The 71,822-nt window shown below is 49.2% G+C and overlaps 1 protein-coding gene across 2 annotated transcripts; it reads left to right on the top strand.

Annotated features, from left to right (window-relative positions):
* Window positions 1–42,322: 42,322 nt before the first annotated feature.
* On the top strand, window positions 42,323–71,091 carry MXRA5 (matrix remodeling associated 5). 2 transcript variants are annotated; one of them, XM_086386168.1, is made up of 7 exons: window positions 42,323–42,505; window positions 45,949–46,167; window positions 49,150–49,279; window positions 50,010–50,400; window positions 51,773–56,779; window positions 61,159–62,059; window positions 67,741–71,091. In XM_086386168.1, exons 1-7 carry the CDS (start codon window positions 42,459–42,461, stop codon window positions 69,647–69,649), a joined length of 8,604 nt encoding a protein of 2,867 aa, XP_086242294.1. In that variant the 5' UTR covers window positions 42,323–42,458; the 3' UTR covers window positions 69,650–71,091. The 2 variants fall into 2 exon arrangements, with proteins under 2 accessions (XP_086242294.1, XP_086242295.1); XM_086386169.1 differs by lacking the exon at window positions 42,323–42,505 and adding an exon at window positions 43,383–43,824.
* The last annotated feature ends 731 nt before the right edge of the window (window positions 71,092–71,822 follow it).

The raw sequence follows: 71,822 nt of genomic DNA, 5'->3' as shown, positions 1-71,822 counted from the left end.
GTTCGAGGACACGTCTGGAACAAATCAGTGAACATGTACTTGTTCATTAACACCGCTACAGGCAGTAACCTAAAAGCAATTTCTGGATTTCCTGCCCCCACCAATCAATCCCTCTGTTTAGGATGGTCACAGCCGGTGCAGATTTTTCATCCAGTCGACAAGACCTTGACTTTTCTGCATTTGACACTTTTATTTGAGGTACTGTAGTCTGGCTGCTCTTGTAAAAACAATTGCCTCCTGGACACCCCCCTGCACGCTGCCCCACCGCCCTGCCAAAAAAAAAGTTACGTCAACTGTGCAGTGCACCAGTAGAACTAGAAATGTGTAAGGGATTCCACAAGCTCATTGGTTTTGACTTGTCCTTCTGGGTGTTGCTGCTAAGTTGCTCAGTCGTGTCTGACTCTTTGCGACCACATGGACTGCAGCACGCCAGGCCTCCCTGTCTATCACCAACTCCCGGAGCTTGCTCAAACTCATGATCGTTAAGTCGGTGATGCCATCCAACCTTCTCATCCTCTGTCGTCCCCTTCTCCTCCCGCCTTCAGTCTTTCCCAACATCAGAGGCTTTTCTGATGAGTTGGCTCTGCATCAGGCGGCCAAAGTACTGGGGCTTCAGCTTCAGCATCAGTCCTTCCAACGAATATTCAGGATTGATTTCCTTTAGGACTGAGTGGTTTGATCGCCTTGCAGTCCAAGGGACTCTCAAGAGTCTTCTCCAACACCACAGCTCAAAAGCATCAGTTCTTCGGCACCGAGCCTTCTGTGTGGTCCAACTGTCGCATCCCTACATGACTACTGGAAAAAAACCATAACTTTGACTAGATGGACCTTTGTCGGCAGAATGATGTCTCTGCTTTTTAATATGCTGTCGAGGTTGGTCACAGCTTTTCTTCCAAGGAGCAGGTGTCTTTTAATTTCACGGCTGCACTCACAGTCCCGTTAATTAGGGTGAACGTGGACTTCCTTGGTCGTCCAGTGGTTTGGACTCTGGGCTTCCACTGCATTGAACATGGGTTCAGTCCCTCGTCAGGGAACTAAGATCCCACATGCTATGTGTCACCGCCGAAAAGAAAGAAAGAAATGCTAATTGGAGTCGATTTTTCTTACAAGGAAATGTAAATCATTGAATTGCTTCTCTAAGAAAAGCGATATGGAAATGGAATTTTTAGAGACTAGAAAAATACACAAGGAACTTCTGACCTGTTAAATTGAGTTTGTTCAAGTATTCTGTGCTGGGAATCAAAATGGATGCGTTGCAATTTTCTGTAGACTCTCTTACAAGTTTTTAGACTTAGGATGAGGAATTTTAGAGGTCAGCAGAAATTTCGGAGAAGGGATATAAGTTTTCAGAGTTTGACTTACGGCCTCTGACTTAGACTCAACCAAAATAATACGAAACCTGGTCTTAATTTACCAGCCGATATTTTACGTAAGAGTTATTTTTTGTTTTCAGCCGAGAGAAGGAGCCTGGAGCGTTTTCATCTTCTGCTCAACTACAGTGGTTTTCTAATTGTACATTATGTGTGTAAGTTTGAGGCAGTTGAGTACAAGTGTGAAAGAAGAAAATCTTATTTTGGTACACTTGGCAGAAAATGGATGTGGTTTAATTTTATTATTATGTCTAAGCCCAATTAATGAAAGCAGGAGAAAAAAAAAAAAAGAACTTTTCCCCCAAAAAGTGGGCAAGGTTACAGAATGAGGAAAAGAAGCAGGGCAGAAAAGAAGAGCAAAATTCAGTTGATTTACAAAGTTTTTTGTTTTTTAATTTATTTTAATTGGAGGCTAATTACTTTACAATATGGTAGTGTTTTTTGCCATACACTGACATGAATCAGCCATGGGTATGTATATGTGTCACTTGATTTACAAAGTTTTAAGGCAGGAAAATGGCGGTGTTCCAAAAAAAGAAGTAGAGAGATTGGATCTTGCCAGTGGCTAGTTAGAAGTCACCTCGACACACACTGCTTGATCTTTTGCCAAAGATGACGACGAAATAGCTCGGGGAGCAAGCCGCTCTGACCGAATGTGACTAATATTCTTTTCCAGTAAGCATACTCAGCCTCCACCGGAGACCATGAGCTGGATTTCAGGGAAAAACCCAAGAATATTCCACATTTCTCCTAGGATATTCCCAGCAGAGCACATTCCCAGTTCTGGAAGCACTTAAGCATCTCTTGCTTACTTGAGAAAAGTCAGAAAGGATTATTGAAACAGATTGGAATGTCGAACCCAGCCTGTCACTGTTGCTAAGCGGTGTTTGTGAACCGAAAAAAAAGATGCTGAAACAGGAGAAACAGTGACCCTGGCAACGTAGCTGTGAATGCAGTTCACCGCTCCCACAGGGGAAAGGAGCTGTGAATATTTCAGAGAACAGAATAAGTTGGCCGCTGACGACCAAGAAAATAAGAGAGAGAAGTTGTCCAAAGAAAATACAGTTAACTTTCTCCTTGTCATGGTTCCGTTGCTGAGTCGTGTTCGACTCTTTGCGACCCCACGGACTGCAGCACACACCAGGCTTCCCTGCCCTTCACCATGTCTCGGAGTTTGCTCAAACTCTCGTGTGTTGAGTCGGTGATGCCATCCAACCATCTCATCCTCTGTCATCCCCTTCTCTTCCTACCTTCAGTTTTTCCAATGATGAGCAGCTGTTCCATTGACTTTGGAGGGCTGGGAAAAAAAAAAAAGATGGAAAAAAAAATGAAACAGAACTCTTACTGTTTACGATGTCAGCTCTGAAAGGCTGTTGTTGAATCACGCGAATACACCGGGATTCTTGGCCCCCTGAGGAGAAGAATTCAATCCGGGGCCAGAGACGAGGAGGAGAAGAATTCAATCCGGGGCCAGAGACGAGGCTTGATCGCTCAGAGCTTTTGTGTAATAAAGTTTTATTAAAGTATAAAGGAGATAGAGAAAGCTTCTGATATAGGCATCAGAAGGGGGTAGAAAGAGTACCCGCTTGCTAGTGTTAACAATGAAGTTATATAATCCAAAGAATATCTGGAGGTTGTAAAGACCTCATCAGACCTACTCCCATAGTTTACATTTTAAGATAACACTGTCCTCAGGCAGGATACATCCTTGTAAAGACCAGGTCTACTCCCATAATTAACATTTTCAGATAACAGAAGGTTGAATGCAAAGACTGTCCTTAGGCAGGATACATTATTGTTCTATAATCCTAAGGAATGTGGAGAAAGAAAAAAGTTTGTCCTTTCTTCCTCCTTGAGAATTCCAGACCCCTCTCTCCTTGGGGACCCCTAGACTCCGTATCAACCTGCCTAGGAAATGACTCTCTCAGCTCCTTGGGTGAAGGTGTAATGGATTCATTCATCAGATAAGACGGGGCTTATTCAGCACATCGACTGCACAAATACTGCCTGATCGCCTCGTGCACACAGGTCAACGTACTTTTTGTGGGCAGCAGTTGAGTCAAAATGGAAGTGGGATCTCAAGGGCTCCCAGATGGCGTTCGTGGTAACCCACCTGCCAATGCAGAGAGAGTCAAGAGACACAGCTTCTTCAATCCCTGGGTCGGGAAGACACCCTGGAGCAGGGAGTTGCAACCCACTCCAGTGTTCTTGCCTGGGAGACCCCCTGGACAGAGGAGCCTGGCGGGCCACGCAGCCTGTGGGGTTGCAGAGTCGGACAGGACTGAGCACACACAGCAGTTCTGTAGGAAACGGGAACGCTCCGTGGATGCTTGAGCCATATTGAGAGAAGGATACGTTCTGCTTCAGGAAAGGAGACAGCCCTAACGGTTCATTTCTTGCACACACAGTCCTGCAGGGAGCATGAGAAGTCAGGTGGTAGATCAGATAGCCCCTTGGTTCTGCCCATGCAGACTTTACACGGTCTGATTATTTTTAATATTTTAGTTAATTTATTTGTCTGTGCTGGGACTTCACTGCTACGTGCGGGGGGCTTTCTCTGGTTTCACTGTGCGGGCTTCTGATTGCGGTGGTCTCTCCTGCTGCGGAGCTTGGACTGTGGGTCCAGGTTTCCACTCCCAGGCCCCAGAGCAGAGGCTGAACAGTTGTGGTGCACGGACTCAGTTGCTCCGAGGCAGGTGGGATCTTCCTGGACCAGGGATCGAATCTGTATCTTGCTATCTATCTACTGAGCCACTGGGGAAGCCCACGTTATGATTTTTGAGTAAGGGTCAGTTCTCTGCGTGTTATCAAAACCATCAGGGAAAAGAAACAAACATAGGGAATCTGAGGAAGGTTAGTATTCCACCTGTAGGGAACATTCTAGAGGTGAAGTGTGCTTCCCTGGTGGCTCAGCTGGTAAAGAAGCCACCTGCAATCTGGGAGACCTGGGTTCAATCCCTGGGTAGGGAAGACCCCCTGGAGAAGGGAGCAGCTACCCACTCCAGTATCCGGGCCTGGAGGATTCCATGGACTGTATAGTCCACGGGGCCGCAAAGATTCAGACACGACTGAGCAACTTGCACTCCGCATCACGTCACTAAAGGTGGGAGATTGGAATTTCAACTGCGGCCAAGTGCATCACAACTTTCCGGATGCAATTGGTCAGGGAGAAATTACGAAATAAGACATGTGACGATCTCACATTCACAAGTTACTCAAGTTGCCCCAGATCACACCAGTTCAGTGCAGTTCAGTTCAGTCGCTCAGTCGTGTCCGACTCTGTGCGACCCCATGGACTGCAGCACGCCAGGCTTCCCTGTCCATCACCGACTCCCAGAGTTTACCCAAACTCATAGCCATTGAGTCAGTGATGCCAGAATAAGGACAAAATTGGGAGTAGACGAACAGTTAAGGTCTGGCAGGGACACTTTATTCATGAAAGCCTGGAGACCCCTCTTTATGGGAATCCAAGGGTCCCCAGACGAACCCTACCAGCTCGGTGTCAACTCAAAGATTCTAAAGTGTCCCATGAGGAACTTCCAAGAAAAGTTTCCTGTAGGGAAAGAAAATGCACATTAGAAAAGAAGGGTTTTCTTGGAAGTCTTTTCTGTTAGGAAAGCAATCAGATGCTGATTCGCAAAAGTCAAACTAGGTACTCTTTTTCTGTATCCTGAATCAAAAGTTATTTTCCTAGAGAGTAAAAAGCATGGTTCCTAACTCACTCCTCTCAGAGGACTTTAAAACAGCTTTATTCTAAAGTCACTCTCGTGCTCCCAGGGAAATTCTAAAGCTGAGTTTCCTTCCTGCGATTGTCAGAAAATTGCATTAGGTGGGTATGAACCAGAAGTCGTGACAATCAGCTATTGTTTCTCCATAACTCTTAGATGTATATTTTAGCATGTTTTTTTTTCCCCCTGCATACATTGGTTTAAATATAGTTGTTTGTTCGAAAGGTGGTGGTAGCTTGAAGATGTAAATCACAGGCTTGTCACCTCTTGCATGGGAAGCGGTCGTTTCCTGCACACGCAGGGAAGGTCATTCTTTTCCTGACCCCTTGGTCCTGAATGGTGCTCCAGGTGTGTGTCACAGACAAATGTGATACAAAAAGCAGCTGGAGATTCAGGGAGGCGTGTACGCATCATATATGTCGCTTTGTACTCAGCTTGATGCATCTGTTGTATGGTCACTAAGTCGTGTCTGATCTTTTGCGACCCCACGGGCTGTAGCCCACCAGCCTTGTCTATCCATGGGATTCTCCAGGCAAGAATACTGCAGTGGGTTGCCGTTTCCTCCTCCAGGAGACCTTTCCGACCCAGGGATCGAACCCACATCTCCCGCATCGGCACGGGATTCTTTACCACTGAGGCACCAGGGGGGTCTTCAGCTTGATGCCTGCCAATGAGCAGATGTTTCATGAGGATATTAGGTTGTTCAACGGTCACTGCAGTTTCAGAGTCGTAGGACAGATCCAGTTGGGGGCGTCACAGCCATTGGGTGTCCCTCTTCAGAAAAGCAAGGCCGTGGCTTTGTGTGTCCAGTCCCCTTCCTGTGCTGTGCTCAGTCACTCACTTGTATCTGAGTCTTTGTGACCCCGTGGACTGTAGTCCGCCAGGCTCCTCTGTCCATGGGGTTCTCCAGGCAAGAACACTGGAGTGGGTAGCCTTTCCCTTCTCTGGGGGATCTTCCCAAACCAGGGATCAAACCCAAGTCTCCTGCCTTGCAGGCGGATTCTTTACCAGCTGAGCCACCAGGGAAGCCCAAGAATACTGCAGTGGGTAGCCTATCCCTTCTCCAGCAGATCTTCCTGACCCAGGAATTAAACCAGGGTCTCCTGCATTGCAGACGAATTCTTTACCAACTGACCTAGCAGGGAAGCCCAGATATATGATAAATCCTTAATAGATGATAAATAATGAAAAGGTGGTATCTGAGACAGATGATGGACAAATAAGTATATCAGTTCAGTTCAGTCACTCAGTCGTGTCCGACTCTTTGCGACCCCATGAATTGCAGCATGCCAGGCCTCCCTGTCCATCACAAACTCCCGGAGTTCACTCAGACTCACGTCCATCGAGTCAGTGATGCCATCCAGCCAGCTCATCCTCTGTCATCCCCTTCTCCTCCTATCCCCAATCCCTCCCAGTTCAGAGTCTTTTCCAATGAGTCAACTCTTTGCATGAGGTGGCCAAAGTACTGGAGTTTCAGCTTTAGCATCATTCCCTCCAGAGAAATCCAGGGCTGATCTCCTTCAGAATGGACTGGTTGGATCTCCTTGCAGTCCAAGGGACTCTCAAGAGTCTTCTCCAACACCACAGTTCAAAAGCATCAATTCTTTGGCGCTCAGCCTTCTTCACAGTCCAACTCTCACATCCATACATGACCACAGGGAAAACCATAGCCTTGACTAGACGGACCTTTGTTGGCAAAGTAATGTCTCTGCTTTTTAATATGCTATCTAGGTTGGTCATAACTTTCCTTTCAAGGAGTAAGCGTCTTTTAATTTCATGGCTGCAGTCACCATCTGCAGTGATTTTGGAGCCCCAAAAAATAAAGTCTAACACTGTTTCCACTGTTTCCCCATCTATCTGCCATGAAGTGATGGGACCGGATGCCATGATCTTCGTTTTCTGAATGTTGAGCTTTAAGCCAACTTTTTCACTCTCCTCTTTTACTTTCATCAAGAGGCTTTTTAGTTCCTGTTCACTTTCTGCGATAAGGGTGGTGTCATCTGCATATCTGAGGTTATTGATATTTCTCCCGGCAATCTTGATTCCAGCCTGTGTTTCTTCCAGTCCAGTGTTTCTCATGATGTACTCTGTTTATAAGTTAAATAAGCAAGGTGATAATATACAGCCTTGACATACTCCTTTTCCTATTTGGAACCAGTCTGTTGTTCCATGTCCAGTTCTAACTGTTGCTTCCTGACCTGCATACAGATTTCTCGAGACGCAGGTCAGGTGGTCTGGTATTCCCATCTCTTTTAGAATTTTCCACAGTTTATTGTGATCCACACAGTCAAAGGCTTTGGCAGAGTCAATAAAGCAGAAATAGATGTTTGTCTGGAACTCTCTTGCTTTTTCCATGATCCAGTGGATGTTGGCAATTTGATCTCTGGTTCCTCTGCCTTTTCTAAAACCAGATTGAACATTAGGAAGTTCACAGTTCACGTATTGCTGAAGCCTGGCTTGGAGAATTTTGAGCATGACTTTACTAGCGTGTGAGATGAGTCCAATAGATGATAGATATAGGTTGATGATAGATAAAATACAGACATACATGTCAGAATAGCTAAATAGAGAAACAGAAAGATAATGGAGATGATAAGCAGATAGATGATATTAATAGATAGGTACTGATGGATCGATGGATGAATAGGTAGATGAATACATGGGTATATGAACGGGTGGAGAAAGAGAGGTGAAGGATGGATAGATATACAGATACGTAGATATGGATGAATGGACAGATAGACAAATGGGTGAAAAACAGATTAATGGATGGATGAATGGATAGATTATATGGAGAGAGACAGCAGATCGGTAAATAGATCGAGGTAGCTAGGTAGACACTTAGATGATAGATAGCTATACATCACTTATCTATTATCCGTCCATCATATAAGTATGTATCTACCTACCCTGATCTATTTACCTATCTTCTCTCTCTGTCCATGTAATCTATCCATCCATCCATAGATACATAGACGTGATAGGTAGGTAAGCAGATAGAAAGACAGACACATAGATAGATGTCCTGGGTAGGTAGATAGATACAGAGATGGATAGATGTCATGGGTAGGTAGGTAGATCCATAGATAGATGTGATAGGCAGGTAGGTAGATGGAAAGATAGATACAACAGGTAGGTAGGTAGATAGAACGATAGACATAGATAGATGTCATAGGTAGGTAGGTAGAAGGATGGATACATACATCACTTCAGTTCAGTTCAGTTGCTCAGTCGTGTCCAACTCTTTGTGACCCCATGGACTGCAGCACGCCAGGCCTCCCTGTCCATGACCAATTCCCAGAGCTTGCTCAAACTCATGTCCATCAAGATGGTGATGCCATCCAGCCATCTCATCCTCTGTTGTCCCCTTCTCCTCCCGCCTTCAATCTTTCCCAGCATCAGGGTCTTTTCCAATGAGTCAGCTCTTCGCATCAGGTGACCAAAGTATTGGAGTTTCAGCTTCAGCATCAGTCCTTCCAATGAATGTTCAGGACTGATCTCCTTTAGAATGGACTGGTTGGATCTCCTTGCAGTCCAAGGGACTCTCTGGAGTCTTCTCCAACACCACAGTTCAAAAGCATCAATTCTTCGGCGCTCAGCTTTCTTTATAGTTCAACTCTCACATCCATACATGACTACTGGAAAAACCATAGCTTTGACTAGATGAACCTTTGTTGTCAAAGTAATGTCTCTGCTTTTTAATATGCTGTCTAGGTTGGTCATAGCTTTCCTTCCAAAGAGTAAGCATCTTTTAATTTCATGGCTGCAGTCACCATCTGCAGTGATTTTTGAGCCCAAGAAAATGAAGTCTGTCACTGTTTCCATTGTTTCCCCATCTATTTCCCATGAAGTGATGGGACTGGATGCCATGATCTTAGTTTTCTGAATGTAGAGTTTTAAGCCAGGTTTTTCACTCTCCACTTTCACTTTCATCAAGAGGCTTTTTAGTTCCTCTTCACTTTCTGCCATAAGGGTGGTGTCATCTGCATATCTGAGGTTACTGATATTTCTCAAAGCAGTCTTGATTCCAGCTTGTGTTTCATCCAGCCTGGCATTTCTCATGATGTACTCTGCATATAAGTTAAACAAGCAGGGTGACAAGATACAGCCTTGACGTACTCCTTTCCTGATTTGGATCCAGTCTGTTGTTCCGTGTACATACATAAATAGATGTCATAGGTATGTAGGTAGAAAGATAGATACTTAGATAGGTGTGATAGGTAGGTACCTATGATAGGTAGATAGATGTCATAGGTAGGTAGGTGAATAGAAGGATAGATAGATAGATAGATATGACAGGTACGTAGGTAGATAGGTAAGTAATTAGATAAGTAAATAGATGTGATCAGTAGGTAGGTAGGTAGGTAGATATTGGTAGGTAGATAGATAAATTGATAGGCAGGTAGGTAGGTAGATAATGATAAGTAGGTACTTAGAACAATAGACATAGGTAGATAATAGGTATTTTCTAGGTCTCTCTCGTGTTGCTGTGTTAGTTCCTTTGGAGCCACGCATGCATATATACTGAAGCCATGCTCATTAAAATTTGAGATGTGAAAACACAAAGCTCATGCAAAGTGTCAGCAGGTCTGTTATACGTAGGGTTACGTTCGTCCAGACCTAAAAATCCAGCACATCATGGCAGCCGCAAAAGTTCCCCTGCGTTTCTCTCTGTGACGCCATCTCTTGCACCATTAATCTTTCAAATGTCAATTCCGGGAGCATCTTATTAGAGGGTCCCCTCCCACCGTGAACACAGCACAGCGCTCACACCCACGAGAGCAGCGGGTCAAAGCCTGACCGGGTCTAGGCAGGTGGGATTCATTACCGAACGTCACCCACCCCAGCACGCACACATTCGCTGGTCCTCTGGGCAAAAGCAAATGCTGAAGAATGAAAAAAACAGCCTACACATGTTCTTGGGAGCTTTCCCTTGCTCCTTGGGGCGGGGCAGAAACCCGCCCCAAACATGAGGGACACTCAGAGTCTCTGCAAAGCCTCCCTGCCAAGGCAGTAAAAAGGGAAGTGTTAGTCACTCGGTCGTGTCCGACTCTCTGCGACCCCGCCGTGGACTGTAGCCCACCAGACTCCTCTGTCCATGGGATTCTCCAGGCAAGAACACTGGAGTGGGTTGTCGTTCCCTCCTCCAGGGGATCTTCCCGACCCAGGGATTGAACCCAGGTCTTCTGCTTTGCAGGCTGCAGCCCACTTGTCTCCTGGTTCTTTGTCCCAGGCGGTGCCAGCCACGGGCCCCTTCTGCCACATCCGCCCTCTGGTTCTGACCTGGGTACTGCCTTTCACCTTAGTGTGTCTGGTTGCATGTGTGTGTTTCTGCATGCATTTATATGTGTGTGTGTACATGCTTTTGTGTGCACTGTAGACGTGCGTGTGTTTCTGCATGAATGCACGTCTGTGCATGTACTGCTGTGTCAGTGTAGGCATGCACGTGTCACGGCATGACTTCATCCGTGTATGTGTCCATGAACATATGTACCTTTACCTGTCTCTGTGTGTCCTCGAAAACAGTGCTGTGTCTTCTGAAGGAGAAACGTGGTGTGACATCCCTTCTACATGGAATCTAAAATGACATGATGCAAAGTAACTTACTTACGAAACAGAAATAGACTCACAGACTTAGAGAGTGAACTGGTGGTTGCTGGGGGAGGATGGGGAAGGGATACTCAGGGAGTCTGGGGTGGACATGGACACACTGCTGTATTTAACACGGAGAACCAGCAACGACCTGCTGGACAGCACAGGGAACTCTGCTCAGTGTCACGTGGCAGCCTGGGTGGAGGGGAGTTTGGGGGAGGATGGACACATGCATATGGATGACTTAGACCCCTGACTGTCCACCTGAAACCATCACAACATTGTTAATCAGCTCTACCCCAATACGAGATAAAACGTTTTCAAAAAGCAGTCTCCTTCTCACCTCCATTAATCCTGCATGCTTTTCCACTCCCCAGATGCCGCCGTTCCAGATAACAAGGCAAAGAATGAGCTCATTAAAACGTCCCTCGTTTGTGAAGCTCACAGCACATCTCACCAGCATTTGTTTTTAGACCATGAAAGGTTTATGTTAAAATAAATCCTGAGATACTCCACACCTTCAGACATATTTCCAAGACGAAAAAAAAAAAAAAGTTTACCCGTATAAATGTCTGACAGATAAATGAAAACTTACTTCAGTGCCTAGAGATCGTATCTGAAACTTCAGGCAGTACACACATCCACAGCAGTGGGTGTCACCTATAAATATTATGAGATTCATATTGCCAACAGGTTTCTCTTCAGGGCATTAAGATGACATTGGATATCTCATGTGTACGCTGGTTAATCTCGTCTAAAATGAACGCTGTCTCATAAACACACACAGACATAGAGAGTGTGGAAGCCCAAATTCATCGCTTCTATCCACCATCCTCCTGTAGCTCACAGTGACCTCTGAGAAACATAAGGAACAGATTCTATGCCCTTCCAAATGTAACATATGGTTAAACTCAGGGCCAGGAGATCCATGGTGTGAAATGGAATATTTCCTGCCGTATCACTAAAGAAAGGGTGTCACAGTCATCAGAATTGATGCTTTTGAACTGTGGTGCTGGAGAAGACTCTTGAGAATCGCTTGGACTGCAAGGAGATCCAACCAGTCCATCCTAAAGAAGATCAGTCCCGAATATTCGTTGGAAGGACTGATGCTGAGGCTGAAACTCCAGTGCTTTGGCCACCTGATGCAAAGAATGGACTCATTGAAAAAGACCCTGATGCTGGGAAAGATTGAGGGCAGGAGGAGAAGGGGATGACAGAGGATGGGATGGTTGGATGGCATCACCGACTCAATGGACATGAGTTTGGGTAGACTCCGGGAGTTGGTGATGGACAGGGAGGCCTGGCGGGCTACAGTCCATGGGGTCGCACAGAGTCAGACACGACTGAGCGACTGAATTGAACTGAGTCGTTAGCTCTTGCAACCACTATGGATGGTGAGCCAGTGAACCCTGAGGAAGCTCAGGATTCGAAGACACAGGATACAGACCCCACGCAGCTGTGTGCTCAGTCGTGTCTGACTCTTGCAACCCCATGGACTGTAGCCCTCCAGGCTCCTTTGTCCATGGGATTCTCCAGGCAAGAACACTGGAGTGGGTTGCTGTTTCTTCCTCCAGCGGATCTTCCGGACCCAGGGACCAAACCTGCGTCTCTTGTGTCTCCTGCACTGGCAGCCGGACCCTTTACCACTGAGCCACCTGGAGGCTCCTCGGCAGCTGTGGTACAGATCGAAGCAATGATTTCAGCAAGCCTAGACCCTTACATCTTCCTGTAAACAGAAAGGCACTGCAATTCCCTAACTTGAGATATCTGATCTTCCTTCAGTTAAGAACAATCGTTTGATGTTCAGACTACCTGCCCTTTCTTGCAAAACTTCTGTATCATCTGATTCCTCCCCTTGCCTCCTTGGAGTAGTGCTCTCAGGGCCGTTTGAGATGCCGCCTCCCAGGCTTAAAGTCCTGAAAATTCCGGCCAAATGAAGCATAGCTCTCAACCCTTACATTGTGAATGTTTGTTAAGTCCTCAGTGGGTAGGTCTGTCCCACTGCTAACATAGCTTTGCATCAGGGCTTCCCTGCCGTCTCAGTCGGTAAGGAATCGGCCTGCCGTGCAGGAGACCCAGGTTCAGTTCCTGCGTTGGGAGGATCCCCTGCAGAAGGAAATGGCAACCCACTCCAGTGTTCTTGCCTGGAGAACCCCATGGACAGAGGAGCCTGGTGGGTTGCAGTCCATGGGGTCGCAAGAGTCGGACACGACTAAGCAACAAAACCAGCCCCTGGCAGAGGCAGATTTGGGGGGTAATGCAATTCAGATCCACGAGGAGCAGAAGGAAAAGATACATCACGGCGACCATTATTTTGCTTGTAGGTCCAAGTCACTTACGGCTACTACGCACAGATGTGTTAGAGCTCCCCGTGTCAGCTGCAGACTGACACTTGCCATCCATCTCTACAAAGACTAAATCAAGCATTGCTGCACCTGCCAACCTTCAACATCCCCTGAAAGGAGTTGAGGGTGGAGAGCAGGAATAGGGCATGTGCTCCTGGAAAAACTGGCATGAGAGGTTTTCAGGTAGTTAGATGTTTTTCAGGAGCTAATTTCATGAGCCCAATTCTTGTATCTCATCATATCTAGAAAAAACACTAAAATCCTTCGTGGTGATGACTCGTCCTTGTGATTAGCACAAATTGCAGAAGACCCACAAAAACTTTCTACAAAAATTGTTATTGCGTGAACTCCCCTTTAGCCAAAATCATATATGTATCGACCTTCCTCCCCTGCCTGTTTGGAGCGGTCTCAGAACTATGTGAGACGCTGTCTCAGCCCTCATTTTCCCCTCACACCTGATGGCGAAGAACCAACTCATTGGAGAAGACCCTGATGCTGGGAAAGATGGAAGGCAAGAGAAGAGGGTTGGCAGAGGATGAGATGGTTGGATGACATCACGGACTCAATAGACAAGAGTTTGCGCCAACTCTGGGAGGAAGTGAAGGACAGGGAAGCCTGGTGTGGGTCCATGGGGTGGCAAAGGGTCGGACACGAGGACGCCAACAGCAAAAACTTAACTTGCAACTCTCACCTTTTTTAAGTCTCGCCTCCCCCCCACCCCCCGCCCCGTCTCCAGAGAAACACAGCCCCTGAAAGTCACGAGGCAGGAATGAGTCCTTGCCTGGGACGGATGGTGCGGGCAGACAGCTCAGGTATCAGACACAGTAAGCTTGGAGATTTATCATGTTGGAGGTTTGCACTCCGCTCTGCGCCTCTGGGCAGACAGCTGCGCCCCAGCTCTTCCAGGGGAGGTGACGTAACTGGGTCTGGAAAAGGCAGGCAGAGCGCTGCTAAGTCTAAAGCCTGTGGTGTCTGCAGAAGGTTGGGAGGAGATCTTACACCCTTTATCAGTCTTATCTACTGCCTTTGTAGCCAAAAGCCCTCCCTGGGGGTGTTCACATGTCCTTGTAAAATCTCCAAATATCACCGGCCTGGGGGCGGGGGTAGGGGCGGGGAGGGGAAACATAGCCTGTCAAAAATGTTGTTTTTGCAAAAGCATCCTCTTTTAAGATAACGTGTTGGAGCCACAAAGAGGGTCTCGCTGGCAGTCCAGACTTACTCATTTTCTCTGGAAAAAGAAAAAACTTGGAAAGATTAAAAAAAAAAAACACACTCAGACAAGTTTCCCAAACTGACACTGGGAGCATTTGTCACGCTTGGCCGATGGTAAGTGCAGTGGAAATATTGTTAGAAGGTCTCCTGTCGAGTCATTTCTCGGGGCCGGGGGCGGGCGGAATAAAGGAACGGTCTACGGTGACCGCTTGTACATCGGCCAAAATCGGCGGGTCTTGTTGCGTCCCGGGGAGCGCTGTCTTCTTGGCAATGACCTGTAGCACAGCTAAGGAAGGGGCAACTGTGCTTAGATGTCTGGGCAGTTGATCAGACCCGGGGATTCCTGGGGAGAGAGACGTCCAACCAGAGCTTACGTTTTCCACTCTGGGTGCGTGTTAAGCTCAGTTCAGTTCAGTCGCTCAGTCGAGTCTGACTCTTTGCAACCCCATGGACCTCAGCACACCAGGCCTCCCTGTCCATCACCAACTCCTGAAGCTTACTCAAACTCGTGTCCATTGAGTCAGTGATACCATCCAAGCATCTCATCCTCTGTCGCCCCCTTCTACTCCTGCCTTCAATCTTTCCCCAGCATCAGGGTCTTTTCCAGTAAGTCAGTTACTCACACATTCAGTTCAGTTCAGTTCAGTCAGCTTTCATTAAGAAAAAAGAAGAAGAAGGAGCGTTTTCAAAAACTTAATGATAATTTCCTGGCTATGACACTAATGCTAGGTATGCGTCAGTCACTCAGTCATGTCCGACTCTTTGCAACCCCCTGGACTGTATCCCGCCAGGCTCCTCTCTCCGTTGGGATTCTCCAGGCAAGAATACTGGAGTGGTAGGCATTCACTTCTCCAGGGGATCTTCCCGACCCAGGGATCAAACCGGAGTCTCCTGCATTGCAGGCAGATTCTTCACCAGCTGAGCCACAAGAGAAGCCCATACGATATATATTAAATAGTAGTAGTAATATATAAGCTATTTTGGTTCTGTGTCCGACTTATGTTTGTGCAAAGGTATATGAATGGCGATGAATCTGTGAAAGTGAAGTTGCTCAGTCGTGTCCGACTCTTTGTGACCCCCATGGACTGCAGCCTACCAGGCTCCTCCATCCATGGGATCTTCCAGGCAAGAGTACTGGAGTGGGTTGCCATTGCCTTCTCCGGTGGTCGCTAGAGCAATGCAGATAAAAAAGCACGGTGAGGTACCACTTCACACAAAACCGAACAGAAAAGAGTAGAAAATCAGAGTTGTCGATGAATACAGTACAGATGAACCTGCCTTCAAAGTAGAAATAGAGACACTCTACAGACGGAGAGAACAGACATACGGAGCCCAAGGGGGGAACGGGGTGGGTAGGGTACATTGGGGGATTGGAATGGACACATACACGCTATTGATGCTGTGGATAAATAGATGACTAATGAGAACCTACAGTCCAGCATACGGAGCTCTCCCCAATGCTGTGTGGCGACCTTGTGCTCACCTCAGTGGAAAGGAAATCCAAATGAGGCGATTTATGTATTCATGGAGGTGATTCACTTCGCTGTACGGCAGACACTAACCCAGCATGGTAAAGCAACTCTACTCCAATAAAATATATATTTTTTAAAAAACGAGGAGTGAGGGGCAAATTCAGAGACTAGCCCTGACGTATACACATGACCGTGTGTGAAATAGATGGCGAGTGGGAAGCTGCTTCCCAGCCCAGGGAGCTAGAGGGGTGGGTGCGGGGGTGGGAGGAAAGCTCAAGAGCCAGGGGATGTATGTACAGTCACAGCTGATTCGTGTTGCTGTCGAGCTGCAGATAACGCAACGTTGTAAAGCCATTATCCTCCAATTAAAAAAGAAGTATCGAATATTTATGCATCTATATGGACTCCAAGAGCCAGGTGTGGGCAGGGCTGGGCTCTCTCCTGGGCATGTAGACGGCCGTCTGCTGCCTGAGGCCTCAACGTGCTTGTTCCTACGTGTGTCTGTTTCCTCACCTCTTATAAGGACCCCAGGCCTATGGGGTCAGGACCCACCCCTGTGACCTCATTTGACCTTAATCCCCTCCCCCGCCCCCCCATTTAAAGACCCCCATCTCTAAATACAGTCACATCCTTAGGTCCCGGCGGGGGGGGGGGGGGGGGGGCGGGGGCGGGAATCAGAATTTCAACCCAGGAATTTGGCGCAAAACCTCAGTTCAACCCACCCGTCTCCGTGGGGAGTTTGGGTTTGTACAGACCCACTGAAGTCAGCACTTTTTCAGTTCTCGTCTCCCGTCAAAGAATGCAACCCTCCCCTCTGGTAATCGTTCCGGGGGCCGGAGAAGAATGTGCTTGACGCTTGCCAAAGGAAGCCGAAACCGTGCTCGTGGGTTTTTTCATCCTTTGCATGTCCCTCCCGAGAGCATGTCCTTGAGTCTCCCGGGGGTCCTGGGAAAGAGAGGGACAGAGGGGAAAGTTGGGGTCAGGGCAGGTCTCACTCGCTCGTCCTGGCTCAGGGGTGCGTCTCTTCCTGTGGTTATCGTCCTATCGAGAGACTTCACCTAGCATCTCCTGTCCTAGGCTTTGAGGGACTTGGGGACTCGTTGTCATTTCACACCAGTAGCTCATTCGTAAGACAGAACCTATTGGCAGGGAAGCCATGGAGATGCAGACATAGGGAACGGACTTGCGGACCCAGAGGGGGAAGGGGAGGGCAAGATGAATTAGACAGAGAGCCGAGTGCAAACATACATATCACGACATGTAAAACAGGTGGCCAGGGGGCATTTAGAGCTTCCCTGGTGGCTCAGACGATGAAGCATCTGCCTGCAATGCAGGAGACCCGGGTTTGATGCGCTGGTCTTTTTTTGTTGTTGTTTTTTAAGAGTTGGTTTCTTTTTATTCTGCAATAACTGTGCCAACTTTCCTTAATATGGAAGCTGACCAGTCAAGAATCTTAAGCCGACCACTTAAGAATCCAAGTGGACTGTAAAGCTGATATCCGTACTCAAACCTGTAGCTTGCTTTTACTTACAAAACTGTTAGAATTTCTTTTCCTAAAATGTTCACGGCAGAGGTACTCATTTCGCTTCTAGTTACTGCCGGGGTTCCTGGGATTTGTGTGAGGAACGGACCCAGTGGGTATCACCAACCCAACACGGAGATCTGGAATTGGGATCGAACGTGGCTTATGGCCACGCCTTGCAAAGTGCTGAAAGCTCAACCTAGAACCTTACAGAAAGCTAAAATCATGACTGCCGGAGTGGGTCACATTATAAACCACGGTTCCTACTCCCTCCTCGCCCAACACCAATTAGCCTTCTTGTGAAGACAGTGTAAGAAATGGTTTTCAACCCAAGAGACAGCAATGTAGGCGTCCTAAACAGGGAGGAAACCTCAAGGTCTGGTTTTGACGGGGTAATAGGGAACGAGTCCCAAGTTACACAAGACTCCAAAAACTCGGGAAGAAGCTGACCTGAAAGGGAAGAAGCTATGTAGCTGTTATTTTGTGGTTGTTGCTAAGTTGTATCCAACTCTTTGTGACCCCACGGACCGGAGCCCACCAGGCTCCTCCTCCATCTATGGGATTTCTCCGGGCAAGAATACTGGAGTGGGTTGCCATTTCCTTCTCCAGATACCTGGGCCTTTGACCGTCCCTTTTTCTCATGAAACACGACCCAGGTTTTACTCTGAAATAAGCCGATGTGTAAGATTTCCACTTAGCGTCATGAAGTGCATGGTTCGTTAAGTCTGTACTTGACCGTATAGGAATAGAGATTATTATACATTCTCATTCTACTTTGGGAAAAGGTACAATTGTTTTTACATGCTGTGTGCTGCGCTAAGTCGCCTCCGTCACGTCTGACTCTCTGTGACCCTGTGGACTGTAGCCCACCAGGCTCCTCTGTTTGTGGGATTCTCCAGGCAAGGATCCTGGAGTGGGTTGCCATGCCCTCCTCCTCCACAGGATCTTCCCAACCCAGGGATCAAACCCAGGTCTCATGTCTCCTGCTGCCTGCTTTGGCAGGCGGGTTCCTTAGCAGTACAAGTGAAGTTGCTCAGTCATGTCCGACTCTTTGCGACCCCATGGACTGCAGCACACCAGGCTTCCCTGTCCTTCACCCTCTCCCAGAATGTGCTCAAACACGATCTGACCAGCTCAACCTCTGTCGTCCCCTTGTCCTTCTGCCTTCGATCTTTTCCAGCATCAGGGTCTTCTCCAAGCAGTCGACTCTTTGCATCAGGTGGCCAAAGTGTTGCGGCTTCAGCTTCATCATCAGTCCTTCCAAGGAATGTTCAGGGTAGATTTCCTTTAGAATCGACTGGTTTGATTTCCTTGCAGTCCAAGGGACTCTTATGTATTTTGTACAGAATGCAATAAGTTCAGAAATACATCGCAGACACAGGCCAGAATAAGAAGCATAGAAAGTAACAGAATTTGTATATCCATCTTACCAAATTCATCTGGACATCACCTCAGAGGAAACGGTAATGAAAGATGGCACGTTTTGGGTCTTAACCTCCAGCATCAAAATCCCTCCATTTATAAAATCTATACACTGCATGCCTAGGAATGAGGTGTTTTCTCCAAGAAATGACTCTTTTTATTACCATAACCCGTATATACATTTGTCCTGATTCTTACAAATACTTTTAAATAGGAAAAACAACTTCTGTTTATACTTGAGAACATTTTTTTAAAAATAATGATTTTAGCAGATACGGATTGCCTAGAATAGCTTATTTATTTACAGTATCGGGAAAGGATTTCAATGGAAATTGCAAAATAGGATTTTGTTCTAAACACAGTATTTGGTGCTTGTGGTATGAAAGCTTCTGTCACTGAAGGTATTTTATGAAAGTTTCAGGGGTAAATTGAACAGCAATCCATTTTGCTATCCTTTTAACGTCTCTGAGAGTCCCTTGGACTGCAAGGAGATCCAACCAATCCATCCTAAAGGAGATCAGTCCTGGGTGTTCATTGGAAGGACTAATGCTGAAGCTGAGTCTCCAAGACTTTGGCCACCTGATGCAAAGAGCTGACTCATATCAAAAGACCCTGATGCTGGGAAACACTGAAGGCTGGAAGAGAAGGGGACGACAGAGGATGAGATGGTTGGATGGCATCACTGACTCAATGGACATGAGTTTGTGCAGTCTCTGGGAGCTGGGAGTTTGTGCAGTCTCTGGGAGTTGGTGATGGACAGGGAGGCCTGGCGTGCTGCAGTCCACGGGGTCGCAAAGAGTCGGACACGACTGATCGACTGAACTGAACGGAACACCTCTTCATTTTACTGTTTAATGTTTTTGCAGTCACTCTGTGAGGCAAATAAGCCCATGACAGGCATGCAAAATGTGAAACTTGCTTGAGACTAATGTAAGTCGTCTACCTACAAAGGAATTCCATTCCAAGAGCACGTTCCTAAGTCCACTTCGTAAGTGCAACAGAGTTGCCTGGGTACCCAAAGTAATAGGAGACGGAGGGCAATCTGTGACGTCACTCATTCCTGACTTTGAGGAAGTGCACCTTTGAATCTTTGAAAGTTTGCAACTTGAAAGTTCATCTGTAGGGGACTTACTGTATTTCAGACTTGAGTCTTGGGCTTGGCATTAGAACATAGCTGTCCATCTTCTTCTAGAGAAGACTCTTGAGAGTGCCTTGGACTGCAAGGAGATCCAACCTGTCCGTCCTAAACAATATCAGTCCTGAATGTTCATGGGAAGGACTGATGCTGAAGCTGAAGCTCCAATACTTTGGCCACCTGATGCAAAGAACTGACTCATTGGAAAAGACCCTGATGCTGGGAAAGATTGAGGGCAGGAGAAGAAGGGGACGACAGAGGATGAGATGATTGGATGGCATCACCGACTCAATGGACATGACTTTGAACAAACTCAGGGAGACAGTGAAGGACAGGGAAGCCTGGCGTGCTGCAGTCCACAGGGTCACAAAGATACAGTCAGATACGACTTAGCCATTGAACAACAGCAACAATACCTCCCGGATCAGAACATAAGCTCTGTGTGTATTTGAAGGTGATGTAGGAGAAATGACATCTGTGAAAGCTTTGAATTGAAGGCAGTAAACAGCAACTTATTTCCCCACAGTAATAAAAAAAAATAATAATACTTCCCAAAAGATAAAAGTTAAAAACTATATGGCAAATCTTTTTTTTTTTTTACATGACAGTGATTATCATTGTAGCTTTATCTAGATATCTTCAGTGCTCTTAAAGACATTTATTAAAACCAAAGGAAGCTCTGTTTCCATTCACATGCCCTGAAGGCCGAATTCCTACGTGTCCCTGACAAGCAGAGCTTAACACGGGATATTTCTGTAGCTTTTCCGTCATTGGCACAGAGGCCTCCTGACAGGATACCATGCAGGACTAATTGGTGCCCTATATAGCAGGGCAAAGCTCGTTTCCTATCCACACAGGACGTGTGAAAACTGGAACCTCTGAGACTCCGTGTCAGTGAGCAATTTGAGCAGAACACCCGTGGTTCCATCTTCTCACCAGCTGCAAAGCAGGCTTTAACGTTCCATGAAACACAGAATCGGGTCCTGTGCAGAGACCTGGATGGACCTAGCGTCTGTCACACAGAGTGAAGTCAGCCAGACGGAGAAAAACAAGTACCGTATATTAATGCATATATGTGCAAGCCGAAAAAAAAAACAGGTACCGATGATCTTATTTGCAAAGCAGAAATAGAGACACAGAGAAGAAAGGTATGAGGGGGTGGGATGAATTGGGAGATTGAGACGGAACATATCTACACGATTGATACTCTGTATAAAATAGAAAACTAACCAAAACCTACTGCACAGCCCAGAGAACTCTATACTCACTGCTCTGTGGTGACCTAAATGGGAAGGAAATCCAGAAAAGAGAGGATATGGACACGTAGCTGATTCGCTCTGCTGTACAGCGGAAACTGACAGAATGCCCCAAAGCAACCTTGCGTGCATGTGTGCCAAGTCGCCAAGTCAGGACCCACTCTTGGCGACCCTGTGGACTGTAGCCGGCCAGGCTCCTCTGTCCATGGGGATGCTCCAGGCAAGCATACTGGAGTGGGTTGCCATGCCCTCCTCCAGGGGATCTTCCCCCAACCCAGGGATCGAACCTGCCAGACCCATAAGACGTGTCTCTTACATCTCCTGCCTTGGCAGATGGGTTCTTTACCTGCGAAGCCCAAGGCAGTTAGTTATACTCCAGTGAAAATTTTTTTAAAAAAATTAACTTCCATGGACAAAACGGCTCCTCTTTCTAACCTGACACCACCTGGCTTCATCAGTTCCGTGTCACATCCACCCACAGAGAACACCAAAATGTAGCATTGCAGAAACCCATCTAAACTGTGTATGCAAAAAAAAAAAAAAATGTTCTCAGTTTTAAGGTAGCAGTCTGACCAGGGCTTTTTAAAGATTATGCAGCGGAAATAATATTCCTATTTTGTGAAATGCCATCAAACCATTATGAGTGTTTATTATGTGCTGAAAGCTCCGTTAAACGCTTGGCCCTGGGCTTCCCTGGTGGCTCAGTGGTAAAGAATCCACCTGCCAATGCAGGAGATGTGGGTTTGGTCCCTGGGTGAGGAAGATCCCTTGCAGGAGGCCAGGGCAACCGGCTCCGGTATTCTTGCCAGGAGAATTCCATGGACAGGGGAGCCTGGCAGGCTACAGTCCATGGGGTTGCAAAGGTTTGGTCTGAGCATGCACACACCCACACACATTTATAGCTACTCCAGGAAGAACTTTTGTTATTATCCCCATTTGAGGAAGATTTGGCCTTGTCATGGCGATTTGAGTCGACAACTACACCATCCATCGGTCCATCACTTGGGGTCCACCATGAATTCCATCTGATGGGTTTGCTTGTTTAGAACAAGAAAGAGCAAGGTCCATACTTGAATGGGGATGAGTGAACGCCCAGCTCCCGTGAGTCTCACGGGGTTCATTGTCTCAGTGCCGTGGGTGATAGCTCTCTGGACACACATTTCAGATTTGGGGAATGACCCAGGAATTGGTTTCTACCAGGCTGATTCTGGGCTTCCCTTGTGGGCTCAGCCGGTAAAGAATCCTCCTGCAATGCGGGAGACCTGGGTTGGCTCCCTGGGTTGGGAACATCCCCTGCAGGAGGGAAAGGCTACCCACTCCAGTATCCTGGCCTGGAGAATCCCGTGGACTGTACAGTCCATGGCTCATCTCTGCCAACACAAACACACTTTCTGGTCTAGCTGAGACTCAGCTACTTCATACTAGTAAGAAAAATTTAGCGAGATGAAACATTTAATAGCACTTCATTAAGATTATACCATGTGAAGCCACTTGGCTTCCGAACACTTAGCTGTTGTCATGACCTCGGGTCTATTTACTGATGAAATAGAATTAAACCAGGCTGCTTTTTTTTTTTTTTTTTCTCTCTTCCTGGATTAAAAAGACTGTAAAAGAAACTTTTTATCTAAGAGTTAGACTTGTCAAAAGGCATGTGCATTCGTTTACCGCGAACGGAATCCAAATGCTGAATTTTCATCTTCCCCATCCTATTTTTTTTTTTTTCTTTCCAGCTCTTGGCTTGGTCTCACCTGTTTTTCCTTTTGGTTCCGAAGGCATGTCCAAAAACCACTCCCAGAAAACAATTTAACGAGTTTTCTCTTCCTAAAGTATTTTCATAATCTATCATGTCAGTGTGCCTTCTTCTTAAATTTATATATTTCCACAAAGGAAAAAAAATATATATGTATATGATCTTACTGGCACACGAAGTGACACTTATAGTCATGATCGTAATAAAGTACATCTACCCCAAATGCCAGAGGAATGAAGAAAACAGATTCTTGTGTCTCCGGTAACCTTAGAAATGCGTTCAGTTATTTTTATGGCTTCTCTGGGCCAGCCGAGCACGCAAATGGTATTCAGGTTGGGTCGTTAGGATGCTAATGTTTTGTGAAGTTTGTAAAAACTCATGCCTGCTACCCCTCAGTTGTCTTGGATGTGTGTGCGTGACAAGTGGTTTCAGTCGTGTCTTAACTCTTTGCGACCCTACGGGCGGTAGCCCGCCAGGCTCTTCTGTCCATACGATTCTCCAGGCAAGAATGCCGGAGTGGGTTGTCATGCCTGCCACCCCTGTGTAGTCTTTGATTTCATGAACCCCAAATCATCTTTCCCTTGATGTCCCTCAGCTCTTCCTTTTCTGGGGTCACACCTAGGATGCTTTGGAACTGTGGTGTTGGAGAAGACTCTTGAGAGTCCCTTGGACTGCAAGGAGATCCAACCAGTCCATCCTAAAGGAAGTCAGTCCTGAGTGTTCATTGGAAGGACAGATGCTGAAGCTGAAGCTCCAATCCTTTGGCCACCTGATGCAAATAACTGACTCATTTGAAAAGACCTCAATGCTGGGAAAGATAGAAGGCAGGAGAAGAAGGGGACGACAGAGGATGAGATGGTTGGAGGGCATCACTGACTCAATGGACATGAATTTGGGCAAGCTCCAGGAGCTGGTGATGGACGAAGCCTGGCATGCTGCAGTTCTTTGGGTCGCAAGGAGTCAGATACAACGTAGCAACCGAAAAATAACAACAAATGGCAAATCAGAAGAGTCTTGGCAAAAGTGACCTAGTAGAGTCACTGATCCTAAATTATAGCCTAAACTAAATCTCAAGGGACTGTTTAAAGTTGGCAAGCCACTTAAGCACTCTGTCTTTATCATCATATTGAAAATGGAATTAGTTAGCAATGCTATGCACTCGGTGAGCTTCCCTGATAGCTCAGCTGGTAAAGAATCTGCCTGCAGTATAGGAGACCCCGGTTCGATTCCTGGGTCGGGAACATCCCCTGCAGGAGGGAAAGGCTACCCACTCCAGTATTCTAGGGCTTCCCTGGTGGCTCAGCTGGTAAAGAGTCTGCCTGCAATGTGGGAGACCTGGGTTGGCTCCCTGGGTTGGGAACATCCCCTGCAGGAGGGAAAGGCTACCCACTCCAGTATTCTGGTCTGGATAATTCCATGGACTGTATAGTCCGTGGGGTTGCAAAGAGTCGGACACAAGTGAGCGACTTCAGTTTCATGCACTCAAACCATAGTTACACTTTCTTTTAAGACTGGACTCTTGAATTAGTGGCAATATTTGGGTTAAATTAAGGTTTAAAAAATAAAAGAATTGTCTTCCGAAATGTGGATTGGGTGAGAGGCAAATACACGTATTTCTATGTATACTTCCCTCGCAATAATTTGTTCAACGGCCAGAGAATTCATTTTTTTCCAGATTTCTTAACCCTGTTAGACAGGAACTCCAAGAAACAGAGCAAGTCCATGTGCGTTTTCATTCTTAGGGGATGTTATCCTTTTGAAAACCATTACCCGAGCGTGGAGGAAGCAGAATTAATCTCTCCCGGAAAAAACAGGGGTATCTGCCATGAGGCGTTTTTCATCAGTCGCCTGTCTTTTACGGCTGTTCTTCATTTTCTTAGAATTTACTGAGCACTGAAGTGACTTTTACTTCAAGATCATAAAATACAAGACAAAATCGAGACCCCCCCGTTTTCACCAGTTTACAGGCATTTGCACATAAGCTCGTCAAGAAAGTGTCTTTTGGTGAGTGTGAAGAGTTGGACATGACTTAGCGACTGAACCACAGTGAGTTCGTTGCCCACCTCAAATCGAGATATATTCTGGAGGGCTGAATGGCCCTGAAGGCTGAATCCAGGAGTAACTCTAAAGATAAAAATAAAATTGCTAACTAGAGATGTTGTATTTATCCCAGCGGATATTTCTACCAATGTGTTTGTGTGTGTGTGTGTGTGTGTGTATCTGGTGTCTGAGTCTGGGAAATTAATGGGGCAACTTTGGGGTGGTCAAATAGTTAAGAATCCATGCTTCTAGGCAGGGGACACAGGTTTGATCCGTGGTTGGAGAACTAAAAGCCCCATGCGCGTGTGTGTGTGTGTGTGTGTGTGTGCGCGCGCGCACATGCTCAGTCATGTCTGAATATTTTGTGACCGCATGGACTATAGCCCATCAGGCGCCTCTGTCCATGGGATTCTCCAGGCACGATTAGTGAAGTGGGTTGCCATGGCCTTCTCCAGGGGATCTTCCCAACCCAGGGATCAAAACTGCATCTCCTGCATTGGCAGGCGGGTTCTTTTTTTTTTACCACTCAACCACCAGGGAAGTCAAGATTCCCTTGGTGCAGCCAAAAAAAATTTTTTTTAAATAAATGGGTCAAGGACCATAATGTTTATAGAGAAGAAGGTTTCTGTGGGCTGAATTCTGTCCCCTGCAAAATCCTTACGTTGAAGCTCTGACCCTCGGGACCTGAGAACGAAACCGTATTAAGAGATGACAGTCTTCGAAGCGGGGATGAAGGTAAAATGAGGTCACCGGGGTGGGCCCTGATCCCATAGGACTGGGGTCCTTATAAGCAGAGTACCTAGAGTCTCAGCTGCACAGCAAGAGAAACCACAGCAATGGTAAGCCTGCCCACCCCAACTAGAGCATAGCTCCTGCGCGCCGGGACTAGAGAAAAGCCCGCAGCAACGAAGACTCAACACAGGGAAAAAAAAAAAATCTTGCATGGAAAGAGACTGGAAATTATCTGTTTAAGGAACAAAAATTTCCCCAGAAAAATAATTGCAATTTGTTGCCAAGGTAAATACAGTTCTTAAAACCTGGAGACGGATAACATCGGCAGGTACTCCTTTTTGCCCTGAATGCATTCATTCATTGATTTGCATTGATTGAACTCTCATATTAATTAATGTATGGGCACCACCCGCCAAATGTGTTCTTTACTCCCAAAGAGACTGTCGAGAAAAATTCACGATCACGACAAATGGCTGGGAAGCGAACAAAGCTTGTCCCACCTTGAAAGGACGCCCTGTGTGAGCAGGTGATTGATTTTAATGGGTGGTCGTGTCAGTGAAAAAGAAAATCCCTCTGTGACAAAGATGAAACCACCGGGCTCTCTCCCATCTTGCAGAGGATTAGAATAGATATTTTGCAGGAGTAGGCTTGCAAGGTTCATGTTGCTGTTGCACCGAAAACAGAAATGAATGAACAGGTCTTTTTCTACACACCAGCCAAGCACGCCTGCAAGCGTTAAACAATTTTAGTTATTATTTATTTATTTTTTAGCTAGTCCCAGGTGTCTCAGTGGAAAGAATCCTCCTGCCAATGCAGGAGACCTAAGAGAAAAAGGTTCACTCTCTGGGTCGGGAAGATCCCCTGGAGGAGGACATGGCAACCCACTCCAGTATACGTGCCTGGAGAATTCCATGGACAGAGCAGCCTGGCGGGCTACAGTCCATGGGGTCACAACGAGTCGGACGTGACTGAGGGACTGAGCAGGCACACACACACACACACACATATGCAATATTTCATTGTGTATATGTACCACAACTTCTTTATCCATTCATCTGTTAGATCCAAACCAAACACAAAAACACACATTTAACGTTGATGGAATTCCATATGCAAATAGGCGTATACATTCCACCGCCTTTTTTCATCCGCTACGTCTTCCCAGAGTCACCAACATAGCACCATGGAAGCAGTTGAGGCAATGGAACAATACGAACCCATCATTTCAGGATGTAACCAAGAAAGCTATGGTGGATCAAAGTTGTTTTCCTTTTCAAAGAATCTGAAAAGGAATAAAGGGCCATGCAAATGAACTTATGTATGAAATAGAAACGGACGCACAGACTTGGAAAACAAGTTTCTGGTTACCAGAGGCAAAGGAAGGGGAAAAAGTCTTAGTGGCTTGGTCATCTCTGACTCTTTGCCACCCCCTGGACTGGAGCCCACCAGGCTCCTCTGTCCTTGGGATTCTCCAGGCAGGAATACCGGAGTGGGTTGCCATGCCCTCCTCCAGGGGATCTTCCCAACCCAGGGATCAAACCCAGAATTTGCATTGTGGGCAAGTTCTGTACCATCTGAGCCACCAGGGAAAACCAAAAACGAAGGGAGAGAGGGATAAATTAGAAGTTTAATTAGAAGATACACATTACTGTATATAAGATAGATAAACAACATGATCCTACTATATAGCACAGGTAACTATATTCAGTATCTTATAATAACCAGTATGAAAAACAACATGTGTTTGTGTGTGTGTGTGTTACTTGCTCAGTCATGTCCAACTCTTTGCAACTCCCGTGGACTGTAGCCCGCCAGGCTCCTCTCTCCATGAGATTCATCAGGTCTCCAGGCAAGAATACTGGAGTGGGTAACCAGTCCGTTCTCTAGAGGAGCTTCCCAGACCCAGGGATCGAACCCATGTCTCCCGCATTGCAGACAGATACATATATCCTTAACTGACTCCCTTTGCTGTACGCCGGAAACTAACGCAATACTATAAATCAACTATTCTTCAATTTAAAAATCTAAAGAAAAAATTATTCCATTCGAGCCGAGAAAGAATGTTCACCATTCATTAAGTACCTCACCCCAAGTCAGGCATCTTGAACCTGACTCCTGGCAGCTCGAGAAGACGGATCCCAACACGCTCGTCAGCCCCGAGGCATAAACAGAATCAGGCAGTTATTAGCATTCATAGCGCTTGAGACAAGCACAGCGTTGATCCTTTACGCTCCGGATGCCAGTGTTTAGATGAGAAGCAAGAAGGTATTAAAGACAGTGCGTTTCTGTGGGGGGAATAAGGAAGCCCTTCGGACGCAGTCACAAACTGTGGAGTCGGAGCTTCCCAAGTACGTTCTCTGCTCTTGAGAATCATCGCCAGGGGCCACAAGAGCAGCTCCGGAGGGACGCAGTTTCCTGTTTAACTTTCTCGTCCAAGACAGGCAGTTCCTGGTGGCGAACTCTTTCAACAGCTCCGAGGCACAGTCCTTGTATCCATGAGATTCTTGTTTTTGTCATGTGCCTGCTGGATGCCAGATCCAAAGCTACGTGGTTGGGCGGGTTACGAAGTGAGCCCGACCAGATTCATTAGAACGTCAGATGAGTCAACTGTGGTAGGTGCTGTGAGGCAAATAAACAGGTTGCTGGGGGACAGAGAGACAGTGGGTTGGTCCGGCCGGTTGGAGATGGATGTCCCACGGAAGACGCAGTACATGCAAAGATCTCCAGCAGATGGAGGTGAAAGGGGAAGGAGAGACACAGTGACTGGCATGGGAAAAGGGAAGACAGGTTAAAAAGTGAGACCGGGGATGGAGAGAAGGACCACAATTTAGGATCTTATGCATCGAGCCAGCGCCATCATCCCTTGTGAGCCAGCGCTATCATCCATAAGAGCCGTGGCAAGCTCTGAAAAATCTAGGGAGTGAGAGCTTCCTCGTGTAGAAGAGAATTTTGGCCAAGTGACTGCCTCCAAAAGTCACGTTCAAACAGTGACTGCAAGCCATGAAATTAAAAAAAAAACAAAACGCTTTCTGCTTGGAAGGAAAGCTATGACCAACCTAGACAGCATATTAAAACTCAGACACATCACTTTGTCGACAAAGGTCCGTCTAGTCAAAGCTATGGTTTCTCCAGTGGTCGTGTATGGATGTGAGAGTTGGACCATAAAGAAAGCTGAGCGCAGAAGAACAGATGCTTTCAAACTGTGGGGTTGGAGAAGACTCTTGAGAGTTGTTTGGACAGCAAGGAGATCTTCAGGGTTGATTTCCTTGAGGATGGACTGGTTTGATCTCCTTGCAGTCCAAGGGAGTCTCAAGAGTCTTTTCTCCAACGTCACGGTTTAAAAGCAGCAATTGCAATCCAACGGACTCTCAAGAGTCTTCTCTGACAGCACAGCTCAGAAGCATCAATTTGTTGCCACTTGGTCTTCTTTACGGGGAAGGTCCTTGCTGTCCCCCAGAATCTGTTCATGGGAAGCAGTTGTTACCCAGAGGAACCTGCCGGTGTCAGCAACTCTCGGCTCAGCAGCTGAGCTGCAAATGCGGTTTCCACCCCGAGCCTGCTGACCACGCTCTGGAGAACCTCTCGGCCAGATGCTTCAGGCCATCCATCTGCTCATGTGGCTGGCGTGTGGACAGCAGCCAGCCCTCCTGGGGAGGAAAAGGGGCAGACGACCTGGTCCAGAGAGGGGGGGACAAGGAGTCAGCATCCGTCCCTTCCCCCCCAACCCCCCACCACCAGGAAAATCCCAGGAAGGAGCTGAGCGAGATTCATCTTTCCTAAAAGAACTCAACAAGGATTCGAGCCGTGCATCCGTGGTCTCCTGGAGGCCACAGGAAATGTTGCGGGCGAGAATCTGGCGACTGCCAGCGGGACTGACTTTGCTGGAGCGGAAACTCGGCTCCCACGCGGTGGACAAAAGCATGCAAGGGAAGAGATCAGAAGCCCCAGGGACGGTGGGCTGAGGAAACGAGAGAAGTCCGGTAGCAGGAGCAGGAACACTGTGGTCAGTGTCTCCTGGGGTCCTCCCTGCCTTCCTGGGGCGACCGTCTCGCATCTCTTCTGCTATGTAGCATCCTCCTCGTCTGCCCGTTCACTACCTCCTGTCTCCCTCCTCAGTCTCTCTTCCCATCGTTTTTTTTTTTTTTACTCATCCTCCTCCAGTCTCCAATCTCAGAAAAGAACTCTGCATCCAGCCAACTGACAGCTTCCTGTGTTTCATCACTTTGTCTCTTTGGGGCTCATTTTCTTTAAATATAAGACTGTAAGGACTTCCCCAGTGGCTCAGCGGTAAAGAATCTTCATGCAGGAGATGTCACATCAGAGTACAAGATCAACCGAGGTCAAGCCGTGAGTGGGTTTCCATTTTTTGTCAGATATACCCCCCACCAATCGAGCGTGAAGAACATGATAGAAACAGTCCATAAAGAAGGCTGAACACCGAAGAATTGAAGTTTTAGAATTTGTGCTGCTGGAGAAGATTCTTGAGCGTCCCTTGGACTGCATGGAGATCCAGCCAGTCCAGCCTAAAGGAAATCAACCCTGAATATTCATTGGAGGGACTGATGTTGAAGCTGAAACTCCAATACTCTGGCCACCTGATGTGAAGAGCTGACTTGTTAGGACAGAATGTGATGCTGGGAAAAATTGCAGGTGGGAGGAGAAGGGGACGACAGAGGATGGGATGGTTGGATGGCATCACTGACTCGATGGGAATGAGTTTGAGCAAGCTCCGGGAAATAGTGAAAGACAGAGAAGCCTGGCGTGCTGCGTTCCACGGGGTCACAGAGAGTCAGACACGCCTGAGCGACTGAACAATGGCACAGAGAGCAGGCAGAGAGGACCAACCCCACCTGAAAGAAACTCCCTCCAAGATCAAGCAGAGAAATGAAACTCCCCTGCCAGGGGAATATGTTCCCGGCTTCCAAAGAAGCCGTCCTAAGCCGTTGCCCTGCGTCTTGCTGGAGGTGAGCTAGGGCAGGCAGCCTCTTGAGCCTGACGTTTGCAGCTGGACTCCCTACGGAGATCCCGCGCTGGGTTCTAATCAGAGCACTATCTCCACGTCTAGACTGTGTTTGGCCGCGCTCACCCGGATAGCGTGGGCTGGCCCCGTCAACCCTGGGTCTTTGACCACAAAGCCGGCGACAGACAGCTCTGTGGTACAGGAGAGATGACGTCCCTTCCATCACGTCCCCTTATTTTCTTTGTTTACATTGAAGTGTAACTGCTTTACAATGTCGTGTGGCTCTCTGCTACACAATCAAGTGGATCAGCCGCGTGTAGACATGGATCTCTTCCCTCTTTACGCCTCCCTCCCATCCAGATTCACCTCTTGCTTCCCCCCTGCCCCCAAACACACACAGTGGATACATTTCACTGAGAAACCTCCCACACACGGTTTACCTAAAGCGCCGCTTGCTTGAGGTCATTTTTGGCAAAAGCCCCGGATACTAATAAATCATTATTTTCTACTTTTCCTATTGCTGGTCCTTTTTTTTTTTTCCTGGCATGTGTTATTCTGTTAATTCTCCAGGGATGTTTCCACATCTCCGCGGCGGCCCCTCCTGTGTGTTCACACGTATCTTAAGTCATCCCAACGTCTCCTCGGTAGGCAGCATGTCTGGAATGCTAAGGGCTCGGACGATGATCCAAGTGGGACCTGAAGCCTGAACTCAGGGTTTGGCTTCCGTCTCTTGAGTGCTTAAGCCACTTGTCTACACAAAAAAGCCTTTCAGAGCTCAGCAGCATCATTATAAGTGGGCTTCTTTTTCTTCTGTTTTCACATCAGGATCTTGGAGTTCTTTCAACCCATAAATAAATGTGGATTTTTGTGTGTGTGTGTGAAACAAACTTTTTGCTAGAAATCTTTTTTTTTTTTTCTTTGCTTTTTTTTCTATTTCATCTCCTTCCAGGGAGAAGACTGTAACTCAAGGGGGGTGGGGGCCAAAATGATGATCCAAGTAAGAACAGTTTATGATGGGGCGGGGGAGATACAGACATTTATTGCATTTTTGTTCCACCATAAAGCTGGTGGCTCAGATGGTTAAGAGTCTGCCTGCAACGTGGGAGACCTGGGTTCCATCCCTGGGTGGGGAAGATCCCCTGGAGGAGGGCATGGCCACCCACTCCAGTATTCTTGCCTGGACAATCCCCATGGACAGAGGAGCCTGGCGTGCTGCAGTCCATGGGGTCAAAAAGGGTCGGACACCACCGAGCGACCAACACAGCAGGAGTGGGACCATAGCAGAAACCCATTCCTAATCACGCCCTCCAGTATGAAACTGGAAGTGTCCTTTGCTGGTGCTTTCTCCAAAGGGCCAAAGGATATTTCTCTCTTTTTAAACAGATTTGCAAAGTCCCTTTTATTTTTGTAGGAGGACATGTGGGATGTCGGTTTCCTGACCGGGGATCAAACCGGTGACCTTGCATTGGAAGTGCAAGAGTCTGAACTACCGGACCGCCAGGAAACTTAACAAAGGACGTTTCTCCATGTGTAGGGTCTCAACAAGAGAACCTGTGCAAACCTGTTTCTTAACATTCTGCTGCAGCGCTCGCGGCTGTGAAAAGGAAGTCACTTCTTTCGAGAAGGACAGAGTTTTCGGACGGCCCCTGCCTTTTTTAGCCCTGCGCCGTTTAGCTGCAGGGAGAGAAGGCGGCTTCGGTTCTGTATGGCCTGCTCTTCTGGCCTTGCTCTTCTCCAGTTGCAGTGCGTGGACTTCTCGTTGGGGTGGCATCTCTTGTTCTGGAGCCCTGTGGGCTCTTAGGGCGTGAGGGTTTTAGTAGCTGCAGCTTCCAGGCTTTGTTGCCACACGGCACAGGGGAATCTTCCAGGACCAGGGATCGAACCCATGTCTCCTGCATTGGCAGGCGGATTCTTTACTACTGAGCCACCAGGGAAGCTGCAATCTCAGTTTTACAACCCTGACTACATGGTCACGTGGCCTGCGGAGCTGAAGGACAATTCCACAGCTAGGTTCTCAATCCAGAAGACTTCGTTTCAGTGGATCTGCCGCTCAAAAACTGCGGTCCATGGATCCAGAGCATTAGTATTACCTGGGAAGCGCTGGAAATGCACAATTTGGGGCCAACTACTTCAGATATGTGAAGTAAGAATCTCTGTTGTGTCTGACTCTCTGCGACCCCATGGACTGTAGCCCGCCAGGCTCCTCTGTCCACGGTATTCTCCAGGCTAGAATACTGGAGTTTGTTGCCATTTCCTTCTCCAGGGGATCTTCCCGACCCAGGGATCGAACCTGTGTCTCCTGCATTGGTGGGCGGACTCTTGAGCACCAGAGCCATCCTTGTTCGGTCGCTAAGTCGTGTCCGACTCTTTGCGACCCCATGGACTGCAACACGCCAGGCTTCGCTGTCCATCGCCAACTCCCGGAGTTTGCTGAAACCCATGTCCATTGAGTCGGTGATGCCATCCAACCATCTCATCGTCAGTCGCCCCCTTCTCATCCTGCCTTCAATCTTTCCCAGCATCAGGGTCTTTTCCAATGAGTCTGTTCTGCGCATCAGGTGGCCAGAGTATTGGAGCTTCAGCTTCAGCATCAGTCCTTCCAATGAATATTCCCAAATAAGAATCTGTACTGTACCAAGACCTCTGGGTGACTCAAAAGAACGTTGAGACTTTAGAAACACTGACCTAGTAAGATTTCTCCGATCCATATGTTGTGGGGTCTTCTTGCAAAGCATGACACGTAATATTGTATCTCCTGGAATTAGCAAGCACTCTTTTTATTTTAAGAAGCTCCTACCAGGCGGTCCATCCATGAGAACATTCTCCCAGCCCCCAGCACCTTCTTCACTAGACTTGAGAGACACAGCATCTGCATTTTTATTTTTAGATCTCTTTAATAGACGCTTGCCCTCAACCCTTTAATTTAACACAGCAACCATGATGAGCCAGAAACGAACCTGAAACCTCTTTTCAAAGTAAACAGTGTTGAGAAAGAATCTTTTGACGCTTCATCATTTTCCCCCCCCTAAACCGAAGCTAACCACCCCCTCAAACCATCCACTCCCATTCCAGGGCACCATGGAACTCTTAAAAACAAATTATACGTAAAAAATTCGCCACCACAAATTCCCAGATGATCGGTAACGGGGCAAGTAAGCACAGCTCACAAAGAAGAAAGAAAAAAAAAGGGGGGGGGTGGAAAAAAAAAAAAGGAACCATTCTTTCCGCGATGGTTTTATTTTTTTAATTTGGAAATTGGCTTCCTTTTTGAATTCGTCTTCCAAGATGTACAGTGGCTTAAGCGGTGGCCCCTTGCCATCTGCTTTACTCAATTTAAAACTCTTCTCATCATATTATTTTTTTGATCCCCACTTTCTCTGCTCTTTTCATCTACCTGCTCTGTGACAGTGAAATTGCGCATTTGTTCTGAACAGCTGCAGTTTTCAAGGTCTTTGCCAGAATCATCAAAGCGGAGGCATTTGCTTCTCTTTATTAAGTTTAAATCTTTTTTTTTTTTTTCCTTTACACACTGACACGCTGTAGATTGTGGATGATTCCATTCATGCCTGGTACTTGTAATGAATCTTCACTGCTTTTTCAGTGAAGACGTGTTATGCTTTGCGTTGATCGCATAGTCTTATATGCTGCTGCTGCTAAGTCGCTTCAGTCGTGTCCAACTCTATGAGGGTGGCTGAAATGGTAAAGAATCCGCCTGCAATGCAGGAGACCTGGGTTCGATCCCTGGGTGGGAAAGATCCCCTGGAGGAGAGCATGGCAACCCACTCCAGTATTCTTGCCTGGAGACTCCCTTGGACAGAGGAGCCTGGCGGGCTACAGTCCATAGGGTTGCAAAAGAGAATATAAGTTAGTGCCTAACACTCACTAACACTTTTCATACAGTAAAATTATGGCAGATTTGTGTGTGTGTGTTGTGGTCCCTCTGTAAAAACAATTCAAATGAAAATGTCTCAAATTGTCCGTTTCCTCCCCCTCTTTTGCATGTAGTCGAATTAAAGATTCAAAGTATGTCTGGAGCATCAAAAGTGACCTCTGACTCCAGAGCTAAAACAAAGATGTTTCCAGCCTTCGGAAAGGATGTCGCTCCTGTTTTCCAAATGCTAGTCCTCTGATAGTTTGCAAATGCAAAAGGCATCCTTTAAAAACACCCAGAAGGCAGGGGCCTGAAAGTCATCAAAGGAGCATAGGATGCATAGGGTAGCGTCACATACAGGGCAGGAATGTTTTAAAATACTTTCAGTCCGCATTTCTGCTTTCAAAGAAGAGCCTCTGTTTCCTGTGGTTATTAATGCTTTGTCTGTTAGCCTCCTGACCGGGAGATGGGAGAAGAAAGGAGAAACAAGGGCCAGCGAGCAGGTTTCATTTGAGCGGATGACTCCTAACGCAGTGGGATTTGAGCCAGATGGAGAAAGTCTTCCACCAAAAGACAGCAATATAATAATAATAATGCTGTGTATCATTGCAATGTCTACGTAAATGATATAATATACTACTATATATTATTACCATATATAATATATAATTGTTATATAGTATTACCATATATAATATATAATAATACTATGTATCATTACCATATGTAACAATATGTAATATAATACTATTATGTATTATTGCAATGTATATATACAATATAGTAATAATACATTATAATATATATACTAATACTATATAGTATTTCAATGTATATACGATAATCTAATACTATATATTATTACAATGTATATATTATATATAACATTACAATGTATATATGATAATATATAACAATAATACTGTATATTACAATATATATATTATATAAGGTAGTACTCTTACAAGGCATATATAATAATTACAATGTATATATAGCAATATATAATACTATGTATTATTACAGTGTGTATATAACATATATATATAACAATAATATGTATATTATTACAATGTATCAGTTCAGTTCAGTCACTCAGTCGTGTCCGACTCTTTGCGACCCCATGAATCGCAGCACGCCAGGCCTCCCTGTCTGTCACCAACTCCCGGAGTTCACTCAGACTCACGTCCATCGAGTCAGTGATGCTGTATATATGATAATATATAACATAATACTATATATTATTACTATCCACATATAATAATATACTATATATTATTACAATGTGTATATTATATATAACTATATATATTATTACAATGTATATATGATAATATATAACAATAATACTATATATTACAATATAATATAATGTAATAATACTCTATTATAATGCATATATAATAATTACAATGTATATATAGCAATATATAATACTATGTATTATTACAATGTGTATATAACATATAACAATAATATGTATATTATTACAATGTATATAAGATAATATATAGCATAATACTATATGTTATTACTATCTATATATAACAATATACTAACAATATATATAATACAGTAATGATGCTATGTATCATTACAATGTGTATACAATATATAATATAATAATATATATTATTACAAGTGTATATAGTACAGTATATATATATTACAATAATACCTATTACTATATATTATTGCAACAATATAGTAACTACTCAAAATTATTATATAGAAAGTGTTATATTGATTAATTATAATATATAATGTAATATATTATCAACAATAATTTTTTTTTTACATTTTTGTCTTTCCTGGAAGAATTTCTCCGTTTGTCTCAAATAACTGTTAGTTAGTTAATTAAGTCGCTCAGTCATGTCTGACTCTTTGCAACCCTGTGGACTGTAGCCCACCAGGCTCCCCCGTCCATGGGATTCTCCAGGCAAGAACACTGGAGTGGGTTGCCATTTCCTTCTCCAGGATATTTTCCTGACCCAGGGATCGAACCCAGGTCTCCCGCATTAGAGGCAGACACTTTAACCTCTGAGCCACCAGGGAAGCCAAATAACTGTTTTAGAGTAATTATTCTACAAAGAGAATAACCACTATTACTATTCTATTGATGCAATAATTATTATTATTCTGTTGACACCAAAGAGTCTGATATTCGGTCTCCTGTCCACCCGTGCGTGCGTGCTAAGTTGCTTCAGTCCTGTCTGACTCTGTGTGACCCCGTGGACTGTAGCCCGCCAGGCTCCTCCGCCCATGGGATTCTCCAGGCAAGAATCCTGGAGTGGGTTGCCATACCCTTCTCCAGGGGATCTTCCTGACCCAGGGATGGAACCTGGGTCTCCTGCATTGCAGGTAACTGAGCTACAAGGGAAAGCCTCCTCGCTGGTTACCGTAAACTTATTTTCTATGCCCGTGAGTCTGATTCTGTTTTATGAATAAGTTTGCTTGTGGCATATTTTAGGTACCACATGTAAGTGGTATCACATGTCTGAGATCCGTTCTTTTCTGACTTCCTTCACTTACTGTGACACTCTGTAGATCCATCCATGGCATTATTTCATTCTTTTTATGACCGAGTAATATTCCAGTGTATACAGATAGCACGTCTTCTTCATCCATTCATCTGTTGATGGACATTTGCGTTGTTCCCATGTCTCGGCTGTTGTAAACAGTGCTGCTATGAGCACTGGGATGCGTGTAATTATGGTTTTCTCTGGATATATGCCCAGGAGTGAGATGGCTGTATCACATGGTATCTCCATGTTTAGCTTTTTAAGGAACACCCACACTGTTCTCCACAGTGCCTGTAGCAATATACATTCCCACTCCGTTTTTAATTATTCTTGCATTTTATCTTCAAATAGTCAGATCGTCTAAGGCTTTTTTCTTCCTACATGTGTTCTCCAGTCTTAACACTAGGAAAGGGTATTGAGGACTTTTATAGAAGTGGTTCAAAGAGGGCGCAATCAGCTCATGGACATTGTTCTGATTGATTAAGTGTTAGTCGCTCAGGCGTGTCTGACCCTCTGCAACCCTGTGGACTGTAGCCCGCCAGGCTCCTCTGTCCGTGGGATTCTCCAGGCAAGGATACTGGAGTGGGTTGCCATGCCCTCCTCCAGGGGATATTCCCCAGCCAGGGAAGAAACCTGGGTCTCTTGTGTCTCCTGCATTGGCAGGCAGACTCTTGCCCTCCTAAGCCATCAGGGAAGCCCCGTTTTGAAAGAATGTACAAAAGCAACGGCTGGTACAAGGGTTTTAACCAGGACACGCACAGACGTGTATTTATTCCTACAGTAAATAAAACATAGGCACCACAGGGATTTTTTTTTTTTAACATTTAAAAGACAGCCAGGGAGAGGAACACTCATTGAAAAAGAGTGATGCTGGGAAAGACTGAAGGCGGGAGGAGAAGGGGACTACAGAGGATGAGATGCTTGGATGGCATCACCGACTCGATGGACATGAGTTTGAGCAAGCTCCGGGAGTTGGTGATGGACAGGGAGGCCTGGCGAGCTGCAGTCCATGGGGTCGCAAAGAGTCAGACACGACTGAGCAACTGAATGCCAACAGGGAGGTGAAGTACTCCTGCACGTCTTAAATGTCCCCTGGGGGCGGGCATACCTATGACCCACGAAGGTTACAGAGACATGGATTTATAGGGCTGAATGTAATGAATTTTGGCCTACCTCGCAAAGACTCAACCTTGTATCATGGAAGGTGGGCAAGTTACGTAGTCTGGCTAGGAGCTTGGCAGGAATGGTATGGAATTAATTTAGCCCTTGCTGAGGTGACAAAATCAGATGGGAACTATATAAGCAGGTAGGAACCTGCCCACTGTTGATTTTATTTCCTTTTGAAGCACGGTTAACCTGTTCTTCCAAAGGTTCCTGCACACCAGCCGTCCTGAGTTCAGCCCGTGGGCTATCTATTCATGCTGGGAAAGATCGAAGGCAGGAGGAGAAGGGGGCAACAGAGGATGAGATGGTTGGATGGCATCACCGACTCGATGGACTTGAGCTTGAGCAAGTTCTGGGGGTTGGTGATGGACAGGCAGGCCTGGTGTGCTGCAGTCCATGGGATTGCAAAGAGTTGGATATAAGTGACCAACTGAAGAACAACCTTTTAGGTCTCCTAACCACTAAAATTACAGAAGGATCCAGGTCATCTGACTTCCTCTGAGTCTGTACCATCCCCCAACCCCATCAAGGTTGAACTTGCTATTGCAACACTGTATTATTTTTCCAATTAGCCCAGGCCACACACACACACACCTCCCCCCACAAGTATACACACAGGCTATTGTTTCTGTGGGCTTCCCAGGTGGCGAGAGTGGTAAAGAATCCGCCTGCCAATGCAAAACACTCGGGTTCAATTGCTGGCTGGGTGGGGAAGATCCTCTGGAGAAGGGAATGGCAACCCACTCCAGTAGTCTTGCCTGGAGAATCCCATGGACAGAGGAGCCTGGTGGGCTGCAGTCCATGGGGTCACAAAGAGTCGGACATCACGGAAGTGACTGAGCAGGCTCGGACTGTTTCCAGATGCAGAAAGTGTTCATTGTATCTGTATTCCTTCACAAAATACACTGTATATCGATATATATATATATAATTCTGCAGGTGTCTCATAGGTGTGTTGGCCCCAGGGTTGAAATTTACATACGATCACGTCCCTCGCTTTTTTTTTTTTTTTTTTTTAACTTCCTTCACCGTCAGGAAATGTTTAGTCTCTCGGAAAGACGGTTACATAAGATCGCAGCCTGAGGTGTGTCACTTGAGGATACAGGATGTTGAGCTGAGTAAACGGAGTCAGCTCGCCTGAGATGCTCTTGAAGGACGCGTAAGGGAGAAGGTGGGTGGTTTGTTTAGAACACGAATCTCAGGACTTTGCCTGGCGGCCCACTGTCTTCTCTGTTTTCCGAGGGACTTGAACGACTCTTTGTAAACTCATGCATAAGTGAGCCTGCTCATCCCAGTTCACCAGCTTCCCCCGGTGGCTCAACGGCTGATAAATCCGCCTGCAGTGATGGAGACAGAGGAGATGCAGCTTCAGTCTCTGGGTTGGGGGGATCCCCCGGAGGAGGGCATGGCCACCCACTCCAGTCTTCTTGCCTGAAGAATCCCCAAGGACAGAGGAGCCTGGCGGGCTACAGTCCATGGGGTGGCAAAGAGTCAGACACGGACTTAGCACTTACTTATGGCAAAATTGTTTCCATTTTGTCCAGAAATCCCATTTCGCATAACCCCCGCGATGATGGGTCACTCTTGAGTTCATGTCCTTGCGTGGCTACCCTCCGGGTTGACCAGGAATTTCTCCCGCCTGTTTGGCAGAAATAATTCAGCTGAGCTGGGGAGATCTGGGAGCCTCCCTCTGATGGGTCCTTCTTCTTTTCTATTTTGAAATACGCAGTTGAGAAAAATCTGGAAACATTTGAGTGAACGCCATGGAATGGGAGACTTCCACTGACTGTGGTATGAAGGAAGGGAGAAACACAAAAATAACCCCTCATTCTCAGAGCCAGTAGCTTGGATTCTCATTTAAGGCTTCCCCCTAGACAGACAGGGGGGCAAGTTTCACATGCAACATTCCTCAAAGTCTCTGCTCAAATAAAGATGCTGCTTCCCCATCAGATACCAGTCCACCCCTGGGATTCCCCGGCTTGGGCAAGTACACACTGCCTGTTCGGACTTCTTTTTTTCTTCACCCCCTTTTGTCTCCACTCACCCTAGAATACTGAGGGCCAGTTGTCCTTCTGTTGATGGAGGGTGAGTGGTGGTCATGGAGGCAGAATTCACTCTTACAACCCCTGTTAAGCAACGGGACTGAAAATCGCTCAGTCCTGTCTGAGTCTTTGCAACTCAATGATCTTTACCGTTGATTCCATGTCTTGTCTATTGTTAACAGGGCTGCAATGAACATTGGGGTCCATGTATCTTTTTGAATTATGTTTCTTTTTTTCCCCCCCTGGGTGGAAGCCCAGGAGTGGGATTGCTAAGTCGTATGTTCATCAACAGAGGGATGGATAAAGAGGTGGTGATGTGCACTAAGTCGCTTCAGTCCTGTCTGACTCTTAGTGACCCCCTAGACTGTAGCACACCAGGCTTCTCTGTCCATCGGGATTCTTCAGGCAAGAATACTGGAGTGGGTTACCATGCCCTTCTCTGGGGGAATCTTCCTGCTGGAGGGATTGAACCCAGGACTAAGTCTCCTTGCTGCTAAGTCACTTCAGTCGTGTCCGACTCTGTGCGACCCCATAGACATCAGCCCACCAGGCTCCCCCGTCCCTGGGATTCTCCAGGCAAGAACACTGGAGTGGGTTGCCATTTCCTTCTCCAATGCATGAAAGTGAAAAGTCAAAGTGAAGGCGCTCAGTCGTGTTCGACCCTCAGCGACCCCACGGACTGCAGCCCACCAGGCTCCTCCGTCCATGGGATTTTCCAGGCAGGAGTACTGGAGTGGGGTGCCATTGCCTTCTCCAAAGTCTCCTTAAGAATCCAAAAAGAACCTGGAGTCTTTAAAGAAGCTGATAGGCAGGTTCTTTAGGACTACTGCCACCCAGGAAGCCCAAAAGCCAGTAATGTGTGTTGTTAGTTCAGTCGTGTCCAACTCTTTGCGACTCTTTGGGACCCCGTGGACTGCAGCACGCCAGGCCTCCCTGTCCATCACCAACTCCCGGAGTTTACTCAAACTCATGTCCATTGAGCTGGTGATGCCATCCAACCATCTCATCCTCTGTCGTCCCCTTCTCCTCCTGCCTTCAATCTTTCCCAGCATCAGGGTCTTTTCTAGTACATTGGCTCTTTGCATCAGGCAGCCAAAGGATTGGAGTTTCAGCATCAGTCCTTCCGATGAATATTCAGGACTGATCTCCTTTGGGCTGGACTGGTTGGATCTCCTTGCAGTCCAGGGACTCTCGAGAGCCTTCTCCAGCACCACAGTTGGAAGGCATCAATTCTTTGGGCGCTCAGCCTGTTTTTCTCTCTTCCCAGTGACTGCCCTTAGCCTGCCTTAACTCTGCCCAGGTGGTCTCACTGCTAACAGCCCTCACCTGACCCCTTGCCCTTTTTTCCCAGTTCTCCTTCCTCCTGGAAACCAACATAGGTCCTTCTCTGCCCGCTTCCCCTTCTGCGTTACAGAGAGCAGGGTCCTCTCCAGCCTCGATTTCCCCAGCCCTCCCCTCCAGCCCTCCATCTCACTTGCCCCAGCCAGTACTTCGGGGCTCCCCAAAGCGCTCATCCGGGCCCAGCCCCTTCAGGCTCTCCAAACCGGGACAAGAAAAAAAAAGAAAGCATTCCACCTTTTTTTTTTTTGGCAGGAGGATTCAGGCTGGAGGAGGGATGGTGGCTGCCAGGAGCCACAGGAGAAGCGGGAGGGCGTGGCCGGGGGCTCTGGTTGCAGCCTCGCCTACGGCTCCTCCGGAGATGCCGGCGGGCGCCCCCGGCTGCCTGCAGCCTGCACTCGGGGTCCGGAGGCGCCGCCAGAGAAAACTCCAGCCCGCCTGGGGGAGCGCAAGCCGTATTCCTTCTCTCTCCCCCCCCGTGAAAAGAAAGACACAGTCCTCCTCCAAATCTTGCTGGGAAGGGCGCTCCGGGCGCAGACCTCGGGGCTGTGCGCTCCCGGGTATCTCTCCGTCCCTCGGGTACCCCCCGGAGTTCCTCTCGGGGGTGAGGGGGCCCGGATACTTCCCCACCGCCCGACCCCCGCACCAGCCCCTCCAGCTTCCTCCAGCCGGCCGTGTGTGCGCGGGGCCCCAGCGGTTCGCCCCACCGGCGTGGACGAGTCGTGCCCACCCGGGCCGCGGCGCCATGCGGAGCCGAGAGGAGGGCTGAGCGCGCGGCGGCGGCGCGGCCAGGGTCCCCCGCGCCCCGTCTCCCCGGGGTGGGGCAGGGTGGGGCTGGGCCGAGGCGTGCTCTCGGGGAAGGCTCTCGGCGACGGGAATAAAAGGGCGCCGCGCTGGGAAGCCGAGCCGCTCGCCTCGCCCCCCGGGCAGCAGGACATGGCCCCGGCCGACCCCCGGCGGTGACTCGCGCGCCCCGGCCCGGTGAATGCTCTGGGCGCACCGCTCCGGTGGGTCGCGGCTTCCGACGAACAGGTGAGGACTGAGGGCTGCCTGGGCGCCCCCGGCGGTTGCTGGGGAGGTGGGGGCGGGGGTGCCGGCTCTGTCTGCAAGGGGTGGAGAGAGTTGGAAAGGGGACCGGTATTGCACTGGGGGGAGCAGGGGGCGAGGGCAAAGAAGACTTCTGGAAATGTTTCCTGGCGCTCTTTTAAGGGTACAGCTACCATCCAGAAAGGGCTTTCCTGGTGGCTCAGCTGGTAAAAGAATCTGCCCGCCATGCGGGAGATCTGGGTTCGATCCCTGGGTGGGGAAGATCCTCCTGGAGAAGGAAATGGCAACCCACTCCAGTATCTGGCCTGGAGAATTCCGTGGGGTCGCCAAGAGTCGGACACGACTGAGCGACTAAGCACAGCACAGCACCATCCAGCACAGAAGCTGACGGAAATCATCCCGGAAGATGCACAGACTAGGTCTAAGGTCCCCTTTCCAAAGTGGCCTCTCTCTCCTCCATCCCTGGTTTCCTGGGGACCCCCCGACAAGACCCTCAAGTGTAACCGGCTGCGCTCCTGCGTTGGTGGCGAGGGGCAAGTCACAGTTGCGGGGCCGTCTCCCCGATTTCTCCAGATCCCTAAGACTCTCCACCGCTAACCCCCGCCCACCTCCTCCTTTTGCCCTGCAAAGTGGGGAGACGCAAAGCAACCCCCTTCCTCTGCCGGGGGACGGGGGTTTGGGTGGGTGGGTGGGTGGGGTCTCTGATCCGCGCGCAAGCTGAGGAAGTCAATCGTTTGGGGGAGAGACGCCCTTTGGTGTCCGAGTCTCCGGCGTCGGAGACCCTCGGGGTAACCCGAGCCGCGCTCCGGGAAAGCTCGTTCGTGAAGTCACGGCGCAGCCTGCCCGGGCGCGCCCGGAGCGCGCGCTGGAAGCCGGCCAGGGGCGCAAGGCCGCGCGTCCGGCCCCTCCAGACTCTACCCCGCCGGGTGGACGCCCGCCGACTGCCTCGCGCCCCGAGTCCAGCTTCCCGGGGTTCGCCGGGCGTGCCCGGAGATCGTGCAGACTCAGGGAGGCTTCCCCGCGAGGCCTCGGGATTGGGGTTCAAAGGGGGGGCGCGTCCCTGCGGTCTTCTGGCGGGGGTGGGGGTGGGGCCTGGGTAGAAAGCCGAGCGCCGGGGACGAGCTCCGCCTGCGGGGGGCATGAGCCCGTGTGGAGGGTCAAGCGCGCGGGTGAGGGGCCTGGAGAACCGAAAAACGCTCTGCAGAAGCCGGTCGGTTCCAAGGCGGAGAGGAGGCGCCTGGGCTCAGTGTTTGCAAAGCTGCTTGCACCGTCAGCTCTTTAGGAGCAGCTGAAAAACGAAACGCGTAAGGGCTTCAGAAAACGTCTGTTCCCAGGGCCCCTAAAGGGCGGGAAACGCTGTGCATGCATCTGGGGTGTCCCTACAGCGCGGGAGCAAATAGAGTGTTTATGATCAGAAGTCGGGGTTGGCAACCGTGGGGAACCGGCGCATTTCTCTATCCGTGTTTCTCCACCTTCCCTGTGTTGTTACTTACTGATCCATAAACTTCATGCAAGAGTTGCCGAAAGTGTGATTTGATGAAGGCATGACTGATGCATGAAGAAATAGTCACTGACTTTCTAAAGGAGGTAGCGGCTGATGCAAGCTAATATTTTATCTGATCTTTTCCTTCCTTTTTTCTCTTTTTTTCTCTTTCCCTATTTTCCCTTCTGATCTCCCTTCTTTCCTATCCTTTATACTTCCTCTCCCCCCCCCCTCCTTTTTTTTTTTTTTTGGTCTTACTGACGTTTTTTTGTTTGCCTCAAGATTCTTCATCAGGCTATTCCTTGCCTCTTTCTCTCATGGCACATTTTTCAGACATTTCTCCAAATTTGCTCCCTGGTAAAGAATAATGTTTTTCCCTCTCAACATTTCGGTTCTTCCAAGGGAGGAAAAAAAAATTAAGGAGAGGAGACAAACCCACATACAATGGAATACATTCTGCTTTCGTGAACATCTCTATAAGCCCTTGAAGATGGTATGAGTAAAACTTTAAGGAATGCCATTAAAAGAAGGAAATACTTCTGGTCCTAATGGATTTCCTGAGAAGCTTGTTATTCAGTTATATACAGTATGTAACGGCTTGAGATAAACATCGGAGGTGGATAGATAACAGTTACTTTTATGACTTGAAACATGTTTCAAGTAATGTGGGTGTTAGCCGCTCAGTCCTGTCTGACTCTCTGCGACACCATGGTCTATAGCCCACCAGGCTCATCTGTCCATGGAATTTCTCATCGCTATATATAAGCACAAATATATATATATATACACATTCATACAAGTATATACTTGGGGGTATATATACATTGTTGTTTAGTTGGTAAGTCATGTCCAGCTCTTTTGTGACCCCATGGACTGTAGCCCGCCAGGCTCCTCTGTCCATGGAATTCTCCAGGCAAGAATACTGGAGTGGGTTGCCATTTTCTCCTCCAGGGGATCTTCTTGATCCAGGGATTGAACCCTGTGTCTCCTGACTTTCCTTCATTGGCAGGCAGGTTCTTTACCACTGAGTCACCTGGCAAGCCCTTATAAATACATTTATACAAATACATATTTACATATATATATATTTGTATATTTGTGTATATATATACATTTTTACAAATGCATACTTATGCATATAGGACTTCCCTGGTGGCTCAAACAGTAAAGAATCTGCCTGCAGTGCAGGAGATCTGGGTTTGATCCCTGAGTCAGGAAGATTCCCTGGAGAAGGAAATGGGAACCCGTCCCAGTAGTCTTGGCTGGAGAATCCCATGGACAGAGGAGCCTGGCAGGCTACAGTCCATGGGGTTGCAAAGAATCGGACATGACTGAGTGACTAACCCTTTCCTTTCAGCTTTCATACTTTTATACAAATATATGTTTGTATATATACACCCATTTGTGTATTTGTCGGTAAGTATAGGGCTTCCCTGGTAGCTCAGCTAATAAAGAATCCGCCTGCAATGCAGGAGACCCTGGTTGGCTTCCTGGATCAGGAAAATCCCCTGGAGAAGGGATAGCCTACCCACTCCAGCCTTCTTGGGCTTCCCTGGTGACTCAGCTGGTAAAGAACCTGCCTGCAATGCGGGAGACCTGGGTTGGATCCCTGAGTTGGGACGATCCCCCTGGAGAAGGGAACAGCTACCCACTCCACTGGGCCTGTCAAATTCATATCCTCCCTTAAAACACAGCGACATTTCCAAGTTGTAATATCAATGTCAAGAGTGAAGGCTGTATTCTACAGTTGCATTAAACTGAGTGGCAAACGACAATTGATAAAAAATCTTAAAGTTTGTGTTGCTCCACGCACATGCTTTGCGTCATTCAGACGCCCCATGGTGACGCCTTGGGAAGCTTAGCGTCGTGAGGCACAGTGCAGGTAAAACCAGCTGGCAGTACGGAAGGGCTGTCTGACACCTGGCTTTGTGTGGTTCCCCGACAGGTGTGCCGGGATGGCCCATCCGGACGAGATGCCGATGACATGGGCGCGATGGCGGGCCCTCTCCATGGTGCTGATTCTGCTCTGGGGACGCCCCCACGTGGCACTGGCCTGCCCCCACCCCTGCGCCTGCTACGTCCCCAGCGAAGTCCACTGCACGTTCCGCTCCTTGGCTTCCGTGCCCGCTGGGATCTCTCCACACGTGGAAAGAATCAATCTGGGGTTTGTACCACATTCCTTCTGAGCCATCTCAGCCTCCTCGCGAGCGGGCGGGCGGGTTTCATCTTTCGTGTACGGGTGTGTGAGCACGTATGTGACGGTGAGTGTGTATTCATGTGTGCGTCACTGTGTCTTGCATGATGTGGGCCTAATCAACAGGACATTTATAACTCTACTAAATGTGGTCCTTTGGGGCTAGTATCTGACTTAATCCATCAGCACGAGTCTCTGTCACAAAGGTTGATTATGAGCCATCAGAGACAGCTTCGGCTCCTTGATACATTTCCATTGTTAACAATTCTTTAATGCACTGCAGATGCAAAATATATGATGCATGCATAAATATACTAATAGCGTTTAAATAGATTTCAGCAGTTATTACAAAACGATAAATAGAATGAGTGAGACATCTTCGACTCCGTAAATTATCAGTATGACGCAATCGTGACTTTGATGAAATAAGAGTTCTTTCAGGTTTTGCCTATTTAAAATATTGATGTCTTTTAAACAGTTTTTTTTTTTAATGTATTTATTTATGTGGCTGCATCAGGCCTCAGTTTCAACATACGGAATCTTTAGTTGTGTGACGCCAACTCTTAGTTGAGGCATATGGGATCTAGTTCCCAGACCAGGGATTGAACCTGGGCCCCCTGCATTGGGAGGAGCATGAAGTATTAACCACTGGACCATCAGAAAGTGAAAGTGTTAGTTGCTCAGTCCTGTCCGACTCTCTGCAACCCTATGGACTGTAGCCCACCAAGCTCGTCTGCCCCTGGGGATTCTCCAGGCAAGAATGCTGGAGTGGGTTGCCATGCCCTCCTCCAGAGGATCTTCCCAAGCCAGGGATCAAAGCCCCGTCTCTTACATCTCCTGCATTGGCAGGTGGGTTCTTTTCCACTGGCACCACCTGGGACCACCAGGGAAGTCCTCTAAACAGACATTTTAGTGCAGCATTTCGGGTAGAACTTTTACATTTCAATTTTCTTCTATACCCATATGTACTTTCTATACCTAAGTGTCCATTTCCGTGAATTACAGGTACTCATAAAATTTTCATACGAAACCATCATTTGCACAATTCTAATAGTAAACAATCATTTGGAGTTCTTCAGCAAAATATGCTAGCTACTTCCTACCACCTATAAAACAACAAAACTATTTAGGGTTTGATGAACAGACATATTAGTAAGACAAAGTGACCAGTAAGACAAAGTCCTCTTCGAGTACAGAGCCTCGAAAATTCTTGCCTTTACCGATTAGAAGCTCCAGTAAAAGAGTGAAGGAATGGGCAGTAAGAGAGTGAGATAAACACTTCAAAAATCTATAGCAATGGACCATGAAATAGCTCTCTCTCTCAAAAAAAAAAAAAAAAAGCTTGGCAAACTTGACTGTCTGAAAAAAAAAAAAAATCTAACCACGATGATGATCACTCCACAGGGAAAAGACGTTGGCTTTGCCAGAAGAGAGAATAGTAACCGTTTCCTTTTTATAATCTTCAAATCGTTTGACAATTTTAAAACCAGTTTCCTTTTCACAGTCTTCCGATTTATGCAGAAGAGGAACTAAAGCTGCTTTGAATCGGGTAGAACGGGCGCTCCGAGTTTGTAGAAAGGAAAACAGAGTTGATCTGCGATCACTCTTGTCTCTTGGGCTTCCCCAGTGGCTCAGCGGTAAAGAATCTGCCTGCAGTGCAGGAAACGCAGGAGACGCAGGTTCATTCCCTGGGTCGGGAAGATCCCCTGGAGGAGGGCAGGACAACCCAGTCCAGTATTCTTGCCTGAAGAGTCCCACGGGCAGAGGAGCCTGGTGGGCTATAGTCCATAGGGTTGCAAAGAGTGTGACAACGACTTAACGACCGAGCATGCAAAGACTTTGCCATTGGAAGCAAAGACAGATATCAAAATGACTCTTTTTCCTACTTCCGCCAACAGTACCTTGAGATGGTCTCATGTAATATTCAGTTCAGTCATGTCCGACTCTTTACAACCCCATGAACCGCAGCACGCCAGGCCTCCCTGTCCATCACTAACTCATGTCCATTGAGTCGGTGATGCCATCCAACCATCTCATGCTCTGTCGTCCCCTTCTCCTCCCGCCTTCAATCTTTCCTATCATCAGGGTCTTTTCCAGTGAGTCAGCTCTTCGATTCAGGTGGCCAAAGGATTGGAGTTTCAGCTTGAGCATCAGTCCTTCCAAGGAAGAGAAATAAACAAGACAAGGACTAGTTTCATGGCACCAACACATAATACTTCCATCTGGCTTAAGGTGTAACTTGATTCAGCGTACCATGTTTCTATTGTCTGATTCATGTTGATGTATGGCAGTAACCAATACAACATTGTAAAGCAATTATCCTCCAACTGAAAATTAAAAAGAAAAATTAAGTACATGTAGTAGAAGAATATCACTCATAATGTCACAGCACTGTTTCTGGATAGTGTTAGTCGCTCACTCATGTCCAACTGTTGTGACCCCGTGGACTGTAGCCCTCCAGGATCCTCTGTCCATGGGATTCTCCAGGCAGCAATACCAGACTGCGTTGTCATTCCCTTCTCTAGGGGATCTTCCCCACCTGGGGATCAAACCTGGGTCTCCTGCACTGGATGTGGCTTCTTTACCATCTGAGCCACCAGGGAAGTCCAGCCTCAAAGGAGATAACGAGGCTGGCATGGTGCGTAATTTTGTTGGGAAAAAAGCAAAAGAGAAAACAGCAGTGTCTACTGCAGATAGAACTCAGGGTCTGAGTTGCCTGTCAGCAGTTCTGCAAAGGGTTGAAAACCCTCGGGGAATGACCGATTATTGGCAGAGCGCTCCTGATTTTCATTCCCACACAGATGTTTTTTTAGGGTTCTCATTCAGCATTGAAAGAAAAAGAGTGGCTCTTTCCTGTTTTGAAAGAAAGAGTTGTTCTTTCCTGTTGGGACAGCCCCAAAGATTTTTTTTTTTTTTTTTCCAGAAATGACTTTCCATTTTTTTCTGTTCTAGGTTTAATAGCATACAGGCTTTGTCGGAAACGTCGTTCGCTGGACTGACGAAGCTGGAGCTCCTCATGATCCATGGAAATGACATCCCCAGCATCCCCGACGGGGCTCTGAGAGACCTCATTTCGCTCCAGGTAAACCAGGCGTGGCGGTTTCCCAGGTGGTTCAGTGGTAAAGAATCTGCCTGCCAATGCATGAGACACTGTTTCGATCCCTGGGTCGGGAAGATCCCCTGGGGGAAGAAATGGCAACCCACTCCAGTGTTCTTGCCTGGAGAATCCCATGGACAGGGGAACCTGGTGGGCTGCAGTCCATGGGGTCATAGAGTCGGTCACAACTTAGCTACTAAAACCAACCAAACTGGGCATATATGACCAGCACTAATTGCAACCTCTACCACCAGCCGTGGAGAGGGAAAACTTTAAAATCCTCCTTCACAATGAATGAAAAGGCCACTTTTTCTAAACATGAAAAATGAGCTTCATGTCTTTCCTTCCCAGACCTTTGTTCTGCTTTCTGTTCCTGTCTGTGGTGTTTTCTTTTATTTAAATTATAAACAGGGCTTCCCTTGTGGCTCAGCTGGTAAAGAATCCACCTGCAATGCAGAAGACCCCGGTTCAATCCCTGGGTTGGGAATGTTCCCTGGAGAAGGGATAGGCTACCCCATTCCAGTGTTCTTGGGCTTCCCTCGTGGCTCAGCTGGTAAAGAATCTGCCTGCAATGTGGGAGACCTGGGTTCGATCCCTGGGTTGGGAATGTTCCCTGGAGAAGGAAAAGGCTATCCCACGACTGAGCAACATTTTCCACTTCCGGTGCAACATTTTCCACTTCTGGTGCAACATTTTCCACTTCCGGTCTTTGTAGGTTTTCAAGTTCAGCTACAATAAGCTTCGCGTCATCACGGGCGAGACCCTGCAGGGGCTGTGGAACCTGGTGAGGCTGCACATGGACCACAACCAGATCGAGTTCATCCACCCGGAAGCGTTCAGGGGCTTAACCTCCCTGAGGCTCCTCCACTTAGAGGGGAACCTGCTTCGCCAGCTGCACCCCGCCACCTTCTCCACCTTCGCCTTCCTGGACTACTTCAGGCTCTCCACCGTGAGACACCTCTACCTGGCCGAGAACGCCATCAGCACTCTCCCCACCGGCATGCTGCAGAACATGCCGCTTCTAGAGAACCTCTACCTGCATGGCAATCCGTGGGCCTGTGACTGTGACATGACCTGGTTTCTGCAGTGGGACGCCAAAACCAAAGGTAGGAACCGCACAGGCGGCTCAGACGGTCAAGAATCCACCTGCAGTGCGGGAGACCTGCATTCCATCCCTGGGTCAGGAAAATTCCCCTGGAGGAAGAAAGGGCAGCCCACTCCAGTCTTCTTGCCTGGAGAATCCCCATGGACAGAGGAGCCTGGTGGGTCTACAGTCCATGGGGTCGCAAAGAGTCAGACACGACTAAAGTGACTTGGCACAGATAAATACAGAAAAGCCGCAAGACGTTTAGCAGGGAGAAAAATATAGTTTGATTCTGTAGACATGAGTTTGAGGAGCATTTGTACCATTTGATGGGCTTGTCAAGTCGGGCGTCGGTGTGCCTCTCCTAGGATGGGTTTGGAATGGAGAAGCATAGACAGAACTCATCGGCGGCCAGTAGACGGTAATTGAAACCACCTGCGTGGGCGAGACCCTCAATGACAGGGCAGGGCAAGAAGGGAGGGGTCTCAGACCGAGTCCAGGAATAGTTCATCCATAATGAGTTGGGCAGAGAAACACTGAAAGTGTCAGCGTTGGCCAGAGAAGGACAAAATTCTGGAAGATTGAGTGTCCAGGAAGCCAAGAGTAAGAATGTGAATCCAAAAAAGAAAATACTGCCTGAAATGAAAAATTGTTTCAAGAGAAAATGTAGTTATGAAAGGTCGATGTGACAAGGCCCGTGCCAAGAGTTGGTTCTTAAGTGTTAGCCACTCAGTTGTGTCTAACTCTTTGCAACCCTGTGGAGTGTAGCCCGCCAGGCTCCTCTGTCCATGGGATTCTCCAGGCAAGAAGACTGGAGTGGGTTGCCATTTCCTCCTCCAGGGGATCTTCCTGACTCAGAGATCGAACCCCAGTCTCCTGCATTGCAGGCACATTCTTTACTATCTGAGCCACCAGGAAAGCCCCACAGTTGGTTCTAGGACCTGGAAATACATTCATGGGTTTCAGAGACTTACATAGGTTCTCCTGGACCTTCATAAAAGGAAAATTGCATCATATGTATGAAGAGAGATTCTTTGTCAACTTAAAAATGTCTTTTCCTTGCCGCATGTGGGATCTAGTTCCCTGACCAGGGATGGAACCCAGGCCCCCTGTGTTGGGAGCACAGAGTCTTAGCCACTGGACCACCAGGAAGTCCCTAACAATATCTTTTTAAAAAGTACTCCCTGCCAAGAACCTCCCAGACCCTGGTTAGTTATCACACGTGAGGTTAAATGGATTCAAGCTGCTAGGTGACATCACGGATACCAGGTAGATAAAGTCTTGAATCTTGGCTGAGATGCACCCAGGTGATAAAAATGCAAACACAGGGTTCATCCTCTGTCCATTCTTCGGGTCGTTGACTTAGTACATGTTTGTCTGCTGCTGTGTTTCAGGGGTCCTGAAGTGTAAGAAGGACAAAGCGTACGAAGGAGGTCAGCTCTGTTCCACATGCTTCAGTCCCAAGAAGTGGCACGGACAGGAGCTTCAGAAGCTGCGGGATGTCCGCTGTCAGAAGCCTTCGATCGAGTCCCCGCTGAGACAGAACCGGAGCCGGAGTAGTGAGGACGATCAGGACGAAGACGAGGGTGCTGACCATCCCTTCTCCCCAGACGGGTTCCAGTTCCCTGCGTGGAACGTGTCCGTGAACATGAGCGACGAGCACGGAAACACGGTCCACCTGGTCTGTAACATCAAGAAGCCCACCGACGTGTACAGGCTGCACTTGAACCAGACGGACCCCCAGGAAATAGAGATCAATGCCACGGTCGCCTTAGACTTTGAGTGTCCCATGACGCGACAGAACTACGAGAAGCTCTGGAAGCTGATTGCCTACTACAGCGAGGTCCCTGTGAAGCTCCACCGGGAACCGGCACTCGGCAAAGACCCCAGGCTCGGCTACCAGTACAGGCAAGATGCGGACGACGACAGCACGCTGTACTACACAGGCGTCAGGGCCCACGTCCTCGCCGAGCCAGAGTGGGTCACGCAGCCGTCCATAGAGCTGCAGCTCAACCGGCGTCTGAGCTCGGCCAAACTGGTGGTGCTGTCGTATTCGTCTCAGCACGCCCTGGTCATGTCCGCCAAGGACGCGAGGCTGTCTCCTAGCAGAAGCTGGGTTATGATTGAGCCCGGCAGAGCCGTGCAGAGAGCCCAGACTGTCCTGGAGGGGAGCGCCTGCCAACTGAGCTGCAAAGTGAGGGCCTCCGAGAGCCCCTCCATCTCCTGGGTGCTCCCGGACGGGTCTGTCGTGAAAGCGCCGATGGAAGACCGTGACGGCAGGTTCTCCGTCCTCACCAGCGGCTGGCTGAAGATCAGGTCGACGCAGCCGTCGGACGCTGGTCTGTACCAGTGCATCGCTCGGGTGAGGGATGAGACAGACCGGATGCTCTACAGGGTCCTGGTACAGCCGCCGGTCATTCAGCCTCCTGACGCATATACAGTAACCATTCAGAAGAACCCAGGGGAGCCTGTGACACTGCCTTGCCAGGCACTGGCTGTACCAGAAGCCCAGATCAGCTGGATCCTTCCAAACAAAAGGATGCTGAACGCAATGGCCAACGCCTCACATGCCTACGTGCTGGCCGACGGCACCCTTTCCATCCCCAAGGTTCAAGGCAGCGACAGTGGTTACTACAGATGCGTGGCTGTCAACCAGCGAGGGTCGGATCATTTTACGGTGGGGGTCCAGGTGAGCAAGAAGGGGTCCCGTGGGTCTCCGAAAAGACGCGGACGCCCAGGAAGCAGGACTCTTTCTGGAGGGCGAGGCGGGATCGTGGAGGATGAAGGCGGATCCGGCATGGGAGATGAAGAGAACACATCGAAGACGGTCCTCCACCCGCAGGACCAAGAGGTGTTAATCAGAGCAACGGATGACGCCAGCAGTGGGGGTAAGAAGACCAGGAAAGGGCGCAGAAAGCTGAAACCCTGGAAGCACCCCACCAAGGAGCCGGAGACCAACGTTGCCGAAGGCCGCAGAGTCTTCGAGTCCAGGCGGAGGGTAAACGTGGCCAAGAAGCAGATTAATCCAGAGCGCTGGGCAGATATCTTAGCCAGAGTCCGTGGGAGAAGTCTCCCTAAGGGAACGGAAGGACCGCAGGTCATCACAGTCCGCGCACCTTCACTGATGAGGCAGGAAGTGACTTCACCTCTGCCTGCCGTCGCTCCCGGCTCAGTATCGCCCGTGCAGACCACAAGCAGTTCAGAAGAATCCTCGGGAGATATGTTCGTGTTTGGCGAGGAAGAGCAGGCTTCCAGCGCTGTCTCCTCCCCTAGGACCGTTCCGCTCCAACCTGGCCATGACGGAGTCGTTCGTAGTGAACCCAGAGTGACAGGCACTCGCTCGGAAGAATTTATTGATGAGGACTCTTCTGAGAAGACCGTGGGTGCAACTCCCACTGAAGTTGACTCCAACCAGACCCCAGCCACGACACTGGCATCTGTACTTTATGAATCTTCTACTCTGCAGACCCTGGAAATGGAACACAAAGAGCCCACCGAGGAAAATGTAGCCACAGACAGCTGGTCCACCCTCCATGTTGGGTCCGTGCGGGAGGCCACATCCCCTGAGGATGAATCTCCGATGGACGCCGTACCCTTGGCTGAGTCTGAGACTGTGACCTACTTTTACCCCGATCTGGGGACAAATTCACAACCAGCTGAGAAGACCGTGAAAGAACAGGCCTCCACACGCTTCACACCAACTCCCGCCTCGTGGGTTGCCGAGGCTAGGACGTCTGAGCCGCTTGAAGACCCCACCTTAGGGGACCCCAGCATCCCAGTTGAAACTCACCTCCAGGAACAGACAGACAGCCCTCAGCTTGTGGAAACTGGTTTAAGCACTCCAGGCCACCCACTGACTCCTGAGGGCATGAAGGAGACTTCTCAGACACTTCAGGAAGAGGGTACGCTAGAGACGCACCCCACAGACTCCAGAAGCGTCAAGGGAAATGGGCAAGCCGTACACCTGACCACTCCGCTTGACTCGACACCAGAAGTGATGAACAGCGTCACTGACTTGCAGCATCCCAGGGAGTCCATGCCTGGCGTTGTGTTTGGCAAGGACATGACCACGGCACCAGTGACCACGCCAGCCCAAAAGGACACTTCACCGTCGGCGCTGACCACTCATCCTTCCCGAAAGAGGCCCCACGGGAGGAGGCGATTCCGACCCCACAAATTCCGACACCACCATAAACAGACCCCGCATACGACGTTTGCCCCGACAGATGCTTTCTCGCCTCCACCGACCCAAGTCCCCGAAGCGAAGACTCCAAGCCTTCAAGTGGCGAGTTCTCTGGTTCCTACGACCTGGGTTAACAGTGCCGTAGGTACCGCCGGACGCTTGGACACGGAGGAGCATGCCGAATCCGTATCCAGGGGCAGCCCACACAGGAAACAGGGCAAGAAGCGCAACAGACACCGATACATCACTTCCACCCTGAGCTCTGCAGCTTCCGTGTCCAAGCCCAGCTTTTCTCCAGAAGATAAGCATAGAATCTCTTTTCCCCTCAGTTCCCAAGCTGCGCTTTCCCCTACGACCGTCTCTTTCACCACTGGAGACCCACGGGAGATAACCGGCATGGGAGCTTATAGCACAGCCAGCATCAGCAAAACATATTCAGCTTCTGACAGATTCCAAGAGACTGTTCCAGTCACACGCGAGCCTGCGTCAGACGGACAGGAAACGAAGAACCATGGTGTCACAGACCTCAGGGACTATCAAACCCACGGTCTGGTCCCTGGAGACTCAGTCACCCATGCGACATCACCTTCTGTGGCCGAGGTCTCCCCTGCGAGAGGATTTAAGGAGGTGTCTCTGACGTCTCCCTTTCCAAAAACGACAAGCTGGGATCCCCCAGGGGCAACCCAGCTTGGAGTGGAACACACAGACCCACCTGTTACCAGCCCTTCGGAAGCTCTTACAGAATCACCCTCTGTGAGAGAGTCAGCGGATCTAGGTGAGTTTTCGCCTTCAGCGGCGGTCTCTACGCTGTTTCAACCCCAACGTGCGGCTCCTTCAACGACTCTCCCCGTCCTAAAAGTAGAGGCATCCTCGAGTCTGGCGGAAACCACCGTCCGTGATCAGGGAGGCCGTGAAACCACTCACACTACTGTCCGTTCTGAAATCGGACCCCAGAGTCGCGTGTCCACTCCCACCCCACTGGAGGAGCCAGAATCGCCATTCCCACCCACGACTCTGATGTCTTCCACAGAGACCACTGCAGAGCCCACACCGCCTCTTCCTTCAGGGACGTCCCCAGCCTGGAAAGCTTCCAAACACCATGTCACCTTCCAATACGTGGGGACCCCAGAAACCAAAGCGCCTTCTGTGAATAACGAAGTAACTCAACATTTATCGAAGGCACACCAGTTATCCACGCCCTCTTCCAAGCAGGACAGATTTACCTTGACTCCAGAGGAGGCATTAAGAAAGGAAGCGTTTGATGGTACAATGAAAAACATGCTTCCCCATGTTCCAGATGGTCCAGACGAGGCTGGGAGGGTCCTGGTTTTCCACCAACCAGCCAGGGTTCCCGCCACACCGATCCCGCCGAGAGGAACCATGAGACCCCCGCACATGGTCACACAAAGCCCCTTCAGATACTCGGTCACCTTCCAGCCCCCTCGTCACCTGACCCGCAAACCGGGAGTCACTGCGTACCCGTCGAGGGTTTGGCCAGAGGGCAGGCACACCACGACTCCGAGATCACCCAGTTATCCGACGACTCCCGTGGTGGTTTTGTGGCCTGGTTCCAAACCTAGCATTCCTGGTACGGCAACCGGCCAAGGAGCTGACCGATTCCAGGGCAACTCCAGATCGTTTGCAAATAACCATCTGCCCGATCTAAGAAGAGACCCCGTGGGCAAGCTTCCGAATTCAAGAGCGCCTCCTCTTCCCGGTGGAAGATTCCCTTTCTTTATCAACAGGACCCTGTCTTTCCCCCAGTTGGGAGGTACTCCGAAACCTCAGGGACCCAGCTCTCCAGCCCCAGCGTTGAGAGACAGAAAGGTCAACGTAGGTCCCCACACTCGGATCCACTCTCAGAGCATCTTCCACATGGACCTGGGGCCCCCAGCGCCTCCCATCTTGCACCCCCCCAGGACCACAGCACCCCCATCCATGAACGTACGGACCATCCCCCCGGGCTCCTCCACCCGGAGCTCTGTCCCTTTCACGATGTCTTCCATCCCACCCTCCAGAAGCTTCCATCACGGCAGCACAAAGCTCTTCTCTGCCGGAGGGCTGCCTGCGTCCAAATTCTGGACGCTCGGGGAAAAGCCACAGATCGTCACCAAATCCCCGCAGTCCGTGACCGTCACCGTGGAGACAGATGTCACGTTCCCCTGTGAGGCCACGGGGAAGCCCAAGCCCTTTGTGACTTGGACCAAGCTGTCCACAGGTAGGGCGTTTACACGTCAGGCGTTCCAAGTGGGGCTGGTAGGTGGGGAAGGGGGAGTTCCTTGAGTATAAGAAGTCCACGTAGAGGCAGAGACTGTCAGAAGAGGACAACGGGTAGGTGTGATGGGAAACGACTCCAGACAATCTATTCATGGGTGTATCCCTTTACAGAGACGGGGGAGTGAGAAATGAACAAGGGTGTGAGGTGTGTTTTTTTTTTTTTTTTTTTTAAAGCAGCCGTGGAAACACGTAGCATTCCTAACCGGGAGTTAGGGCTTCCCAGGGGTGCTCGGAAGTAAAGAATCTGCCTGCCATTGCGGGAGACGCGGGTTCCATCCGTAAGTCAGGAAGATCCCCTGGAGAAGGGCATGGCAACCCACTCCAGTATTCTTGCCTGGAGAAACCCACAGACAGAGGAGGCTGGCTGGCTATAGTCCACAAGGTCGCAAAGCATCAGATGTGACTTACCGACTAAATGACGACAAACTGAGGCTTAGAAATGTTCCGCAAAGGAACCTCTTGCCTTATCCCTCTGAGGTTCAGTACAGGAGTCATCCGCAAACCACGAGGGGCTTGCAGGAAGGGAGGGGAGTGAGGGGAAGTCCCCTGCATCCTCCCACTGGCTTGGAAGGTCGGTGGAGTTTGGTCTCAGCTCGGTGGGCCTTGGTTTTGTTTGAACCTGGAGCTGTGATTTCAATGAGTCAGCTCCGTCTGCCATCACTGAGCACCCTACACGGGGCGGCTGGAGCAGCCAACTTATTTTCTGACCGTTTGGGAGGTTGGGAGTCCAAGATCCTGGTTACAGCGGGGCTAATTCCTCCTGAATCCTCTTTGGCGTATCACCGGCCGTCTTCTCACGTGATCATCTGTCTGTATGTCTGATGTTCCCATCTCCTCTTTTTATCAGAACCCCGGCTATATGGGATCAGGACACACCCTCATAGACCTCATTTTCTACCTTCATCCCCTCTTTAAAGACCATCTCCAAGCACAGCCACATTCTGAGCTTCTAGGGGTGGGGGTGGGGGTCCCAACTCCAATGTAGGAATTGATGGTGGAAGGACAAAATTCAGCCCATATAACAAGGGTCCGTATGATGCTCTCTACTTGGCAGGCCGGGGTGCTGCAAAGACCGCTTTGCTTCCTCCGAAACGACCCATCTGCTTGGATGTCCAAACAGATTCTAGGTGACATTAGGAATTAAACGTGATGATCGCCCCTCTAGGTCATTGCCGAGCACCAGGCTGAGCTCCTTGTGTTATTTAGAAGCTTCCCAGTCGCTGTCTGTATTTTACACGTGTAGGGTCTATATGTCAGTGTTCCTCTCTTGGTTCATCCCACTCCACAAATCTGCGTCTCTTATTTTGGCCCTGCAGTCTCCGTGAACATACCTCCCTTTTCCTCTTTGTCTTTCCATCTCTCTCAAGCACAGCTGTGTCCTTCAGGCTTGGATTCTGTTCAGAAGGTTGGGGTTGTTTTTTTTTTTTTTTCCCCTCCATCTGCCATGTGGATAACCCAGGAAGTGACCGATGCTGTTACACTAGAGACAGCTGTACATTCTCTGCTGATCTCACGCATGTTAGATGTTTTCCAGTCGTGAGAAGAGGCTCTGGACGCAGGCAGATTACTGACATCTTTGAAGGCTCCATGCCGGACGCCAAACGCTTCCCTAATGATTTAATGAGGAATTTGCTGGAGGAAGCCAGCGGGGGACACCGAGGGGTTTTTCGTTCTGAAAGGACTCTGCCTCGGATGGAAGGCATGTCCCTCCACTGAAGAGACCCCATTTGCATTCATTCTTAGCGTCCTCTGTACCTTGTTCCATCATAGAGTATCCCTGGACCACACCCCCTCCCGAGACCATCATGTATCTTCCTCTACCTGACTGGGATTCTGCTGCTTAGCACCGGCTTTTCCTTTGGAGAAGGGCACAGCAACCCACTCCAGTATTCTTGCCTGGAGAATCCCCATGGACAGAGGAGCCTGGTGGGATACAGTCCAGGGGGGGGGCGGTCACAGAATCGGACACGACTGAGCGACTAACACTTTTCCTAGTTAGCTCCAGTTTTTGTTTTGTTTTTTTAATTGGAATATAATTGCTTTACATAATGCTGTGTTGGTTTCTGCTGTACAATAACGTGAATCAGCTAAAAGTATCCATATATGCGCTCCCTCTTGAGCCTCCCTCCCAGGCCCTATCACCCTGTCTAGGTCATCACAGAGCCCCGAGCTGAGCTCCCTGGGCTATACCCCAGCTTCCCTCTGTCTGTTTCACACACGGTCGTGTGTATATTCCAGTGCTGCTTTCCCGACTCACGCTACCTTCTCCTTCCCCCACTGTGTTCACCTGTCCCTCCTCTACATCTGCGCCTGTATTCCTGCCCTGCAGACAGGTTCATCAGGACCGTCTTTCCAGATTCCATATGTAGGCGTTAATAGTACAATATCTGATTTTCTCTTTCTGACCTCCTTCACGCTACCACAGACTCTAGTTTCCTCCGCATCACAGCGACAGACTCAGCTTTGTTCCTTTTCATGGCTGAGTAATATTCCATTGTGTGGGTACCACACCTTATTGCTCCATTCCTCTGTGGATGGACACTGAGGTTGCTTCTGTGTCATGGTTCCTATGAACAGTGCTGCGTGAACACCAGGGTGCATGTGTAACGGCTTCCCTGGTGGCTCGGTTGGTAAAGAATCTGCCTGCAATACGGGAGACCCCAGTTCGATTCCTGGGTTGGGAAGGTCCCCTGGAGAAGGAAATGGCAACCCACTCCAGTGTCCTTGCCTGGAGAATCCCATAGACAGAGGAGCCTGGTGGGCTATACAGTCCATGGGGTTGTAAAGAGCCCCTGGAGAAAGGATAGGCTACCCACTCCAGTATTCTTGGGCTTTCCTGGTGGCTCAGCTGGTAAAGAATCCACCTGCAGTGTGGGAGACCTGGGTTCAATCCCTGGGGTTGAGAAGATCCCCTGGAGAGGGGAAAGGCTACCCACTCCAGTCTTCTGGCCTGGACAGTTCTTTGGACTTTATAGTCCACGGGGTCCCAAAGAGTCAGACACCACTGAGTGACTTTCACTTTCTGACTTACTTTCCTCTGTATGACAGACTCTAGGTTCATCCACCTCTCTACAAAGGACTCAATTTCGTTCCTTTTCATGGCTGAGTAATATTCCAATGTGTGTGTGTGTGTGTGTGTGTGTGTGTGTGTGTGTGTGTACCACATCTTCTTTATCCATTCATCTGTCGATGGACACTCAGGTTGCTTCCGTGTCCTCACTGTAAACAGAGCTGCAGTGAACGCTGTGGTATGTGTATTTTTTGTTTTTGTTTTGTTATGGTTTTCTCAGGGTATATGCCCAGGAGTGAGATTGCTGTATCATGTGTTAGTTCTATGTTTCGTTTTTTAAGGAGTCTCCATGCTCTTGTCCATAGTGATTGTATCAGCTTCCATTCCCACCAACAGTGCAGGAGGCTTCCCTTCTCTCCACACCCCCTCCGGGATTTATCATTTGTCAGTTCAGTTCAGTTTAGTCACTCAGTCGTGTCTGACTCGTTGCAACCCCATGGACTGTCCCACATTTTGAGTGGGAAAGGAATAGATGGTGTAGTGCTAAGTCGTATTCAAGTCTCTGTGACACCAAACAGCAAATGCAAAAAGACCCACCCCCCAGTACCTCCACAATCGCATGCGTCCTGGAGGGGTGGGTCTTTTGCTCTTTGCTGTGTGGACATAAAGAGGAGAAATCAGTCAATTAAAGGGCTTCGCAGGTGGCTTACTGGTAAAAAACCTACCCGCCAGTGCAGAAGACTCCAGTTCGATCCCTGGGTGGAGAAGATCCCCTGGTGAAGGGCCTGGCAACCCAACTCCAGTATTCTTGCCTGGAGAATCCCACAGACAGAGGAGCCTGGCAGGCTACAGTCCACGGGGTCACAGAGAGTCGGACATGACTGACGCAACTTAGCACACACACACACATGAGAAGATGAGAGCAAGTCCTGGGGATTTGGGGCCTTTTGCTTTTTTTTGCTGTTTGGACATGAAGAGGAGAATCAGATTAAAGGGTTTCCCCGATGGCTCAGTGGGAATGAACACACCTGCCACTGCAGGAGACTCAGGTTCAATCCCTACATCTGGAAAATCCCCCGGAGGAAGGAAATGGCAACCCTCTCCAGTGTTCCTGCCTGGAAGAATCCCACGCACCGAGGAACCTGGCGGGCTACAGTCCAGTAGGGGCGGGAGGTCGCAAAGGGTTGGACACTACTTAGCACCTGGGCAGCTGCAACGCACAGATCCATTAACTAATAATCTTTATTCCATCCTTGTGGAAAGGGCTCGGTGTGCATCGCACCTGATGGCAGGTGTCTTTTGAATTCCAGGTGCTCTGATGACCCCCAACACCAGACTGCAGCGGTTCGAGGTCCTGAAGAACGGCACATTCGTCATCCGGAGCGTCCAGGTGCAGGACCGCGGGCAGTATGTGTGTACAGCCAAAAACCTGCACGGCGCCGACCGCATGGTGGTCCTCCTGGCAGTCACGGCGCAGCAGCCCCAGATCCTGGCCTCCCACTACAAGGATGTCACCGTCTACCTGGGCGACACCATCGCCATGGAGTGTCTGGCCAAGGGGACCCCGGTGCCGCAGATCTCCTGGGTCTTCCCCGACGGGCGCGTGTGGCAGACGGTGTCCCCCGTGGAGGGCAGGGTCACGCTGCACGAGAACCGGACGCTGAGCATCAAGGAGGCGTCCTTCCAAGACAGGGGCGTCTACAAGTGCGTGGCGAGCAACGCGGCGGGCGCCGACAGCCTGGCCATCCGCCTGCACGTAGCGGCCCTGCCCCCGGTCATCCACCAGGAGAAGGCGGAGAACATCTCGCTGCCGCCCGGCCTCAGCATCCACATCCACTGCACGGCCCGCGCCGCGCCCCTGCCCAGCGTGCGCTGGGTGCTCCGCGACGGCACCCAGATCCGCCCCTCGCAGTTCGTCCACGGCAACCTCTTTGTCTTCCCCAACGGGACCCTCTACATCCGCAACTTGGCGCCCCAGGACAGCGGGCGCTATGAGTGCGTGGCCGCCAACCTGGTGGGCTCGGCACGCCGGACCGTGCAGCTCACGGTACAGCGCGCGGCCGCCAACGCGCGCATCACCGGCACCTCCCCGCAGAGGACCGACGTCCGCTACGGGGGGACCCTCCGCCTGGACTGCAGCGCCTCCGGGGACCCCTGGCCGCGCATCGTCTGGAGGCTGCCGTCCAAGCGGATGATCGACGCGCTTTTCAGGTACGTACGTACAGGGGCGCTCCAGACTCGCCATCATTTCCCCGGCACCTCCACGAGCTCCCGGGGACACCTCCGCGTGCCTCCGCGGGCACTTACCTGCACCTCCCCTTGGAGTTTTCTTCTTGGGGCACCTCCCTCCGTCTCCCGTTGAAATTTTGTTGTTCAGTCGCTCAGTCGTCTCCGACTCTTTGCGACCCCATGGACCATAGCACTCCAGGCCTCCCTGTCCATCACCAACTCCCGGGGTTTACTCAAACTCATGTCCATCGAGTCTGCGATGCCATCCAACCATCTCATCCTCTGTCGTCCCCTTCTCCTCCCGCCTTCAGTCTTTCCCAGCATCAGGGTCTTTTCCAATGATTGGGATCTGGGGAGACACCTTTTTGTGGGGTCGGTACAGGCAAGGGAATGAATGGGCTTCCCTGGTAGCTCAATTGGTGAAAAATCCACCTGCAATACAGGAGAGACCCTGATTCAATTCCTGGGTGGGGAAGATCCACTGGAGAAGGGATAGGCTACCCACTCCAGTATTCTTGTGCTTCCCTGGTGGCTCAGATGGTAAAGAGTCCATCTGCAATGCAGGGGACCTGGGTTCGATCCCCTAGGTCGGGCAGATACCCTAGAAGGGTGTGACAGCCCAGTTCAGCGTTCTTGCCTGGAGAATCCCAGAGACGGAAGAGCTTGGCGGGTTTCAGTCCACGGGGTTGCAGAGTTGGATAAAACAGCGACTCAACGGCAACAACACAGGAATAGATAAAAACCGTTTGCCTTCTTTTTCTATAATCGGATTTCAACAAAGCACATAGAAGCTCCAGATGTTATGTTAAAATGTATCAGCAGCAGAAGGAAAGGAGGGGAAAAGGAAAATTGAAAGGCATGGTGACAGCACACAGGTCGCACATTTGGAATTCTTAAAGTTCATTTCAGCTGCAAGGAAATGCACCTTGCCTTGTTGCCCTGTCTTCGAGCCCCAGATGTATGAATCTCGAGCAACGGGTCTCAACCAAGGGGGATTTTGTCCCCAGGGGACTCTGGGCAATTTTGGGAGACATTTTTGGTTGATGTGACTTCAGGAGTGGGGGAACGGGGCTCCCGGCACGTGGTGGGTGGAGACCAGGGCTGCTGCTCCACACCCTGTGGTACCCAGGATGCCCCACATCAGAGAGTCGTCCAGTCCAGGTGTCAGTAGGGCTAAGGCTGAGAAACACCAGAGACTTTCTAATTATCTATCTATCCATCCATCCATGCATACATACATCTATCCATCTATCCATCCATCCATCCATCCATCTATTCACCCATCCATCCATCTACCCATCCATCCATCCATACATATATCCGTCTATCCATACATACATACATCTATCCATCCATCCATCATCCATCCCTCCATCCATCCATCTGTCCACCCACCCATCCATCCATCTACCCATCCATCCATCCATCCATCCATCTATCTATCCACACATACATCTATCCATCTATACATACATACATACATCTATCCATGCATCCATCTACCCATCTATACATACATACATACATCTATCTATCCATCCATTTTCTGTTTATCTGTCCATCCATCCATCCATCTACCCATCCATCCCTCCATACATACGTCTATGTATCCATACATTCACGTATCTATCCATCTACCCATGCATACATATATCCATCCATCCATCCATATGTGTGTCTATCCATCCATCCATCCAAATGTCTGTCTACCCATCCATCTATCCATCCATCCATCTATCTATCTATAGCTGTGGTTCTCAACCAGGGATGAGGAGGCCCTCAGGGGACATCTGACAATATCCAGAGACATTTCTGGTTGTCACAACTTGGTGGGGGGTGCTCCTGGACCTGGTGAGTGGAGACCAGGGATGCTCCTCCACATCCCACAGTGCAGAGGACGCCCCACATCAGAGAGTGGGGAGAAACCCAGGCTGAGAAACCCTGACCTAGCTTAAGTGGCTGTCTAATTATCTATTCATCTGTCCATCCAACCATGCATACATCTATCTATCTATCAGTGCATACATACATACATCTACGCATCCATCCATCCATGCATCTGTCTATCCATCCAACCATGCATACATCTATCTATTTGTCCATCAATGCATACATACATACATCTATGCATCCATCCATCCATGCATCTGTCTATCCATCCATACATGCATACATCTATCCATCCGTCTATCCATCCATCCATCCATCCCTCCATCTATCCATCCATCCATCCATCTGTCTATTTATCCATCCATCCATCTATTCATCTGTCAATCTACCCATCCATCAATCTATCTACCCATCCATCCATCTATCCATCCATCCATCATCCATCCCTCCATCCATCCATCTATCTATTCATCCATGCATCCATGCATCCATGCTACTGTTTAATTAGTATAGATCAGGAGAGCTGCCCCAAACCCCACCGTGGACAGTCATCCAGCCCCTGATAGTAGTGCTGAAGCTGCAAAATCCTGGGCTGCTGCTGCTAAGTCCCTTCAGTTGTGTCCAACTCTGTGAGACCTCATAGATGGCAGCCCACCAGGCTCCCCAGTCCCTGGGATTCTGTAGGCAAGAACACTGCAGTGGGTTGCCATTTCCTTCTCCAATGCAGGAAAGTGAACAGTGAAAGTGAAGTCACTCAGTCGTGTCGGACCTCAGCTACCCTATGGACTGCAGCCTTCCAAGCTCCTCCGTCCATGGGATTTTCCAGGCAAGAGTAGTGGAGTGGGGTGCCATTGCCTTCTCGAAATCCTGGGCTGGTTCCTCCCAAAGCCACCGTCTCTTTATTCAATGTTTCAAGCTGCGGAGGAGAGAGACAGTGGGTGGCAGCAGGGAGGCAAAGCCACACCCATGACACCATGTTGAAACCCCCCACTTCCCCGGCTCTTCAGCCTCCAGAGCCGGGCAGCTCGGTGTGGGTTCCTCTCTGGGGACAGGACCAAAAAAAACAGCGTCCAGGGTTCTGCGCAGCCACCCAGTCTCCTTCCAGTGCAGGAAAAGGTTGCTGTCGCATCCTCCCAGCCTGTGTATTTTAACTTCAGGCGGCTGGGTGGTACCTCGCGAACTTTTGCACAGTCGATCCGGAATACCACGTACCCAGTTTTCCCAGAATATCTTCCAGCTGGGCCGGTGTCCTGCCACGCGGAGGCCTGTTTTCCATTGACGTTGGCAAGGCTGAGGCAAGTGTTGAACGGACGCTGAGATGAAGGATGGTCATTGCAGCGTCGACGGGGGCTGTCCTACAGCTTCTGGCTGTAAATCACAAACGGCGGTCTCTGTAGCTTCGTTATTCCTAGCTTCTGGCTAATTACCTTCTCAGAAAAAAAGTGTCATTAAACAGCCCATGGGAGTTTTATAAAAGAGCGGGCTCTCTGCCCTGCCTACATGCTGGGATTGTTTAAAAAACACAGCTATTGGACTTGGGCGTCTTGAAGCCAAGTCTCCCGTGCGGTGGAGCCAGGCGCCTTTTTCAGGCTTGCCCTGGTGATTCTGATTGTGACCAAGGCTAGGATTTGCTGCCATAGGTATTTCTAAATGTTTTTCAGATGTGTGCTACTGTATACGTTTCTGGAGTCCGACCCCAAGACACATTAAAACATCTTTGTCTTCTCCCCTGCCATCCAGTGACCGACGAATTCACGTAGACCTGACTCTCTTTCTCACGGCCAGCAAAACAGTGTTTTGGTCCTTGTCAATAGGTGCTTATGGCTCAGCTGGTGAAGAATCTCTCTGCAGTGCAGGAAGACCTGGGTTCAGTTCCTGGGTCGGGAAGATCCCCTGGAGAAGGGGCATGGCAACCCACTCCAGTCTTGCCTGAGGAATCCCAAGGACAGAGGAGCCTGGCGGGGCTACAGTCCATGGGGTGGCAAAGAGTCAGACACGACTTAGTGACTAAACCACCACACTAGGTGCTTTGATGAACAATAATCAGGTGACTCAGTGGTTAAGAATCTGCCTGCCAATGCAGGAGATGAGGGTTCGATCCCTGGGTCAGGAGGATCCCCTGGAGAGGGAAATGGCAACCCGCTCCAGTATTCTTGCCTGGAGAATCCCATGGAGAGAGGGGCCTGGTGGGCTACAGTCCATGGTGTCTCTAAGGAGTCAGCCATGACTTAACAACAGCAGCAATGACGTTATCAGGTTGAATTCCATCACAGGCATTTTTTTTTTTTTAATTAACCATTCCATACATGCTATGAGATGATGCAGTGTACAGGAAATATTTAGGGATGAATGTTCAAGTTCCCCCTACAGAAGCCAGAATGGTCATTTATAAGTAATTGAGATGTTGGACACTTTTAAAGTAGCAACTTCCCAAATGTCTTAACCCGTTATTCAAAGCATTAGCTTTGCACTGCTGGAGGAGATGCCAATATATATTTATAAAAATGTCCTGTACCTAGGGTAGGTATTTCTTTCTTTCTGTGTTGCCCCTTTATGCTGGAAACCTTTTTTTCTTATATAACTCAGCAGCGTGTGAATGTAGGTCTACTGCATGGGGAAATGGCATGTCAGCATAGGGGAGTGCGAGCTGGTGAGGGTCTGTAAGCTTTAGTGGAGACGGAAATGGCAACCCACTCCAGTATTCTTGTCTGGAAAACCCCATGGACAGAGCAGTCTAGCAGGCTACAGTCTTTGGGGGTTGCAAATAGTCAGACACGACTGAACCACTGAGCACGTTGACATTGACACATTCTAGAGAAGAAACTTGTAGACCAACAGCACCGAGTTCTGAAGTGTCCTACCCTCACGTCGAAACTCTTCAGATCACCACACCTCTGTGATCCACGGTGTCGCCGCTTGCTTCCTGTTTGCCTCACAGTTCAGTCCAGCAGCATGAGAACTGTCAAGGGTAGAAATCGTCCATAAAGTGCTTTCTTTAGGAAAAATTTCACCTCTTCCTAAGGTTAATGCATATTCATTCTGTCTGTGACTGTAGCATTTGATCTGATTTTATCATTACCCTAAGCACCGCACTGGCCAGCATGCAAATATTTGATCCACACATACACCCCCACACTAACAGGCTTGATGTCGTAGGCTGCATTTCACATCTTTGAATCTGTGGCCGGGCCAGCCAGAGGGCAGGCTCCACCGGGAAGTTCTTATTCATGGTAAATTAATTGCTTCTGTGTTTGGGTACTGTCCCCTCTCGGCCGCAAAAACCATCTGACGTTTTGAGTGGCAGCCTTGTGTACTGGTGGAGTTTCTCTGGTGACTCAGCAGTAGAGAATCCGCCTTCCAGTGCAGGAGGTGCGAGTTGGATCCCTGGGTGGGGAAGATCCTCTGGAGAAAGGGCATGGCAACCCATTCGAGTGTTCTTACCTGGAGAATCCCACGGAGTAGGCGACTCAGTGGTAAAGAATCCGCCTGTGATGCAGGAGAAGTGGGTTCGATTCCCACGTGGGGAAGATCCCCTGGAGAAGGGTCATGGCAACCCCCTCCAGTCTTCTTGCCTGGAGAATCCCATGGACAGAGGAGCCTGGCAGGCAACAGTCCACAGGTCACGACACGACTTAGTGACTATAAACAACCAACCTGAGCACCCGTAGTTCTCAGAACCCCAAGTTTCTGTCTGGCTTTGGTGCTCTCAAGCCAGGTGAGAGAGAGCGTTTGGGAGACTGACTTTCTTCCTCCTTTTCTTCTTCCCCTGTCAGCTTCGACACGAGGATCAAGGCGTTCGCCAACGGGACGCTGGTGGTGAAGTCCGTCACCGACAAAGACGCGGGGGATTACCTGTGCGTCGCCCGGAACAAGGTGGGTGACGACTTCGTGGCGCTCAAGGTGAATGTGGTCATGAAAGCCGCCAAGATTCAGCACAAAGAAGCCAACGACCACCGGGTCCTATACGGGGGCGATCTCAAGGTGGACTGCCTGGCCACGGGGCTCCCCAACCCCGAGATCTCCTGGAGCCTCCCGGACGGGAGCCTGGTCAACTCCTTCATGCAGGCGGACGACAGCGGCGGGCGGGCCAAGCGTTACGTGGTGTTCCACAACGGGACGCTCTACTTCAACGAGGTGGGCCCGCGGGAGGAAGGAGACTACACGTGCTTTGCGGAAAACCAGGTCGGCAAGGACGAGATGCGCGTGCGAGTCAAGGTGGTGAGCGAGCCGGCCGCCATCCGCAATAAGACCTACTCGGTGATCCACGTGCCCTACGGGGACGTGGTCACTGTGGCCTGCGAGGCTCAAGGGGAGCCCACGCCCAGGGTCACCTGGCTGTCTCCCACCCACCGGCTCATCCCCGCCTCGTCCGACAAGTACCAGGTCTACCAAGACGGCACGCTCCTCATCCAGAAGGCCCAGCGCTCGGACAGCGGCAACTACACATGCGTGGTCAGGAACAGCGCCGGCGAGGACCGGAAGACCGTCTGGATCCACGTCCACGTGCAGCCGCCCACCATCAACGGCTACCCCGAGGCCATCACCACGGTGCGGGAGGTGGCCCCCGGCGGGAGCCGCAAGCTCATCGACTGCCGGGCGGAAGGCGTGCCCGCGCCGCGGGTGCTCTGGGCCTTCCCTGAGGGCGTGGTCCTGCCCGCCCCCTACTATGGAAACCGCATCACCATCCATCGCAACGGAACCCTGGACATCAAGAGCCTGCGGATGAGCGACTCGGTGCAGCTGGCGTGCATCGGGCGCAATGAGGGCGGGGAGGCCCGCCTGGTGGTCCAGCTTACCGTCCTGGAGCCCCTGGAGAAGCCCGTCTTCCACGACCCGGTCAGCGAGAAGATCACGGCCATGGCTGGCCACACCATCAGCCTCAACTGCTCGGCCGCGGGCACCCCGACGCCCACGCTGCTGTGGGTCCTGCCCAACGGGACGGAGCTGCGGAGCGGCCAGCGGCTGCACAGGTTCTTCCACAAGGGGGATGGCCGGCTGCACATCAGCGGCCTCTCGTCCGAGGACGCTGGTGCCTACCGCTGCGTGGCCAGCAACTCGGCGGGCCACACGGAGAGGCTGGTGTCCCTGAAGGTGGGGCTGAAGCCCGAGACGAACAAGCGCTACAACAACCTGGTCAGCATAGTCAACGGGGAGACCCTGCGGCTGCCCTGTGTACCCCCGGGTGCCCGGGGGACGCGCCTGTCCTGGACGCTGCCCAGCGGTGTGGTCCTGGACGGCCCCCAGGTGCAGGGACGCTTCGCCCTCTGGGAGAACGGCACCCTCACCGTGCGGGATGCGTCAGTCTTCGACCGGGGCACCTACGTGTGCAACACGGACGGTGAACACGGCCCTTCCGTCGTGAGCATCCCGGTGATCGTCATCGCCTATCCTCCGCGGATCACCAGCGAGCCCACACCGGTCATCTACGCCCGCCCCGGCAGCATCGTGAAGATGAACTGCATGGCCATGGGCATCCCCAAAGCCGAGATAAGCTGGGAGCTGCCCGACAAGTCGCATCTCACCGCGGGGACTCAGCCGCGTCTCTATGGCAACAGATTCCTGCACCCGCAGGGATCCCTAACCGTCCAGCAGGCCACCCAGAGAGACGCGGGCTTCTACAAATGCACTGCAAAAAACCTCCTGGGCAGCGACTCTAAGACCACCTACGTCCACATCTACTGAAACGCCAAACCCGGCGGCAAGGACTCCACTTATGTCGCTCGAAAGGGAAAGTCATTCAGTTGTGTGGGACTCTCTGCGACCCACACCCCTGGACTGTAGCCTGCCAGGCTCCTCTGTCCATGGGCTTCTCCAGGCGAGAATACTGGAGTGGGTTGCGATCGCTTAGGAAGTTAAAATGAAGCCTGCTTTGAGGGTCACAGCTGGGGCCAGAAGGTCAGAGCTCGAAAAGGGTTCGTCTCGGGCCACGGTGGCATGCCAGGAAAGACTGAAGGCTGAAGGAGAAGAGGGTGACAGAGGATGAGATGGTTGGATGGCATCACAGACTCAATGGACATGAGTTTGAGCAAACTCTGGGGAGACGGTGAAGGACAGGGGAGGCCTGGCGTGCTGCAGTCCATGGGGTCGCAGAGAGTCGGACACAACTGAGCGTCTGAACAGCAAACAGTGGCTGCCCCTCTCCAGGTTGGTGGGTTTCAGGCTCACGTTGACCTTGACCCACGCTTGACGATGAGAGGAAACAACCGCAAACGCTGTAAGGAGGTATCTGCCGCTATGAGGGGACTTTGTGACATGTTTACAGAATGCCAAGCACTCTGGTCTTGCTTTTCACGGCACTTGGGTGCAGATCTCAACTTCTGAGTTGCTGGTACCACCCTGCCGCTTGAACGAGCGTCTGTAGAATCCCTAAGAAGCACTCACTGCAAATAAATCATAGAGATTCACCGTGCCTTGCTACCCGCCTGCAAAATTCGTTCCCTAGTTAACCTGCTGCAGTTTCAACATGATAGAACCTTCTAGAATGAGTATCCATCTTTCCATTATTTCAACATTCCGCTTTGCCCAACAAAGGCTGAGAACCACAATGATTGAATTTTTCCCCCCCACGTACAAGTGTCATACAATACATCTCGTTTTATAAGAATGCTTTCTTCCTGGAACTCACTTTTTATATAGTGTTTTATATATATATATATTTTTTTTCTTTCTAATCAGACGATGAGAGTAGAAAGCAAAAGACGTACTTTCTGTCTCATTAAAAATAATAAATTATTGGTCTTTACAAGACTTGGATACATTAGAGCAGGCATGGAAATTCAATTCAAGCAAGTTTCCTCCTCAACTTCCTTCAAATTTGTGAACCAAGAAGATATTAGTGTTCCCAGGGATCCTATGGTGGGGGGAGGGGAGTGACATACTGAATTTCCTTGTTTATAATAAAGTTTATCCCATGAAAGTTGCAGGGAGATGAGAGGAAATGGAGCAGAAAGCAAAGTTGTGACCCCAGAGAATAAACCCACTGCCTTCTGGACAAGCCCGGAAATCGCTTTCTTCCTATCCATTTGTATCCACTGAAAGTTGATCTGTGATTTCCATGACTGCTTTACTGTATTTTTAAGGTCCATATAATGTACATTGGATAATAAAATAATATTTTCCAAAGAGCCAAGCAGTCATGACAGCGATATTTTTCAAGGGCAAAAGCACATGAGTTGCATTTGAGTTTTACATTAGACTGGTTGATTTAACTTCCCTGGTGATCCAGTGGTTAAGACTTTGAAGATCCCACATGCCTCAGGGCCAAAAAACCGAAACCTGAAATGGAAGTAGAATTGTAAGAAATTCAATAAAGACTTTAAAAATGGTGGGCCACGTCAAAAAAAAAAAAAACTTAATAAATCAGATTGGTTAAAAATTGCTTTTATCCACCACACTGGAATTACTCCATTCTCTGCAACCCTTTTTATTACAAAGAAACTGAATCTAAGGGGGGTGGTTCTGGCAACCCCTCTGACAGGAAGAAAGGGTGGAAACAGTTCCGATCTGAAACAAGATAATTTGAGGCTGAAATAATGGTGTCACGGCAATCCTTCAGCTAATTTTCTTTAGGAAAGAGACATCTTGGGTGCATGTCCCATGCATGTTTTGGCTTTCTGTGCTGAGAAGCGGGTAAAAAACAAGATAAATATTTGGGAAGAAGGTGAGTTTTCAACATGCCGCCAGTCTGGAAAGAAATAGCAGTCATTGAAGCAAAAGAGAGCTTGGCTTCCCACCATTCTGGGAAGCGTGGATGCTGTCTCAGGCATGAATCCATTTATGGGCTTAAGGATAACTCCACAGCCCTTAGGATGTGCCTGGTACCAGGATGGGGTACCAGGGGGTACCCAGATGTGTT

Source organism: Bos grunniens, chromosome X, assembly GCF_055505025.1.
Source record: "Bos grunniens cultivar Pamir isolate PY7600 chromosome X, Bosgru_T2T1.0, whole genome shotgun sequence".
NCBI lineage: Eukaryota > Metazoa > Chordata > Mammalia > Artiodactyla > Bovidae > Bos > Bos grunniens.
The sequence above is the reverse complement of the archived record's forward strand: the minus strand, read 5'-3'. Positions and strand labels throughout refer to the sequence as shown.

Bases quoted from the DNA above. Each gene is read 5' to 3' on its own strand.
- MXRA5 (XM_086386168.1), top strand. From the start codon at position 42,459: ATGCTCTGGGCGCACCGCTCCGGTGGGTCGCGGCTTCCGACGAACAG. The intron at 56,780-61,158 runs GTAGGGCGTTTA...TTTGAATTCCAG, and splicing joins TTGGACCAAGCTGTCCACAG to GTGCTCTGATGACCCCCAAC. The intron at 62,060-67,740 runs GTACGTACGTAC...TTCCCCTGTCAG, and splicing joins ATGATCGACGCGCTTTTCAG to CTTCGACACGAGGATCAAGG.